The sequence below is a fragment of the Melospiza georgiana genome, chromosome 12 (genome assembly GCF_028018845.1).
Source record: "Melospiza georgiana isolate bMelGeo1 chromosome 12, bMelGeo1.pri, whole genome shotgun sequence".
NCBI lineage: Eukaryota > Metazoa > Chordata > Aves > Passeriformes > Passerellidae > Melospiza > Melospiza georgiana.
In genome coordinates, this window is record NC_080441.1 from 3,545,268 (window position 1) to 3,617,356 (window position 72,089).

The window sequence follows — 72,089 nt, forward strand, 5'->3', positions numbered from 1 at the left end:
GAAGTGGTGGAGGAAAATATGCATCATAACTGCTACAGAGATTAACAATGCCTGCAAATTGCCTCAAAGAAACCCAGGGTTTGTTTTCCAAACATTTGCATTGAGGAAAATACATTACCCAATTAAGATGAAAGGGATAACAATCTCAGTGAATTGTTATTGTAGAAAATAAAGAATATTGCAGTAATGGAACTTAATTTTATCATTATATGTATTTAAGTTGCCTTTTATATACAACCATATATTTATTTGAAATAGATTTAAATGCAAACATAAACATGTTGTCACAGTTTCCGAAGCTTTAAAATCAGAAAGAAAATAACGTTAATGAAATATTCAATTCCTTTTATTGTTAGAGAAATCTGAAAATGATCTATCATTTCTAGGTTACAATTCCTGTTGCCTCTAACTCAGTCCTTTATAGCCTGAATGCATTATTGGCATTGGATGAGACCTTGGGGGGAAAGGAAATTGTCATTCCTGAAAAGGGGAGGGGAAGGAGGGTGTGTCTGTAATGTGTAGAAACAATTTTTTTTCATTTGTAGAAAATGCAAGTGTGTTTCCAGGCCATGACTAGGATGGAAACAAATCCAAAAGATCTGGCATCTCATAAGAATGGTATGTCCTCCATATCTTTGATAATTGTTAGGTCTTGCTGTGTTTTACACAATGTCTAGTTTAATTTTATTTTCTTGTGATTATTTCTTGTTTCCCAGCTGGTCCCAGTCTCCAGGCCACTGAGAACCCCAGTGAACACCAAAAGAGCAGAAGAGTTTCAATACAGAAGTCTGGCTACAGCCAGTGTGAATCCAAAGCACCTCAGTGTGGGTTTGTATTTCCTTTAAATGCTCTTGGAAGCACTCTGGCCCGTGGAGAGCAGAGTCCAGCGCTGGTGTCAGATGTTGGGCTGGAAAATGAATCTACAGGATCCAGGGCTGATGTTGGGCTGGAAAATGAAGCTGCCAAAACCCCCAGGACCAAGGCAAGGAGCTAAAGCTGCCTCCAGGCACGTGGTGAGTGAGCAATGAAGGATCTGAGCCCTGCTGTCCAAAACTGCTTTCCTAAAATAATCTCTGTTCAAGTTGTCCAAGTTCTGAGACTTCACCATAAACCAGTTTTCAAATTTCTTTTTCTTGTTCTTAAACAGCTTCAAGATTTTTTCAGTTTCCTGTAGGCATTGTTTTCTGAGTAAGAGCATCTTGGGTTTTTTTAAAGCACTCTTAAGCTGACTGAGGTTGAAGCTATGATTTATGAAGAAATCAGTGTGAGGCTGCAATTTATATAGAAATTGTTAAATCTAACTCACCTCCTGTGATTATATGCAGCAGTAACACAGTACATGCATATTAAATACATATATATTTATTTATGCACATATAAATGAGACATCTCTCGTGTTTCTGAAGAGCACAGGTGAACCAACATTAAACTTGTAAAATGCAATTATTCTGTGCTCAAGAAAATGACCAGCCACTCAATCTTTTTCATTTTTCATGTGTTGCCATTCTTGAGTGTTTTGGGACGAGGCACTCAAATTGTTTTTCCTGTTTACTGCATGAAAACTCTACTGTGCTAAGAATGCAGCTGCCTCTGTATATGATATATTGACAGGTTTTCTTCTAATTTTCAAATGTTATTTTTCATAAAACATTAGCAGTTTTTCTCTACCCAAAAGACCTGCTTTCCCCCAAGGCATATTTTTCAATAACTGCTGTCAGCTATCAATATTTCCAAGCATTAGAGACATTTCTGGACAAGGTCTTTTGGAATGTGAGATATCATTCAATTCTTTTATCTACTTATTTCCAAAGTCTGCCTTTTCTTAACAAAAGCTATGTTAACTCATTAAAGATATCTTATTTATTCAGGTGTCTGCTAACAAAGAGGGGTTTATTACAAATTCCGCCAGTTTGGGGGATAGGAAAGCCAGGTTTATTTGCTGTAATTTTTCATATCTCTGCCACAGTTGTCTTTGTGGAAAATTGGTGTCATATTTGCCCCTGGCATTGAAATATCTTTGTCTGTTATTGAGAGAGTTTTGAGTTAAATTGCAGTGAATAATTCAACTGTTTCATGCTTGAATTCTTTTAGAACTCCTGTGTAAAATACTATCCAGAGTTGGAGATTACTCTTAAAAATTCTGCTGAATTTGCTTTACAGCATCTTCTACCAGGACTTGAATTTATGATGGATCTCCATTGTGTTCTCTACTTCCATGCCAGAATTTTTCATGTTCTTCACTTAGGGATGAATTCAGTTCTTTGAAGGATACTTTAATTTATTTATTGCACCTTTGTGATTTCTTTAACCACAGTGGAATTAACATGTTTTAGTTATTTTGTGTGGAGGTGACGATCTCATTTTACTGGAGGTTCTGGAGTGATTTGAAGGTTCCTCCTCAAATTTCCTCATGATCAGTGTGAATTTCTTTTAGAATTCATGTGACTGCTACTTACTCCGGGAAATATTCCTAAATACACTCAAGTTAATTCAAATAAGTGATTTTAAATAACAAAAATATCCTAGCAGAGTATCTTTGTCAGCCTTGCAAAGCTTGTTTGGTAGGTGGAAGGGCTTAAAGATGTTCCTGTTTCTCCTGGGGTTTAGATCAGTATTTTGATTTTGTTTCTTCATTACAAACCTGGACCATGTTCATTCTCAGTCTGAGCCTGCAGAAAGCTTTGGATTTGAATGCAGGTCCTGGGGGTAGTTTTTGTTTATTCAGTGGGGCATCATGTCAGTTTTTGGAGAGAGATTCAATAGAATTGGTGAAACAAAGACCTGATACTGTTTTTTTTTTTTATTATTTTATGCTCCTGTATTTTTTTTAGTGATATGGATAAACCCTAATTCTTGAGTGACTCTGTGGTTTACCCAAATAAATAAGGGGAAGGAGCTGGTGAACTGAGGTTCCTTGAGGTGGAAAATCTAATTAAATCTCTACTGCTTGATTAACTATCACTCTGAAACAAAAAATAGAAATTTTTATCTGATATAATGCAGCATGATGTCATCAGAACTCTCTCTGCAATTAACCACAAGATGATTATAATTAGGGAGAAAAACAGGAAACAAGAAATAGGAGTTATATATGATACCAATGAAATATGCATCAAGCTTAGCTAACACTAAAAACTGCTCAAAGAGAGAGTTTATTCACTATTTTCCTAGATCAATGTCCTACTTCACAGTAATATAACAGCAGCTGTTTCATAGGAACGTCCTCATCAAAATTCTGACAGCAGTAATTTAAAAAAAAATGCTTGAATTATTATTTCATGGGTGCTCATCATAAAAATGGCACATTTTTTCTGCGTGTGATACCATGCCTGTAAAGCAGAATGTGAGGTGTGGAGCAGCTCAGTCTGAAGCAGAATCTTGTGCTGATCAGGAAAATCCTGTCAGAGCCTTTCAACAGCAATTTGGGAGAACCGGTCCGAGTTACAGACTGCAATGCCCCAGGCTGAGACAAAAGCAGAGAGCACAAACCTTGCTGCACAATTCCTTGGCCAAATCCTCAGGAGCAGAGATTCCCAATCCTCTGTGCCTCTGTGGGATTGGGTGTCAGATTGGGAAGGTTTCTGCATCAGCAACCTGCAATGAGCACACTTCCAATGGCCGTTTCTCCTGAAGATGAATCTCATGTCTGACAAGAACTTGTGCAAGAATGAATTTCTGGGATTGCAATCACAGACTCCCCTCTTTGCATAAAGCATGATGCTAAAACAAAAGCATCCCTTTTGTCCTTCTTCAGGAAATTAAGATTTTTAAGGAATAGTTATTACTGTCCAAAAGGAAAACACCAATGTGGTGAGGTAACTTGATGGGAATGTGATACCAACATGAAGCTCTGTCTTTTGGTTATGAGCCACATTGTCATTTTATCGCCAAATCCTGCATTATGACAGGTACAAAGCTCAGTATTTGCTACTAAGCAGTGGTTTAATATGTATATAATCTGCTATGTCAGCTCTGGTGTATATTTTAAAGAAGAGAAACAGAGAATTCTCATGTTGCAGTTTTGTGTTTTCACTGGTTTCAGTCACATTCTGTGTTTTGCAGAGGATAGTTTCCAAACCTGTCAGCTATTGGAACTTTAATTTAAAAACATTCATTCAAGTCATCTATGGTGTCTGCTGCCTCTACATTCATTTAATAGAGCTTTTAGCTGTATCACTGAATTGTTGGTTTGCTTTTTAAGGTACTTAGAATGTATTATTGCATTAATGTTCTTCATGGAACATTGCAAAACACTCAAATTATTGTGCTAATGCTAAGCAAGGGTTGTTGCATTATTAAACACCAGAGGCTTGGCAAATTACTACAAACGTGAGTTTAAAGCACATTCTTCAGGTGCCTGAATGTTTATGTATCATGACAATAACACAGACATTAATAGTAATGCAACATTGCCAGCAGAGTGTAATGTAAGTTCAGATATTAGTGCAGTTCAAAGTCATATTTAGTTTCAGCTTTATTCTAATTTCTGCTACATAACCTCATCCCCAAACGAGCTCAATCAAATTCGTGACCTGCAGAAGTTGTACCTGCTTTTGTAAAGCTGACTCCACAAATGCTTCAGTTCTTTTTGGCCTGGAGTTCAGATCCACTGGAAAACTCCACATCTTTTTTCTTTAGCATGAGAGGTTCTGTCTTTACTCAGATCCTTTGTGTCTTTATCTTTACACATCAGGAAAATCAATTTCATATTTTCCTCAGCTGTTTTTCTAATTCTTATTGCCCCTCTCTCCTCCAGTTTCTTTCCAGTAGCCAATATCTTTTCTAAGATCTGTTTTTCCAGCCTGGGTAGGGCATTCTGGATCTGCCAGTAGTGTTGTGTTTACCAGATAAATTTATCTCTTGTGTCCTAAACCCAGCATCATTCTAGGGTAGCACATCCCACAGTATTTCCCCTTTATTCTCCTGTCACACCACTGACTCCCATTTCTTTGTGATGAATTCAGGAGTAAAATCTCCCAGTGCTGTTCTCCCACACAGATAATGACTCCCCATTTTATATTTTCATTACCCCTCAGAAACAATTAAACAACAGTATTTGGCAATGCTAAAAATGTCACGCAGGGAAATGGAGAACGCAATAAAAGATAATGGTTTTAGCAAGAGGAAATGTCAATAAATAGTGCAGCCATGCTGGTTGCCACTTTAATCAGGTATGGGGCCTTCAGCACAACCTTTTAGACAGGTGTGCTTTTAAAAAAGGTGTTTCATAGCATTTTACAGACTCAAAAATATGATGCTGTGGAAGTTAATATATATACTAATAAAATTCTTAATTAGATTAGCACATAATACATATGTTATTTTAAAGATTTTTTTTCTTTAAAGGTGGTGTTGCATTTTTGAGTAGCAGTATTTAGGCAAAATACTCTTGTCTAAGATTCTCTTTATAATCCTACATCATAAAACTGTTGTGTTCAAAAGATTGTGGTAATCATGGAATATATTCTAAAGTTATAATTAGCTGCACAAAAACTCTTGGTTGCAATCTATTTAGGGTATCTCTAGCCCCAAAAGTTTAATGTTTCAGTGTTAGCCAGAATAGAAGATCCTCTACAGAAATCTGTATTATAAATGCGTAATAATTAGACGTTGAACAGCACTGCTAAAGGGAAAAGCTGATGTCAACCAGAGATTGGATCTAATTGAAGGGAAAGAAAACCCAAATGTAAATTATATAAGGTCAAAAAGTGATAAACCTTGGATTTGATACCATAAGAAAGATCTTTAACTATCCTGCAAGAACTCTTGAACCCATCTTCATGGTTTATGAAACCATGCATGGCCACCTTTTAAAAAAAATTGCCATAAGTTTAGAGGGAATCTAGCTGGAAAAGACCCAAGCAGAAAATAAATTTGGAAATCAAGGGCACCATTTTCCAGGTTTTCTTCATTCAAAATACTCCAGGAATGGATCCCAGAGTGCTGCAAAAATTCCAGAGGTTCAGCAGCCAGATGTGGATCTGCAGAGAACACCCACTCCTCTGCAGGTAAAACAGCTGCAACCACTGCCTGATGAAAAAGAATCAAAAATATGGTTCCTTACAATATTGGGTCACTAAATTAGGTTTCCAAATAATCAGCCATTACAGTTTCATGTGATAATTACGAATGATATAGTAATTAATAACAGACTGCAGCCAAGGGGTCACTGCCTTGTATAACACACGCTGTGCTTTGTGGGAAGCTCAGTGATGGCAAATTCCAGTTAAAAGCTCATCACAATAACAGCCTGTGACCACAAAGTGCTGTGGCTGCTCTGCATTGATCACTCACTGCAGTGGTTTTGGTTTGTTAATTTGAGATTTTATTAATTTTGAGATTTTTTGGTTAATGAGTGTGGTGGGTTTAGTGTTGGTTAATTATTACTGTATTTGTTTCTTGTTGTGGGGTAGGATTAGGAGAAGGGTAAAGTGGGCTTAAAACTTTAAAAGGGTATCAAGAAAAAAATATTAATATTAACAGTAATTAAAAGAGTAATAAGAATTAGAATAAAACTTTTGGAACACTTTTTTTCTCCCTATAAATTTTACTTTCCACTGACAATGTAAAGAAACAAAGCCTTTAATTTTAGTTAGTTTACTCTTTCATTTTTAAGACGTGTTTTTCACAGAAGAGTGTACAGCTTTTTAATGGTTAAAAGCTTTATATTAGTTCTGTAAATGCATCTCATGTAAAACCAGGACACTGAGCTGTGTGGAGGCAGAGAAGGGGTGGCAGAGGCGTTTTCCAGGTGCAGGTGGCATTGTGCATGGAACAGGGACACAGCCAGGGCAGCACCTGAGAGAGCTCACAGAGCAGGGCAGGCCAGAGTCTGCATGGAAACCTGGAAAAACATCACTGATCCAGCCAGATGAAAGTGAGATAAAAGTGAGGCACTGGAAATAAAGGACAAATTAAATGTCACATACTGACAGGTAGTGTCACAAAAATCCACCCACACAAGTAAAAACCTCCACAGAAAATCACTGTATTTGAGTATTTTCAATCAGGCCACGGGCTCTGTTAATTCCTTTTTTTTTACCACAGTAAGCAGGGCAAACCGAAATAATTCGATGGGGAAAAAAAATAAAAGTATGGTTTACATGAAATCTAATGAGTACCAAGCTTAGAGAAACTGAGAGCAAGTGAAAGAAAATAGGATTTTAACTGTAGGCACAGGATCTCTCTGAACTGTTCTCTTGGTTACAAATTAAGTTAATTTTAGAAAAGCATTGCCCCTGACCCCATTACTTGGTATGTAATATTGAAGAGTTGGGTGGTAAAAAAAAATAAATTAGTAGTATCAGCTTTTCTCAAACTGGTTTTTATCTGATTCCAGCAGTTTTTTTGCTGGTGCCTCTGATGTTTAACTGTTTGCAGTTAATATATTTCTATGACAGGACACCAAGAAGCATTGATGGTTTCATCAGAGTCCTTTTCTCGTGGAAAGAGAAGAATTGGATTGCTCTCAGTTGCTGCGGAGCTGAGGTAACTTTTTCTTCCCTCCTCCTTGTTTTGGTGTTGCTCTGGGTCTGTTTGAAATCCCTGTGGTAAATTCTCTGCATTGATGCTGCATGTGCAGACAATGAAAGTACTGAGGGAATCATGCAGGGCTAGTTGGAAAACCCACGAGCTAAGTTATGATTTAAAAAATTCTTCAGTGTTTCCCTCCATTCCTGATTATTTGTTCAACTACTTAGCTACAGTTAGGCAGGCATATTCCTGTAAAAACAGAATTTCCATAATGTGTTTCTAAGAAAACAACGACTCCCAAATGGGTCAGCTGTGAATACCAAGGAAAAGTTTAAAATAATGAAAGCCTAAGAACAGGTTACACTTTCATGTAAAACTCATCACAATCTTAATTAATTTCAGGATATTCAAAGATTAGGTGCTGTATCTCAAGTAAGAAAGCAGACCTGTGCAGACTCAGGAAATTAAAGTGAATTTAATCTTCATAATATTTTTACATAAACAAGAATATTGTGTCAGAGCTTCCAGAACACGTCCTGTTGTTGGTGTATATATTGAGATTTCTAATTTGAAAATGGGAGATGTCATAAATGGCAGAGTACCAGAGTGCCTGGGGATTGGAGACCATTGGATTTCAGACCATGCCCACCAAATGAGAGGCATTGTCTGAAATTTCTGCTACAGCCCTCAAATTTGGTAACTCACTGAGCACTGCACTGTGACAAACTATGAATTAATCAGAATTCACTGGGCACTATCAGCAGTGATTTCATTTCATAAAAAAGAGCTCATTAACATGTTGGCTTCTGATCTTTGGGCAGCAAAGCTGTTGATGTGAAGGCTGGGGGGGTTGTTTTTTATTTGGTTTATTATATTTCTCTTTTATCAAACAGCTAGTCACAGTCAAGGACTGTTGGTGTTTCTTAAAGTGTCTATTGATGTTTCTGAAAGTGTCGTTTTCACTTTGAAATTTGAGCCATGAATTTTTCCATCTTGCCTGTGATATGAAAGGTCATGTGTCCAAATTACCTGGAATGTCTGATCCATCAGGTGTTTGGAACAAGAGTGGCAGAGGACAGACTTGAAATTCATTCTTTGAACTGAGATCTATAAAAATGCAACTGGCATCTGCATAGATGCCAAATTTGCCTGATGATGAAAGATACTGCAGTGAATCCACACTTAAAAGTCATCCAGCATAAAGTCTTAGTGGCTGAATAATAGAAATTTTCTGTCCATAATACTGTGAGGTGTGCAGATGGTTGAAAAATGATATGTGATCTCATGCAGTGCCTGCTGAGTTAACAAGAGAATTTCATTCAAGAAAAATAGTACATTTTAGTTCCACCATATGTGTGATTATGTTTTCTTCATACCCATGGAGAATCCCTGATGTTAGAAAGCAAACTATGATAGCCATTAACATGTCCTCTTTTAAATAATTTATTTAAACATGAGAAGCTTACATTTTTTTGTAAAAATAACTTGCACAGCAAAGATAACAGCTGCAGTTGAATATTCTTGGTTGGGTTGTTTTCCATGGAATTGTGGGCAGAAAAAGAAAGAAATGTACTGCTGATTTCTCGCCTACAAAGAGCCTTTGGGTCCATCCACTGCTCCTGATAAAGCAGAATGCAGGCAGAATATGAAATATAGGGCAGAAACAGTAATTTCTTGTCGTCTTCACAAATTCCTCACCAGAAAACCCACTCCACCTACCTTTGGTTAATTTTCCTGTTTATCAGAACCAAATTTCAATTGATACATTGAGAATAGTCCATATCATATTTTACCCTCAGTCTTCGACAACTTGGATTTAATCATATAAAATTTTATGATAGCTGTACAAACAAGTTTTTGTATCTAGTACAATAATGGATATGGTACCTCTTAAAATTACAGAGATCTGATTCGATTCTATACAAAAATATGGGCTTTGATTATAGGGCAAAAAGATTCATTGACATGTTGAAATGACTTTTAAGTTTTTAGAAATAATTTGTATTATTATAAGTATAGTATTAGCATTATTATAAGTATTTAGAAATAGGGGAGTTTATAATGAATAATTAGAGAGAAATTCCCTGGAAAAGTGCTACAACGTTTTCATCATTTCCTTTCATTCATCCTGCCCTCCTCACACTGGAGTCCTGTTGAAGCCCCTGAGCTCGGTGAAGATTTCTTTCTGTTCCTGCAGCACCAGGAATTATCCAGAATATTGCTGCATTCCCAACAGAAAGCACTCAGGAAATGTCTGGGATTGTTTTCATTTTCAGGTCACACTTTCAGAGGTGCACAAGCTGCTCAGTATTTTTTCCATCTGGCAAATTTATCAGCCGAGGATTTTTTGACATAACAATTTAAAGGAGTGCAGTCTCTCATTTGGTTGCTCATGGTCTCTGCAGCATCTCCATGTCTCTTCCTGGGGTTTTCAGGGTTTTTGTGAGCTCATTAAGATGTTTTCTTCTGTCATAGATCCACAGGGACGATTTGATATTGGCACTGTTGTATGTTCCTATGGGGTTTTTATTTTTCTTTTAATCTTCAGGAACATACAGACACCTGCTTTCAAAGAAATTGGGTTCTTTGCTCTCCAGGTATGAGTAGCCCTCATCTATCCAAGAGGACTGTGAAGGGAGTCTGCACTTAATTAAAATGTCTGGTAAAAAATCTTTAATATTCTGAAAAAGAGAATGATGTGATGACAGAAAGTGGCTTTACTGTCAGTTTCTGGAAGCCTTATTGTTTGTTAGTTCCACGGAACAACTGAGTTTTTTAAGGCATTCCTAAGAATGTTTCCTTTGTGGAGGTAGAGTTTAGAAGCTTGTTCTGGGTGTGTTACCTGTCATCTCCTGTACTTTACATTTTGGAAAAACAAAAGGCTGTGTTTTCACAGAACAGCCTTGTCAGAAAGATCAGAAGACCTGGTATTTTTGAGATCACTCAAAAGTTATTCTTTTGACAGTGCTTTGACTGAATTTCTCATTTTCTGTGACCTGTGTGTGCACAAGTTGTAGCAATCTTTTTCTTTCAGCTATGTGCTCTGCATCTGAGAAAAAAAAAAAAAAAAAAAATCCCCCATTTTCACCGTTCAGAGTAGTGGGAGTTTGGAGAAAGAGTTGAAATCTGGAGGCTGAGAACATCCAGGAACTTTGGGATGGATTGGTTGCAGTTGAATTGTTGAGTTATTTCAGCCACAAGGGGAGAATGTTTTTGTTGCCTCACGTATGCCAAGATCAAGTTCTGGGCTGTGAGGGATGCACCTCCTGCTGCTATTGCCACTTAACAGAATAAAAAAAAGCATCTTAGGCTCACCAGGGGCAAGAATCAATCACTTTTGCTGACAAAATCTGCTTAGACAAGCTTTTCTAAATAATAATATTTTTATGGTGTTCTTGGAGGGAGGGAGTTGCAGAAAGAAGTTGCCCAGAGTGATTTTTTCCCCGTTTCACAAAATTCCTTTTCTAAGCAGAGAAATGTTTAGAGTTGCTTTGCTTTAACTGAAAAAAACCAAACTCCTCTGCTACCAGAGCTGCCAAGTTACTGCACCTTGGAAGTGCCCTCAGATGTCAGTGAAGCACCAGCAGTGCACAAAGATGCCTTTGTGAGTTCCTTTGCAGTCTGTATTGAATGCAGATGCCATTTAATGAAGTCAATCTTCCCAACATCTCCTTTTTGCCTTTTTTTTTTTTTTTTTGTACAGTTTGACTTAACACTGGTAAATGTCAGCCCCACGAGGATGTGAGGAGGGGAGGGAACCTGACAGAGCTAAATGTGGGAACTTTTTGATTTTAGATTTGCTGGTACATCTGCAGCCAGTTACCAGAACCATCTGATTTTCGGAGTGATACATTAGATTTCCAGTTTTCCTGCAATTTTTTTTTTTTGAGGTGACAAGGCAGTGACAAACATGGGATACTTTCTCCACTTTCTCATCCTGTGGCTTCAGTAGTCTTTGGATGAAACTAACACAGCCCACCCATTGTGAATAAGGAGATCCTATAAAGAGAGAGAAAGTAGCTCTGCATCCCAAAATATCTTTTGCTTATAAATATAAATGAGATGGAAAAGAACAAAAAAATTATTTCTTTTGACAATAATTTTTTTTTTTTTATCTCTGCCTGCATAATGGAAAAGTGTGGCATTTACAATTATCCTGGAATGTGGAAGTTACCTCAAAATATGAAATGCATCAGATAATACTGTAAAAAATGAGAATATATGCATGGCATAACAGTAATTTACATCTCCATCACAGTTCTCTCTAGATTCTCCCTAGATTCTCAAATTCCCCAATGCCTGTAAAATACTTTAAGTTGTCCATGTCAGTGAGCTGGAAATGATCATGATGTACCTGTGAATAAAGCCAGACATGAAGATGTAACACAATTACTGCAAAGTGTGTGGCAAAGAAAAAAACCGAATTTATCTGCTGATTCCAGGGCTTCAGCTCCAGGAACAAGGCTGGTTTCACAAACAACTGAGAGGGTATGAGGTGATTATGTTTAGGCACAATGAAATCTCCATTTTGTCTGTTATCTGTTTGTGTGTTGGTTGAATTTAATGATAGATGACTAAATCACACAATTTAGTGATTGTGTTGGTTGATTTAATGATAGGTTGAATTTAATAAAAAAAATTATTCTGTATTTTTCTGAAGAAGAATCCTAAACAATTGGCACAAACCATGGTTCTGAGGAGTTTGCTGAGTCTGCAGCACAGATCCCTACAGGAATAACTGCAGTGATGGCAGCAAACTAATCACTGTCTGACAATGATTATTCCCAACACATGGAAATAATTATTTTCATAACTATCACAAATCAGCTCTTCATACTGGAGACCTTCACATGGAAATTTCCTTTATTTGGCTCAAGAGGGGCAGTATTTTGAACAATGTAAGGAACATTGTAGTGACTTTTTCCATTAACTTATGGGTGGAATCACCAGTTCCCACTGTGAAACTTTGTCCCCAGACTTGCCAGAAAAAGAACAGAAATTCTCTGCTCAGGAGACAGAAATGACACTGCAGCAAAAGGTCACTGAGCACAACGTGTTCAGACCCCTGAACCTGAAGTTTCAAAGGTTCCTGTGGAGAGAAACAGAAGACAAAACATGATTTTCTATTCCGTTGTTGATATAAGCAAGCCAAAGGGGAATCCTTAAACATCTTTTGATTTTGAAAGGATGAACTAAAAGGATTTGACATTTTCAGATATTTTGCTGTTGTTTCTTGATGGCAGGCACAACAATTATCTTGAGAAATGGGCAAGAGTTGACCCAAATGGCAAGAAAGTGTTGTTTCCTTGCCAATAAAGGTTGTGAGGGGAATTTTTTGTTTGTTTCTGGTTGTTTGGTCAGTGCTAAAGTCAGGCTCTTGGACAAGATGATCATTGCAGGTCTTTTCCAACTGAAATGATCCATTCTGAAGTTGAAAAATCTTTCACTTTTCCTTAAACTGTGGGTTTTTTCTCTCTCTTTTGACCCAGCTCACCAAAGTCAGTGGTTTTGCCTGTTTAATTGATGTGGTCGCAGAGTTTCAAACGTTCTCATTCCCTGATTTTTCCCACAATACTTTGGCATCTCTCAGCACATTTGTTTTGCAAGAGGCCAGGTTATGTCAAATATTTAAGTTCTGACCAGACCAGCTGAGACAGAAAATCTGGTTAAATTTCAGCTTTGGAATTTGAGAGGGATGGGGATTACTGCTTTTACCCCTGACTTTTTAGAAATTTACAGCTGGGAATACTTTAGGCCCACATCATATCAGAAGCCAATGAAATAAACACTGACTTGGTCATAACCTGATCTCTCAATTTCATTGCAAGTGTCATATCAGAATATTTAATGCTCTAATTTCTTTCATTTCACATTGTGAATTTGTCCTGAATAATTCCTGGAAGAGATTTGACCTGAGATCTGGGCTGAAGCACTGTAGCTTTTGTGTTTAAAAATCCAATATTTTAAAAGCCTCATCTCTCAAATACAGCTAAACAAAGCCTTTTTTTAAAGGTTGGAGAACAGAACAGAAAATGTTGATCTTCAGTAGTCTCTCTCTACAGCTGTGTAGGACCAGCACTCTCAGATTCCATATTCATTGTGCCATATTGATTTCCAGTGCCATTTCAGCTCAAAAAATATTCCTCTTTCACTGCAGGCTCCCACATCTATGCTGTTTGTTTCCATTCGATACATGATAGGTGAATTTCTGATTCTGTACATTCTTTGACAGGCACTGAGCTGTCTGGAGCCTGTGCCCTCAGGAGCCCTGGTGAGGATCCATTCAGAGACTGAGCCATGCTTGATGTCAGTGGTGAATTACTGAAACACAGCACAGGGCTCAAGTTCTGTGCCCCAGCTGCAGTTCTGTATTTAATGCTGACCACTCCCAGCCAGGAGTTTCAGTGCTTTCCTTTCCCTCAGGCAGTGGTTTTCTCTTTGCATCATTTTATGTCTGGTTGTGCCTTTAGTTCTGTGCTTGGAAGAAGTTCCTTACCCCAGCAGGAGTCCTGTTCAGCAGCTTCTTTATGGCAAACCCACTAGAAAGATTTCACAGAAATATATTTCAAGTTATGCTTCAGAAGAGGGGAAAAAAAAATGGGGACAGTGATGGTAATTATAAAAATGAGCAAAGACTGACTAGAAAAAAAAGTTTATTTGATTACCACAGCAAAGGGACCTTTTTGCTAGTGAGAAGTGTATCATTAGTAGAAGTTTTCCATTCACGTCATTTGTAACATAAAAAATAAGAATTTATTCAGAACAAACATTTTCTTTTATCTTGCTAATCAAAAGACCTCTTGGCAAAGTAAAAATGACGCTTGACATCTCAAAGCAAATGCAGAGATGGAGTGGAATAAAAACATTGCATATTCAAATTGAATAAAAGAATTCCAAATGCTCAGTTTAAAAAAAAATAAAAATTGAAGCTAAATATTCTAAAGCACAACATTCACTTTTACAGATTATTGCACTGAAGTCACCATACCATATGTGTAAAAATGTCCTTTTTGCTTGACATCAGCAGTACCAATTTATGGATGTGAGAAGGGTTTTCAGGGGTGGCTTCATTGTTCTGAACCCGTTATCACATAATGGGACTTGTGTACTTTGGTAATTTACCACCAGACTTTCAAAGTCACAGACTCTCCCAAAGACAGTGATGGATGCCGAGGGGGATTTGGAAGAGCACCCAGATTGCTGCAGGCACAGACAGAAAGAGGTTTTTGCTTGAGTTCCATTTGCCAGGTGACAGTTACAGCATCACGAAAAAATTGTTGGCCAGATTGACCCATCTGCCTTCTGGTCTTTGTTAGCTGCCAGAATAATGGGGGGATCTGGGCCAGGAGCTGTAACAGATTAGTTCCTTGCACTCTATCTTCTTGGCAGGCAGATGTTCTATTAATTAATTTTTTCTGTAGTAATTCATCACCGAATATTTAAGTCTTGTGGCTCGTGATTTGGAAAAGGAATTCTCATTTTCCTAGTTCATGAGGCAGAAACAGAACAGGACCAGATGGTCCAATGTGGCAACACTGGATATCAATGAAGAGCTAAATCTAGATTGCTTCAATCTACTACAGATTGTTTAAAAACACCCTGTGTGTTTGTGTAGCTTCTCTTGGTTCTCAGAGCTTTGCAGTTAGGCCACAAAAGGAAATATTGATCCCAGCAGAATCAATTTGTATCAGCAATGGCAGCATCTACCTTTTGGTAGAATTGGCTTTCAATCCCAAATTCACAGGTAGTTTCTTCTAAAATAAAATTGATGAAAAAATATATGATAAATAATGGATGAAATGATGATGAAAATGCTGCTGAACTGTGGAGCAGTTCATTTTGAATATAGGACAAAACAGAACAAGTGAACCATGGCATCTTCTCCTACAGGTTGGAAACTACTTGCATCTCTTAATTCATAAAGACCTGAGAAAGTTCCACTCTGTAGAATCATTGGCTTTGTTATTTTCTTTTCTCCTTCAACAGTGACAGTGGTTCAGCTGTGCTGTCTGGGACAGTGGCCTTGTCAGGAAAGATTCTTGACACTCAGTCCTTGGAAATTACCAGAGCACATATTTGCAGGTGATTCCATAGCTATTGAAATAACAATGAAACTCTTGCTTTCATGGTGTTATTTTTATATTTAGCCACAGCACAATTTTTGATATCCAAAGTGACCCTCCCTTCCTGCACTAAAAAAAAAAAAATAGAGCCAACATCTAATAAACTAGCCATCAAAAATAATCCTTTAGATAAAACCTGTCCATAAAAGGGATCTTACTTTTTACTCTTGATTAGCATTTGTAAATTGAGCTTGACATTGTTTTAAATTTTTTATTTTTTTCCTCATGCTTAGCCCAGACATCTCAAGAACCACTTTGGCTGCTGAAGTGTTTGCAATATTTTTGTCCCTTTTCTCCATCTTTCCCCTCAATGAAACCTTTTTGAGGAATTGGAAGCCACCAAAGCCCACAGAGGATTTATCAGCTGATTTCAGAGTTGGAATAGAACCAAAAACATTATAAAGTGCCATCATCTTAATTATGTCTAGCTTTCACATGAGTTTGTAGATTCTTTTTAAAAGAACTTCTTCTCCAGCTGTGTTTTACTCTTCCAACCTGATATTAAATCTTTTCTGTTCTAATCTGCTTCTAACATTCAAATTTCTTCATCATTTTCTACAGTTTGCAAATTTTCATTTCATTCTTGCTGGCACTGAGAATTTAATTGCTTATCTGGGAGAAAAACAAAAAGCTGAAAATGAAGTCATATGATGGATTTAATTTGTAGAAGTCAATTCACATCCACTGCTGCTTACTTTTGCATAACCAGAGGTTGCTCTTACCTGAGCACAGGAATAGTTAAGATCTCCAAACATAATGCATTTTTCCATGGTTTTTTAATGTCTTTTATCTCTTTATCCAGATTCAGTTATTAAAATATTTTTAAACGCAACAGAATGATGATATTTGATTATTGTATTCTGATTTATACCAGCTATGTACATCTCTAAACACAGCAGCCCAGCCTTGTAATCCTGACTGGAAAACCTTCCTGATGGATGTGGGGAGCCCTTGGGCTTCCTGCCTTGCTATCTGCTGATTTGCATGGGAAAGACTTTTGGTAATTGAGACTGAAATTATGTTTCTCAAAGGCCAAATTTCATTTAAAGTGAAGACTCTAAATAACTCCAGGGAGGAAAAATCATAGTGTGATTTAGGAATATTGCAGAACAACTACACAAAAGTAAATTTGACATTGCCTTAGTTGCACAAAACTGTGTTATTTTAAGAAAAGGAGAGAGACTGATGTCATGCACTCCATTATATTTTCACAATAAGGTATTACATGTGATTGAAAATATTGCAAGGAAAGGAGAATAATTTTGCAGAAGTGATTTCAGGAACTCCCTTGGATTCACAAGTTAAGATTTTGCTGTAATAAGTGATAATACAAAACACATTATTCTGTGGCAGCAGTACTGCCAGAGCAGTTCCACAAAGATGTTAATGGGATTTTCAAATTCTTTCTTGTCCAAAAACAATGGCTGATGTCTAAGATTTACTCAGTGGTTCTTATCAAATGTGTGTAAAATACCCCCTAAACCTTTCTAGCACCATATCCCCAAGCATAACATACTTCCTTATACTGTAATTTTCATTAATTCATTTTAAATTACATTATCTTAAAAAAAAAAGAAAAACATATTGTGTAGATGTTTAAAACTTTAGGCAAGTGATGTCACTCTCAGGCAGTGACCTCATCCAGCTGCTCACACTGGATATATTTACATTTACAAACACTTCTTTGTCTACAGAGGAGGTTTTAAAATGTGTGGAGTATTTTGAATACAAGCAAGTCAAAAATGACTTTTTTATTAAAATATATTTGGCTGATTTAAATGTAATCCATCAAATGGTTCTATTTTGTCAGCTACTCAACCACTTAATCTTCTCGTGAGGGACTGAAATATTAAAATTTATGTTAACAGGATCTCTGCTTAAAGTACAGTATGCTTAAACTTGCTCCTGATTAAAGACCAGGCCATAGGTTCTAATCAGCACCAATAAAAAGCCACTGATATGATTTAATTGACTGAAACACATTTTAAAAGTGCTGCTGACTGATACAATCCAAGCAGTTCATGCCATCTCTTAATTTCCTTTGTAACAGTTGTTTTTATGAATTTATTGCTAATCATCAGTGGCTTTAAGTGGTTATTCCTGATGGCTCAGCAGAATTTTCAGGATGCTTTGGTGAGCCCATCTCATAGACTGGTACAAGGAAATCCTGTACTTCACTTTTCCTTAGCATAAAACTTGTTTTGTGTTTCTTCTGAAACTCAGGGTAACTTGTTCTTATGAAGTGAGGGTTGAGGTTTTTGTCTGTGCTCAAAAATAATTGTACAAGTAACCCAACTGTTGATGTATTGCTACATAAAATCCCCCTTGTATTGATTAGCCCTTAATACTCTTGTCCTAGGTGTGATAATTGAGTCGAAGTATTGAACACTTTTGCCTAACTGCTTGTTTCCTTTACCTCTTCCATTTTATCTTTTTAAGTGCTGACAACTTCTGGTTTTAATTTTTTCCCTGCTATTTCCACAAAATCTCCCCAAGTTATCATTTTCCCAAAGCTTTTCTGGAACCAAAATTATTGTAAAATGCTCTATGAGTGGAGCCCTCTGAAATAATTTTGTATGTAACTGTCAAAGAACATAACACTGGAACAAACTCAGTGTTTAATTTCAATGCACTGAAAATACAGCAAGGAATAAAAGCAGATTTGCTGCAGTTTTGTGTAGTATAACTTGGGTTGTATTTAATTTGTGCACCCACGAGCACAGGGAGAGTGAGCAGAGCTGTTTGACCTGGGCTCTGAATCGCGGCATAACCATCGAGCTGAGCGCTCACCTAATTAGATTAATTACTTAATTTGACAAGTTCTTTATGTGGTCTGGCTCTGATAACATTAACTGTTGATATGCTGTCAATACAGAAGGTGTCAGAGCCCTGAGGGGGTTTCAGGTGCTCCCGAGCATCCTCCCCACTCACAGTCCTGAGCTGGGACCAGGTCCAGCCATGGCCCTGATGGGATCACTCAGGACTTTCGTGTTCTTTTAAAAAGTTTTTTATCTCAAGGAACCTGTTAATTCAAAGATTTTTTTCATTTTACTTTTTTTTGACTGTTATATTGTGTCTGGCTTTGAGCAAAATCTGACAAAGACAAAAAATATTTTGGTTTTATGGCTCTAACACCATCATGAGGAACAGGATTAACCATGCAGGTAATTAGCTGCTTACAGAGGCTCAATTTCTTTGGACACTCAGTGTGCTTTATTTTTTATTTTTTTTAAGAATATCTGCTTTAAGGCCTTGCAGTGCCACAAGATTTAGGAACCAGCCATGGAAATAATTTGAGCTCTATGAAACTTATTTACTGTTCTGTAAGCACAGCTGGCAGCCAGTCTGTGCACTTGGTCACCTCTGCCGTGGCATTTTGGGCAGGAAAAATGCAATTGTTGCGAAGGGAGCCCTTCCAAACATGTTTTGTCCAGCATAGTTTATATTCCAGCAGGATAACACAGTGGAAAATGCTTCTGATTTTAAGCCAGATGTAATAACTGCTCCTTCCACTAACCTTTATATTAAGGCACTGCAAACATTAAAGAAGCTGTTGCGTCAAGAAAAATGATTGGATAAGTATGTTAATAAAATAATATGAATTCTTTTCATGAAGGCTTGGTAAAATCATTAAAACCTCATTTTATGTGTCCAATATTGCTGCTGGAATGAGAACAAAATTGATCAAGTTACAGAACACAACATTGTGGCAGGAAATATTAAAATTGGACAGAACAGAAAATGTTCTTCATTAAATCTCTCTTCAAAACATTGGCTGTTATTAAGAAATCTTGATCACAGGCATAAGACTTGTCATTCCAATTTTTAAAAAAAAGGTGCTTTTAGTCAAATATTCTCTTTATAAGAAACGTGGGCAACTTTTAAAAAGCAGCTAAAATATCATAGATTTTTTTTTTAATTTCAGAACTTTTCAAAACATTTCATCCTTCTATCAAAGTATGATCTTTATATATCTTTATATATCAAATTATATCTTCATTGATTCCTATCTTCATTTCTTCATTGATTCAGATCTTTTTTTTTTCACTCTCTCTAGGGGACATGCATAGATGCCATTTCACTTCTATGTTTCTAGTCCATATTTAAAACGTTAATTATTTCTGCCCTAGTTCAGGTCATGTAGCATTGAGATAGCTTGAATTGAATTAGGAAAAATACGTAAAGTTAACTTGTCATTCTAACAAAGGAGAAAAATTCATTCTAATAAAGGAGAAAAAAAAAAAGAGGGAAAATTCATCCTACCAATACAAGTGGTTGTATTTCATGGGACTATTTTAGCAATAGAATATGTAACTTCCAGTTTACAGACACTGAATTCCTGCAGTTTATTTTCATTAATATTATTGTTACATTACCCAGTTATAGACTCAAAGCATCCCTTGTTCTGAGCCTCTGTCATGTTTAATTTATGCTGATTGATTTGTTTAATGCCAATAACGAGTATTGCACCTTTGAGTTGGTTATAATTAAGATGCAATGCATTCTTAATGTATCTCCTTAACTACAACAGGTTCCAAAATCAATATGACCTCTTAAATAAAGAATCCAGGCTATTTGTTATTCACTGCAGAAATTCATATTACTGAGAAGTGTCTGTGATCAGCTAAGAGAGACTTCTAAAGATATTAGTTTTGCAGCTATAACTTTATCCAAATCTTTGTCTTTTAGGTGATTCTCCCAAGAATCTGTTCTTTTGCCATTGCAAAAGTTTATTTTCACTTTCAGCTGCCAATAACTCAAATAGAGCAATAACAGGAATGGGATATCATTGCTGTGGACCAGGTGTTGAAAAGGAAATAATTCTTTTATTTTCAGTAAAATGATCTTACCTGTGATTATCATTGCTGACAGCCTTTCAACTAGGTCTCTTTTTGTTCATAGGCAACTGCTCTGAGACTGCAAAGACAAAAATGGACCTAACTGTGAGTAATTTTCTGCATTTCATCTTTAGACAGTTGCAGAAATATCCATGGAATTTTAACAGGAAGTCTTTAAAGATATTTTTATCTTTATCTTTATTTATCTTTAAAAATAATAATTAAAATGTCAAATAATAAGTTTACATGTTTTCCCTAAAATTTGAGGGTCAAAGAAACAACACTTAGTAAGGAAAAAGAACCTTAGAACATTAAAGATTATCAATTTAAAATTCAAAAAGGTGACTTTTTAGACTATTTTCATTAGAAATAAAGCATTTTATTTCTGTTTAGTTATAAAAATTAATAAGGAATATTATTAAATATGAGGTAGAAATTCTTTAACTGAGTTAATTTTTGCTTGGAGAAGAATATTTGCTTATAACTGAATCTGAATACTTGGTTCACTTACTCAGAGGTGAAATGGTCAAACCACAGTGGAAAATGCAGCTTTTACTCCAAAAGAACAGTAACCCACTACAGCTCAGACCATGTCAGGTGGATTCAGAGAGTTTTTAACAAAGAAAAGGGAAAAAAAATATTCAATCTGCTCATTGCCATGGTCTTTAGTTCCCTCCAACAATTTGTGCTACTTGCTTATGCAACAGTACAGAATAATCACTGTAACCATCATAAAAAAAAAAACAAACATTTTCTTTCTTGATGAAATAAAATATAATCATTCCGATTTCTTAAAAATTGTTCAAAATACCATCTGGGAATCTTATCAAGGTATACAATTCTGGACTGCAAAAGACAAAGATGGGTTTGTTCCTCTTCAAACCTGTGTGCATCAGCAGTGAAGCTCAAAAATTTGTATTCCCCAATCACTCAGCAGGAATTGTGCCATTGTAGAAAATTGTTGAACCATGATCATAAAAGTAAATATTGGAAAGTGATGATTTTGCTTCCCTACTGTGTTGGGATTCTTGAAGGCTCTGATCTCATCCCTTCATCAAAATGTGAATGTGAGATTTTAATAAGAATTCCATCCTCTGCATAAAGATTGCACAATTTTGCATAAAAATGTTCAACTGACCATTTCACCTATTTAGTTTAGTTTGTATCTTTATGTACTTTGATGCTTTTGGGTTTGCTGTTTAACTGGATTTTCATACATACATAATAAAAGGTATTGATTACAATGAGAGAGAAAATTGCTTTGCAAGTCAAGTATTCCTAATTCTCTTCTCCCAAGAGATAAACACCCATCTGTTACTACATGAAAAAAGAAGGCAATTACAGAGTTAATGCTCTGAAAAACTTGTTAGTTTGTTGTACCATTAAAGGTGGTTGTAAAAAAGTATAAAAAAAGTGTTGTGTGCAAACGATAATGTGGTTCTGATGATGAGCAATGATAAATGATAAGCACTTGGTGTAATTTACATTTTAAGTATATAGAGTAGCAAAACCCATCCCTTGGAGTCACACATGGAGCAGATCATTTCACATGTGGTGAATGTGCTTCCTCCTACAGCTGTACAATTAAAATCTCCTGAGGTTGTTAAGGTAAAATCTTCCCAGGCATTTCCTGTAGAGACAAATCCTGAGCTTGCTTTGAGCTGTTGGTCTTACACTTGCTGAATCAGGATTTCACATCATTTTGTGTAGTTTCCCTGTTTTCTTGGGCTTTTTCCATGGATTTCAGTTGGCCCTGGAGCCATGGTTGTGCTGCTGAGAAAAGCAGTGAAGCTTCTCCTGGGTGTGTTTGATGTTCATTCCCTTCTGCTGCTCAGAGCCACTCTGAGCTGCAGCTCCTGCACAGGGGATGGCTTTCCCACCTGAGCAGGAGAAACTCTTCCTCCAGGAGCTGAAGAGAATTAAAATGCCAGATGTCAAATTGAGTCTGTGCTGGAAGCTTTGTCTCTCTTGCCTTACAGACCTGCTGGGTTTGCTTGAGTCAAAAATCAGAAGCAAAGACCAGCTTAGAACAATCACAGTTTGTCAGGGACACAAAACCAGCTAAAATTAAGATAATCGCTTTCTGGTTATAGGATATTATTCCATAAACAACTGTTTATATAATATATAAATAATAAAACAATACTGGAATAGCCCTGACTGGTTCACCTAGTTAGTGGGGAAAGAAGACCAAAGAAATTTGAGTTTGCTGGTAAAAATGCACCCAAATGCTGTTTGCAATCAGCATTTCTCCACAAGGACCCAGGGACTCTAGCAGTAAAGGCAGAGTCTGTGGCTAAAGCAAAGAGTAAAAGTTAATCTTCTTCATCCAGTAGAGCTGGTGATAGGCTTAAAGAAATGAGTATTTGAAGGTTCACCTCAGAAGGAATCACTCCTGTGATAGCTGCAGGACTGTGCCATGGAGTGGAATTTGTGTGGCCACTTCCAGGCTGAATTCCATCCTTGCCAAACTTGTGTTGCTGCTGCTGATTAGAGACAGAAAACCTCTTCAGAGAAGAACTGAGCATCATATGGTAAAGACTAGGCATCAATTTTTATTTTTAGCTCCTTTTTAGCCAGTTATGTAAATGATGAAGAGCTTTACTCTCCTGTATGATCAGCTTTCATTATGCAGAGCAGTTGCATTTTGCCCTCATTTTAAATTAAGTTGCTAATGTGTTTATGACATTGATAATGGGTTACTTCACTAAATGCATCATTATGAATCTGTGTAACATTCTTCTGTTTGGAGTCACACAAAGCAAATTCCTGACAGGAAGGTTATAAACAGGCTCAATTACTGGCAGCCTCTCTTTACAAATGAGCAAGTTACTGTTTTGGAAGAGCAGAATTTGTGCCAGAAAAACAGATTTTGATAACCGAGCCTGTCAGGAACACACTGAAGGTCAGCATATCTGTGGATGAGACCTACTGTAGAGCAAACAATTTACTGGATGATTCAGCAACATTTCTAGAGGAGTACATCATTCATCATTGTTAGAACAACTGAGAGGCAAAAATGTGATTAATTTCTTTCTTCTGTTCTCAAGTTTGGGAAGCATACATCAATTTCTGGGTTCATCAGATAACTCATTTCTAAAATAGATGTGAAGCCAAAAGATCCAAAGCATTTAATAGGAGTGTAATTTTAAAGTTGTCTGCCAATTTAGGGTGTGGGAGATTCCTGAGGTCATTGATTCTGTCATGTAAATCCATGGGCACCTGTGCCAGGTGTAAGCTTTGCTAAGCAGACAGGGAAATGTGTCCCATCCCACATCAACCCATTTCTGACAGTGACACAAAATAAATGTAGTGCTGGAACATTCCAGGTGCCAGCATTATGGATATATTATTATTAGTAGTAGTAATAATAATAATTATAATAATGATGATAATAATAATAATTTTAAAATAAACCATAAAAATTTAAAATAATAAAAAGTAAAAGCTAAAATAAAATAAAAGTAAAATAAAAATAAAAATAATAGCAATAAAATGAAAAATTTTTTTTAAAATTTTAAAAATTAAACAAATTTTAAAAATAAACTAAAAAGAAAAAGAAAAAGAATTAAAATTAAAATTAAAATAAAAAGAAGGAGAAGAAGACAAAATGAAGAAGAATAGGAAGCAGAGGAAAAGAAGCAGCAGAAGAAGAAAATTAAGAAGAAGAAGAAGAAAAGGAAGAAAAAGGAGGAGGAGAAAAAGAAGGAGGAGAGGAAGGAGAAGAAGAAGAGGAAGACAAGTTGGCATTCCTGTGTCTTCTGCCTCTCAAATGCTCAATTGGCAATATTTCGCTTTTCCAAAGGAATTTCCCCTTTATTATCAGTGTTTTCCCCTACATTTTCGTGTCCCTTTCTTACTCCCATCAGGCAAGGTGCTTTGTCAGAGTCCTGTCACAAAATGGGAGCTGAGCTCCAGAGAGCATCCCCAGAGTTGTACCAGTGCTCTCCATTAGTTATCAATTCCTCACTTCTGTCACATCAGTGTCTAGATGAACAGTTCAGTTTTTATTTCCTCCTTTCCTTAATGCACTCTGTGACTTTGGAACTTCAGATTTTGAGAGTGGGAAGGTCTTAGTTTGTTTCTAAGAATTTCTTGCCGTTTTTATTAGTGCTCCACAAAGTAGTTTTTATTATTTTCTTATAAAAGAAAGTAAGTTTTAACATCAGTTTTTTGGTTTATCATGAAAAGATAATTCTAAAATCTAGGAACTTGATCAAAAAGTAATTTTGTAATTGGGCTGCAGGGGAGATTAAAACTGAGATTTGCATTAGAGCTGACAATTTGGCGATCAGATTTGGTATATCAGAAAACATGACCTGAATACATCACAGAGAATTAAGAAACTATAAATTACTCCCTAATGTCCTTCATGTTTCTAAAAAAAATTTCTATTATTTACAGTCATGTCCTTATGATTCTATATGTCCAGAGAAGTAGAAATTACACATACCTACCATATGGACTATTTCTTTAGAAAATGTCTCCCAAAGCAGAAATAAAAAATCAAAATGGTTTCAGAATGAAGAACGACCAAATGTAATCTTGGCTTTGAGATGTTACTTTTGGTTATTTGGAAATTTGGATACTTTCCTGTAAGATCTACATGATTGGAAGAACTTTTTGATTAGTATACTTTCAACTGTTGGGTTTTTAAATGTGGTCTATCAATTTTCTTCATTTGCTGAAGTCTAGTAAAAATCTAGGTATTAATTCAATGTATTTTCTGATGAAGAGAGACTGAAAAATTATCTTGGCACTCACTGCAGCTATTTAATTTTGAAATAACTCAGTGTCTGAGCTATTCTCTTACCTTTATGCACTGAGCAGTCCCTAAATATAAAGTGCAGAAGCTGAAATGCACAGTTAGGCATGTGCATAAATCCAAACCACTTCTCTTTGAGTATTTGTTTCTTAAATGAAAACTGAAAAACTTCAGGCAGAAAATTATGCTTAAATGAAGAGTACCTTTCATTTTGTACCGAGTGTATTTCAGAGGGGTGCTCAGTGTTCCACATCTAGTCAAACATCTTACAAAGCAGCTAGGAAACAAATTCTTTTAAGTACCACTAGATTGTAGGACAGCTGTTCAAGAACTTAAAATCTATTAAAAATTCAAATCTTTCCCATGTGGGTGATAAACCAGCTGACAATTACATAAATACATCAGCACAGGCCATAAGCAATGACTCTTTGCCTCATTATTTACCTTTCATGTTGCACAAAATCTGTTACAGTTCCTATAATTCAGTTTAATTTCATCAAGAATAAAACTTTGTATTACCATATCTATCCTATTAAATATTTTACCCTGAAGGTTTACAAATCTCTCTGAGTCGTGGCTGGTGTTTGGTTCTTCATGCATTGTCAGGTTTTAAGACAGGAAAAACCCTACTACTTTTTTCAGCCTTTTTGTAATTAATGTAGGCTTGTGGTGAATGGTAAAAATGCCAAATTCACTGGGATTTTTTTGTTCCTGTTTAAATGAGTTGATTAATAGTGAACCATTCTTCAATCTTGTATAAATTCATCTTGGAAAAAATGGGTTTCAGCATTTACTGTGCTTTTTAAATAACTGACTACAACACAAGTTGATTTTCTATTTATTTATTACTTGCAAAGATTAAAGAAAGTGTCAAAAAGAACATGTAACACAAATATAAGCATTCTCACAGAAAATTAAATAGGGGAAACCAAACCCACAAAACCAACCCAATACAGAAATGGGAACTGTTCACATTGAGTTGTCTGCGTGTGCTGTACTCATGGGTAGGAATGAAATGTGCCTGTATTCTCCTCACAGGTGGGAATGATTATAAAAGTATAAAAGTCAAAGGAAAATGGTTTTTTACTCTGAAATTGAGTTTTTTTGGCAATTAGCTAAAGGTGTCATCAGTTGTAGCACACCAAGCAAACCTCTACCAGGAACTCTACGAAGCAGGGAGGGATTCAGCAGTCAAAATATCCTGAAACACACATTTTGAAGAAGCACATATTGGAAACTGGCAGCCTGATCTCGGGCTCAGGGCATTTCAAGCACAGGAGTTTTTAGGTCTCCTCGTTCAGTCACACCTGCTTTTTGTTTGTTGTTTTGCAGGCTCTGAGTGCTCAGCTCCTGGCTGAAAAACCACCTTGCTGTGGCCAGGATGTGATGGGAATGGCAGAGGTCTTGGGCAAAGGAAGAGGGTGAAAAGTTCGGGTTAAGAGGGAAAATTAATCCAGTATTTTTATATATTTTCAACTTTTCACTCCTCGTGTGCCAGACCTACTGTGTGAAGTCATCTCTGGATGCAGGTATTCCACCCACCCAGCCTGAGAGCCTTGAGTCAAATATAAACATCAGAGTGCCACAGCTCCTTCCAGGACTGAGGTATTTAACAGAAATTTTTCCTTTTTTAATATTTTATTGCTCCTAAAGGATTTTTTTTATTGATTTGATACATATATCTGTTCACATGGCACAAAAATTGGTGCATTTTGAACTGACTACAGCCTATAGAGTGACTTTTAATACATTTGTGTTGTTGGTTTGTTAGAAAAATCATTTGCTTTTGAGAATCTTGTAAGTATTTAGAATTATAAATAGAAAAAAGAGGATAAATTATTTTAAAATACAAATAGCAAACAACAATATAAAGACGATATATTTAAGGAAGCAGAAGAGGTTATTACCCACAAAAACTCTTTTTGTTATTTTATTACTATTTTTGTTTGGCTGGTTTTAGTAATAGCACTTAACAGAAGGAAGAAGGAAAGATTGGATGCCTGAGTAGTATTAATAATAAAAATCAAGCTTGTAAATTATCCAAATAATTTTTAAAAATGCAATGCTTTCATGTGAACGTTGTCATAAATCCTGCTTTCTCTCTCCCTCTCTCTTGGTCTCCAAAGATTATTACAGGTAAACCTGAGGCTAAAAGTTATAAATCTGATGTATTTATGTATTCTGGTGCTTAGGGAGGGCCTTTGGAGGCTGGGGACATAAATCTGTCCCTCAGGTTTGCCACACTGCTGCAGGGCTGGGTCTGCCCCAAGACATTGCTGGGAGCATTTCACGGCAGGTCCAGAACTGCAGTTTTGATTTTTGGGCTCTCACCCCCCAGCACCATCCATTTCTCTTCCTGTGGAGGATATTTAGGTCATCTAATTTTCATTCACGTTTTATTTCTAAGCTGAAGCCTGCAAAGGTAATGGTGCATACCTCTAAATGGCATGTTAATGGGGAAATGAATTCACCTGGTAATTAAGGCACTGACATTTGTTGAGTGCAACTGGGTTTTTAGAAGGGCTCTGAAACCTGAAGGGGAAAAAACTCCCCAAACTTTCTCTCTATTTCCTTTTCTAGGACAAATATGTGTTTTGCAGCTCTTAAGTGGGATCAGCATCACTGAAAGTGTCTTCTACCAAAGCTCAGCTGTTAAAGCTGAAAGCAGAAATCCCCTGGGCAGAAGGGCTGTTCATCATTAATTGTGGTGTGTGAAATAGCTGGCTGATTTCTTCCTCTCACAACTTTTATTTGTTGTCTGTTCTGCCTGCTCCATTCAGGCCTGGATGGACATTTCCCAGATCTGTTGCTGGGTTTGTGCTCTATTACAGCCTGCAAGGGGATACAGCAAATTCCCCTAAGACTCCCAGTGGAGTTTTTCACTAGAAATGTTTTTAGAAATATCTATCTCAGGATGTTTTCGTGCAATTGTCAAAGGCAGGAGAATTCTGAGTAAGATATTTGATAAGATTTTAAATTGAATTCTTTAAGATACCTTAATGAATTCCTCATGTTGCTAAGCACAATATCACAGGAAAAAATTGTATTTCTCTGCTCCTGCTTCTCATTGGTGGTACCAAAACTTCAGTACATTTGTAAGCCCCTCTCTCACTTTCCTGAGCACACACCCTGAGTTTATGAATCTATTTATCAGTTTATTTTTAGCTCAGCTCCCTTTTACAAAGGAACTGACACTTCTATCACACAAACTGCTTCTTCAAATCAGCTTTGTTTTTTCAATCTGCGAGTGTTTTAGAAAGCCAAGTCTGAACCTTTCAGGTCTTTTTGTCTTTTCCCCCTTCTCCTGACAAAAGTGAGGCCAGGAAGGCCCTTTTGCCCATGGTACATTTTATTTCTCCAGGTGCTGTGCAGTCCAGGCTGCATCCTGTGACAAATCCCCTGTCATCCATTCAAGTGACAGCAGTCCTGGGGCTGGGGGTGCTTTGCAGCTTGACAAGGTGTGCATAAAAGTGTCTCTTCCATCACCAAGTCCATGAATATTATTCTTTTTCAGTACAAAATATATACTTGAATGCTATTTCCAAAAGGCTTTTGAAATACAAGTGGTATTTGAGGAATTTGACAGCAGAGAATTTGCTTTTTATTGTGGGCAAAATAATATTTTTCTCTTCAGCATCCATAAAACATGGGACACTGAGGAGCAGGGGTGTTGGTTACCTGATCTTGAAGTCAAATAATGTTGGTCTGGGATATTATTCTGCTTGTTTTGCACCCTCTGAGGCCCTGAGTAGCTTCAGAAGAATTATATCCTTGAGATCAAAGGTTAACAGTGTTAATTCTGAAAGTGTAAGTCTTCATTGGAGAGATTTTGCTTTTGGTTTTTACCTCAGAGAAAAACTTGAATTCCTTTAAATAATGTAATACTAATTCTCTTTTATTCACAATGTTATTGCTTTATTTTACAAATATATTTCAGGATATTCACTGATCTAAGCCAGAAAAGGATATTTTAGAGATAGAAAAGGGAACCATGATGAATTGAAGGGCATTTACTCTCACATATCTTTGATAATATTACCTTTTATCCTTTCTGCATTCATCTTTTATTCTCTGGTTCAACATGACTGGTAATGACGCAATTAACAGTGTAAAATGCAATACTTGAAAATATAGGGTTACAAAAATGGGTCCATTTAATGATTAGGTTAAAACTGATATAAAAAAAAATCAGTGTTTTAATATCCTGTAAGAGCAATTAAAATCTGTATTAACATTAGCCCTGGTAGAAAGAGTTTCAGAATTATTTCTCGTCCACATTAATGAGCCTTTATTAAAGAAACCCTGAGGTATTTTATATCTCACATGGAAGAATATAATTAGACACAAATTGATAGGCCTGTGCCTGGTACAAAATTAGAATTTATAGCAGCTGATGGTGAACCTGTTGTCTGCCTAGTTTTACCCCTAGCAAATGCATCTGCAGGCAGTGGAACTAATCCCCCAGAATAATCTGTAACCAATCTGCACGACAGCTCCCATTTCCTGGCACACAAACCACCCAGAGCCAGGCAGGTGCAATCCTTTCCCAGTTTTCCTAAACACTATTGAACACCTAATGACCTTGACAAAATGATCTGAATTAGGGCTGGGAGGGCTCATCTCCATCTCAGTGATGACTCCGTGGAGCAAAGCAAGATTTCAGTAATGAAGGCCCATAAAAAACATTTCAGTGTGTTTTCCTAGCTCCCCTATTGCCCTCCATATTCTTTTTAATTGTGTTTAACAGCAGTTGAGTAATTTTGTGCTTATTATGGTGCAGGATTCAATTCAGCTTCCTTCCTGAGAATAAAAATAGTAGGAGGCAATAATGCATTGTCTCACTTGTAGCTGAGTTATAGATAGAAGCAGAATTATGAATCTACTAAAATAAAGTTCTTGAAGTGTCTAGAAAATACAAATTGCCTTTAGCTAAAAGGTCTAAAAGTACTCACAAGAGTTTATTTTGGGAGCTGCATGGTACAACTGGCAGGAAGCACTGGATGATGGCAGATACAAATCTCAGCCTCTTCCTGAAACAATGCTTTGTGGGGAAATTATTCATGCCTGCCTTGAAAATATAACCCAAGAGTGACAGTGCTTCAGAGCTCATTAACTTCTGTGATGCTCTGAGAACAGAAGAATGAGTGTGGGTAAAATGTTGTGTACAAAAATGGCCTCTGCTGCTTTTTTCATCCTCTTTCTAAACTGTCAAGTCGTGGTCAAGATGTAAACATTATGTTTGATATATGAATATTCTCCCTGGAAAAAAAATCTGAGTGCTTGGACCTGAATGTTGAATTAATGTTAAGTATATAAGGCGCAGGATCAGGAACTTGGCAGAAATTGCCTACTGAAAACTCTGCCTTCAGAAACAAAAAACAAATAAAATGGATAAAATTCCATTCAGCTGAAATCTCCCTTGCTTAGGTTTGGGGCGCTGTTTCTTGCTTATTGTCTCCTTGACAGCACTATTAGCAAAAAAAAAAACACCTTTCTGACCCTCCTGGAATGAATCTGCCATCCCAGCAGAGGCTCCAGAGGGGGCCCAGATGCGGCTGCAGGCAGAGTGGGGCTGCTGCTCTGCTCGGAGAAGGTCAGGAGAGAAATAATGCTGAGTGTCAGCTGCAAACACCTCCAGTGAGCCTGGCAAGCCCCTCGGATCAGCCTCCTCTTTGTTCTGTCAGGTGTTATCTGCAGGTTAGGGGGGAGATGGCACATTACAGCTGTTGGACAGATGGGCGAATTAAGGGTGATATTTCTGTGTGCTGCAGGCTGCCTCAGCCTTTCTTGGATGTTTAAATGTGCTTTTCATTACAGTTCCTCATAAAAATCTTCATTTTTTTTTTTGCCTAAAACACATTTTTCCTTACCTTAGAGCATCACAAACCTTTCTCCTTTCACAAGCATTTCAAAGGAGGTCGTTCAGTGTCATCTCTAAGTGGGAAGGCCTGAGAACAGCAGTGTTTATTTGGAAATCAGGATTCCTGAAAACTCCTCTGGCTTCTTTGCCTTTCTCTTGAGACAAAAGCACACAACACTCTGAGATTTGAGGTCCTGCTAGGAGGAAAGTGGCATTTTAATGGCATTAAGTGCTTCTCTGTTAGCAAGTCAGTGGTGAGTCCACATTAATTTTAAAAAAAAGTGAATTTACAGGCTAACATTATACATGTATTTCAAACTCTCAGACTTCTTTTTCTTCTGTTTCACCTGGTTAAGGCAGAATTCATATTTGACAGTAATCATAGGAGATCAGGTTGTCAAACCTCTGGTATTACATTTCAGTTTGTGCTTAGACAATTAAATATACATTTTTCTGTTTATTTTGATTGTAATTTATTTTTATGCCAAAAACGAGGGAAATTTGGATATATGAAAGAGCAAGTTTCCAAGTTTCCTAGAAGCATAAGAGTTTAAATGTAGATTTTACATTTTTTTCAGCTTTTTTCCTATGGGGGAACAGCAGGTTCAAATCAGTCCTTTGCACTGAGCCCTAGATCTCAAACAATAAAGTTCTGTTTGCCCCAGAAAATGAGGGGGATTTAACATCCTGATGCAAATTTTGGGACCTAATCCCAGACATAGTCTCTGGAATATTTCAGATAAAGAATGATATTTAAACCATACATTCAAGCAATTACTTGCTCTTGATCACACTCTAAAAGTCAAAAATTGAAAAGTTTAGTGCCAAGGTAGCTCACAGGGACTATTGTGAGTTTTCTTGTTGGTATTGCTGTTCCCTGGGATTTTTGGAGATGAAAAATTAAACATACACAATAATCTTCATAAGGTTTTCCATCCTGATTAGAGCTCTCCAAACAATGATGAAGGTGGATGGAGCATTCTGGTGTAAGCAGCTTTTGCCTGACCATTGCTAATCACAGAGTAATTCCTGTGCTGTAAGGAGTGAGAAGAATTAGCAGTGCTAACAATTAATCCCTTCAGCACAGCTGATGAAACAAAGTGAAATATTTATGAGAGATAAAGTAGATTTCCTCTTGCAGTGTTTACCTTCATGTTTGCTTAAATAAACTCCTACTCCCTTAAGACATGGTGACATTTCTGACTAAACTGAGGCTATTGATCATGGAATTAAAGTTTATATCATGTCCAAATATTTTAAGTTAGAATGGATTTCAATATTAAGTACAATTTAAGTCCAATAAGTAGATTACAAATATGGCTGTTTTTAATAAATCATCTAACACTAACAGCTAGATTTAGCTAATATTTTTTTTAATTTATCAGAAGATCTCTTTTGCTTAGCTTCTTTAATGACTGCTATCTTCATTTATCAAACAGAAAGACAGAAGATCAAAAATCACAAAATAAATCTGTCTTGTACTTCCAGTACTCAGTACCTCATGATCATATCTGATGGGTCCATACCATGGAAAATTGCACAAAATTTAAATGGTTTCTTATTTATAAAATGTCTTTTTTTTTTATGGTTTGGATTCCACATAATTTAATTTTAATTCCTGTTGTAGCAATAACAGGCATACTAGGCATAGGAAAAGTTAACTTATTTTTTCTTTCAGCTTCTGAAATATCATATTCTAGTTATTATTTGAATATTTACGAGCCCTAAATCATGAGACTTAAACTGACCCCAGAACTTTTCATGGGAACTTTAGATCAAGTTCCCATGGATAATGCTAACAGCTTTAATGCTGTAATGCAAGCATTCTGTATGGTGTGTGTTGGCTTTGCTCCACATGAAATTTCAAGACACTCCAATGCTCTAAAATCAACATGGCACATGTTGAATGCATTGGAAAGAAGTCAAGAGACAAGCCTGAAGATGAGAAGAAATTGCTGAGCAGGTGTGCTGCCCAGGCCTTAGGGAGGCTGGCTTTTCTCTCACGTGTCTGTGTCACTCAAAACTCCAAATATCCCAGTCAAAATTCCTTGGTAGCCAGCTTGGGAAATGGTGAATAAAGAAAAGGCTCAGATGGGAAGGTTTGGGGTCTCAGGGAGCAGAAAGGAAATGGTTCAGATCCCAGCAAGCAGCTCCAAGGCCTGGATTGGATTTGTCTCGTGCTCATCAAGTCTCACATTCCTTCCTAAAGGCTGGTTTAGGTTTCTTTCCTTGCTCTGAGTTCTTCAGCGTCTCTTCCACAGCAGGAATTTCCTCGCAGCCCTCTCACAGTGAGGTGTGGCCTCTCAGCAGCTCCTTCCAGCCAGAATCTCCATCTCTTCCCACCTGGTGCCACAGAGGGACGGGAAAACAACTAAACAGGGGTAACAGACTCAGGAAACTTAAATTCACTACCAAAACCAATGGCCAAAACTCACAAATTACCCCATGGTTGTGGGGTGGGTGGGCTGAGGGTTCCCCTGCCACTCTGGCACAAGCACAATATCAGCTTTCAGACCAATTATTTCAGCTATGCAGTGTCACCAGGATGGATTTGACAGCTGGATTTAAACAAAGATCCCACCAGACTGGCAATTTCTATTCCTTCCAGCACTTCAGTGTTCCAGAAGGGACCAAAATGTTTCAGTGATCTGGTACCTAGCAAACAGCCACGGTGCTTGTAAAACCACTTTTATAACAAAATTGATGCATTTCTCAATCCTGGCTCTCAGGGTAAGTACTTTGTACTTAATAAATCATTTCAGGTCATGTGTAGGTATGAGGGATGATATCCCCTGCTGATTTTAGTTAATAATTGTACACAGAATTATCTAAGCTAGGGAATGTTTTGGTGGAAATGTTGGAGGAAAAAAGAGCAGGTATTTTGGTAGGGAACAGTTCTAGACATAGACAGGGCTGTGGCCTTCCAGAGTGTTCCACAAGGCACATTGCTGACTCTAGAGAAAATGCAGAATAGCAGTTTCTCCTAACATCTCCCTTTCCCTTTCATCCTCTTATGATGTGCCATTGCATTTCAAGTCCTTTCATAAGAAAAGTGAAAGGCAGAGTTGTTGCAAAGGGGTTGGAAGGTGCACTGGTCTCTGTCTGTGGTGATCAGGGCACCCAAAGGTGCTCAGAGCTCCATTTTGAATTTTGGAATAGAGAAATGGGATTGCATTTTTAGAAGTAAGTGCCTTGACTCTCTCCAATCCTCATTAATTGCTGGTGGGTGCTGATAATCCAGCTTCAGGGTTTGCACAAAGGATTTTTTTCAAAATAGGACGCGTAGCCCCCAGAGAGAAGCATCTTTGAACAGATGATGTTTTGCAAAGTTCTGTATGCAAATCCATGCAAGAATTTTAACCCAAAGAGGCACATTAGGACTGTAATTATGCAGAGTCAGTTAAAAAATACCTAATTTCTTGATAGCTCCAGAACAGCAAAACAAGCTTTGCCCCTAAAGCAACAAGGGAATTAATTGGAGGAATTCTCAGTAATTTGCTTATCACTCAATGAGTTCAGATACCTGGACCCAGTTCAAGTTAATTCAGTCATGGCTGTGGGAAAAATGCCTATTTATTACTCTCTCCCTATAGCTTTTGTGTGAAATGGGTTTTTTCTTTCTTTCCACCTTATTAAAAGTCTTTCATCTCCTAAAATCAATGAAGCTCTCACCTGGGAATTGTTTGGCTTAAGTCAGGGTTTCTTTATAAATTTTGCACACAGTCTTTTGTGTGTTTCCTTCTTAAAATTCATTTCATTTGCTTTGTTCAGATAATATTTTACTCTTCAATTTTTTTACCTGTTCAACAGATGGACAACCAGATTTATCTGTGCACGTGAATAAACAGCCCTCTGCACACAACCAAAAAGCTGACCTGGGCAAATAATGTATAATCTTGCCCTTTCTGCCCATCAAATATCTGGTTTTTTTCTGTCTTCCCATTGTTCTCACTGAAAAATTCTCAGGATGGAGGATGGATGTCATGGCTGGCCAGTACACATAGGTGGATTTAAGATCTACTTGTCTTCTTTCTTTCACTGCAAAAATTAATTCATATCTCCTTCTCTTTGTAGTCACTGATTTCTATAAAACTTCCAGGACCTTTTGTCTTTGAGATGTCTTCTTTTCCAGCTTTTAATGTTGTTGACATTGGTGAATAATTTCATAATTATTTTGAGTATAGATCTGATAAAAACACTTATCCTGTTTTCTTAGAGAGATAAGATAAAAATATTAAACAAATACAGCAAGATACACTTCTTTTTTCCCAGTCTATTATATTTTATGCATACTGGCTCTCCAAAGAACAACTGAATTAACATATTGAGTGTAAAGCTCAAGAAAAACAGAAGCAATAAAAAAGCTGAGAGCAGAGCCTTTGTTGATGAAAGAAAAGAAGAAAGGTGTTTATAATATTTAAGAAAATTTTGGAGACATAAAAGAAGTCCATGCAGAGGACAGTAATTAAGTCAGTTACTAATGAACATCTAATTAAATATTTAGAGATGGGTGGAGAATGTCTTGTGTTTGGGGAAGCAAAACAGGGGATGGTGAGGGAATGAAAAAGGGAGCTGGGCCACAAAATCAGTGGAGAAAGAGAAACAACAGATAATGAAAGGAAGTTAAATAATGGTTTGGAAAGAAGAAAAACAAAAGTAGATAATCAATAACACAAAAGTGTTTAGCAAAGCCTGTACATTTCAGGCATTTTTCTCCCTTTTTTGTTTGTTTTAAAATCTTTCTAGATGTGTATGTGCTGTGCTTGAAACCCTTATGCATCAAGACATTTTGTTTTCCCAGAGCCTCGGGATGTCCTCTTTAATTCTGGTTAGTGGTTATTAACACTGACACCATTGTCATGCTAATTGAAAAGTCAAATTTTAAGCCTGAGTACTTAAAGAACCTTTGGCACTTTTGTACCTAATTCTCAAAAAAAATTGCTTAAGAAAACCAACAGTGTTGAAAGCACTTTCATATTAAAAATGATTAGAGTAAAATAAGTTGCTTTCTCTACTGAATTGAGCTTTGTTGTTTCTGGTGAGCTTTGCTGTGGCTGTTTGTAGAAAGCTGTTCTTTCAATATAAAGTACACAAGTAAACATTGAGGAGAAACAGTGGCTTAAACACGGGGTGAGTTAAACAAGGGCAGGGCTGACTTTGCCTCTGTGCAGAGGGAAAAAGCCCTGATGTCTTCCCCAGGATTTGACAGTGACATGCTGTTAGGTATTAGTGAAATCACTGGGGGAAAAACATGTTTGCGTCTCATTAGCATCAAAGGCAAAGCCATGGTGTCCTCACTTCCCCTCTGCTGGGCCCTACCTACAGAGGCTCTTTAGAACTCTGAATTATTGAAGGTACAGAGCAACAATTCTGTGTGAAGCCATAAAGCACAGCCAAAATGCCTCGGGGGATAGAAATAAGATAAGTGGCTTTTTGAAGCTCAGAGCTTGAATTCCTGAAGCCAAGACAACCTTACCTGATGCCACGTAGAGCAGGATCCTGGATCAGGAGGGTTGAGGATGTTTGGAGACACCTGAGTGTCCCCTCTGCACTGTTAGAGTCAATTCCTCTTCCCCTGCTTTTATTATCAGATAATTCTTTCCATGGCAAGAAAAAGAGAGAAGAACCTGCAGACCTGAGCTGCACACCAGAGCTGTGAGGGCAGCAGAGCAGATTCTGTCCTTGGGGCTGGGACAAAGAGTGGGAGACACTGAATCTTTTTGGGATTCCTGAGGGCAGTGCCCTGAATTCATTGAAACCTTTCCCATCCAGCCTCACAGTGCTCATTGTCAACCAAGTGTGTGTCTAACACTAATGAAAATTTCTTCCCAATTCTTTCCCAATTTCTTACCTTTCACTGCTGCTACTCTCCCGCTGCCTTTAAAATGCCACAAATCCAGCAGGCTGCAGCTCTCTTGTAGTTCCTTTCTGTTTGGTAATGCAGAGTCCCTTTACCTTTTTATTTCTCATAAATGTTATATTTGCTTCTATTTTCATTCTGCTGTAATCTGGATTTTACAGTGAATATAAAAGCCACGTGGAGTTCCATGAACACTTCCAGACAGCTTGTGGCTTTTTTTGTTGGCAGAATGTGTGCTTATTACAAATGGGGATGTTCTAGGACCTCATTAATGATCAGTGAATACAAACTGAGAAAAACTCTTTTTTTCCCCTTACTAAACCCCTCAGCATATGAGATTTGCCTTTAGAGATTTTGATGGAGTGGATATTTCAGGGGTTTTATATATATATATATATAATTTTTGTATTCAAATAAGTAAAAGCCCTGAAAGGAGAAATCATGTGTGAAGCAGAGAAAGGAGAATGGTTAATGAGAGAAAGGAGCAGGCACAAGGCAGCAGTGAGCAGAATAAGTGGATTTCTGTCAGAGGTTTTACAAGCACTGAGTTTCTGTGAGCAACCAGTGATTCTTATTGCAGTGGAGCTGATATACTGTCTGTTGTCATTATTAATAAAGAGAGTTATAAATTACTTGCCTGAAATACAGATCCTGTACTCCTAGAGTCAATGGGAGCACATGTCAATTCCTTAACACACCACAGTGAATAGTTCTGGGTCCACAATGCAGAAAAGTTAATTTTTCTCCTGTTATTTTTGGAGAAAGACTGTGTGTACCCTATATGTCATTTAAACATTTTATGTCTTTAATTTGTCATACTCTGGTGCAGAGATAGGGTCAAAGAGGACATTTCACTTACTCTTCCTGCTGGTGTTCTTCCAGACACTCAGTAGAACAGCAGAATTTCATAGTTTGTATTAATTATGGGTCCAGTTAGGCTGCTATTACCACTGTGACATTCAAATAATATTTAAAATTATTACATCAATGTTATTTATAAGGTCAGGCATGTCACAGTTCTATTTTTATTAAAATTAAAGACACCACTGCTGTAGGGTAATAAGCCTTTAGATTGCTTATTGTCATTTAAGGGCACACATAATTGTGGTCTATGGTACTTCAACTGGAAATATTATCTTCATGTTTGGCTTAGAAAAATGCTTTCTGATTACTATAAATATTTCCAAATCTATAATTCTTCACCATTAGCTGGAGATGTTTGGGTTTGCCTTGTTAGGTATCATTTGCACAGCTCTTCTGTCTGCTGGTGCCAAGAGCTGCACTTTTGGAACATCTTTTATTCAATTTTCTTCTGACATATAATTATAGTAAATAATTTTTAGAAGCTTATAATCACAGATTGTGTTCGTGACAAAAATGGCAATCTTTTTTTCTATTCCTTCATTTCCAAGAGCTGCTAATTCTGCTACAAACTTTTGCTCCTGAAGGAGCTTTGTGTAACTGCACTGTTTCATCCAGTTGTGGGAAGAACTGATCATTGCACCACATAAAAATCAGTTTGGAAGTTCTGTCAGTTCTCATGGACTGACCAAATTGTACATACAGAGGATGAATATACAAAAAAAATTACAAAGTTTTACTGATTCCACTGTTGCTAAACAAATGAATAATTTATTCCTTTAATTTTATCAAGAAAATTGATACGTTTGTACTGATTAAAACCAAACAGCATGGCTGTGAATACATGAATTTGCCACTTTTTACTAAGAGGATAATCCAGCTCAATGCAGGGGTTCAAGTTTAGGATTTCAAGGCTAAGAAATGCATTTTAAGCAATTTACAAAGGGTGTAAAAGCAGCTGAAAACAAAATTCAGTGACGTCTCAGAGCAGAGCTGGGCTTGAAAGCTCCTGTTTCCTCCAAGAATAGGATCACTGATAAATGAGGGGTTGGCTCCTTATTGCAGCTCAAGTATGAGGTCATGGTGACTCTTGGGTCACCCAGGGCACAGAGAAATTTCCCTTTATCTTTAATATCCAACTGTGAAACAGTTGCTGGAATTGAGTTTAAGACAGATGGGCCACTGAGGAGAGAGGATGTGGAAACAGATATTCCTGAAAAATGCAGCCTAGGCTTCACTAATGCTGTCATCTAGGTTCTGCCATAAATTCAAACTAGATTTTTTTGTATATTTGCTTTTACCTTTTGCTCCATATTTTCCAATTTCAATTCATTTAGTGGGCTGACATTAGAGTAGTTTATTCTTAATCACTTGGTTTTGTTCCCATCACAGGTGTGTGCTGCTTTTCAGTGTGGTTGCTGATTTACAAGCACTAAGCAAGTTTTCAACTGAAAAAAAAAAGAAAAAGAAAAGCCCCAAACCACACCAAATTACTTTTCAACAATATGTTGCTTTTCTACATCTTCTAATTTAATGTTTGAGCAAAGTTGCAATCAGAAAATGGAATTACTATCCTGAACTGAGAAAGATAAAATCAATACTTGTAACACTTATTGCTAACCATGTAGTGCTTATAGATTTAAATATAGAAACAGTTTATTCTGTGGTATTTACCAGTGTCAGAGCCAAGAGACTTCCACAAGCAGGAAAACAGTGGGTGACTGACAATAAAACCACAGATACCTGATGCTTTGTAATATTGTGGATGTGGTTGAACAAGGAATTTAATTGTAAAATACAGAAATAAAAGCGTAAGTACAAATAAAAATAAAAAGCTCCTTCTAATTTTTCTGTGCTTGCTTCCCTAATGGAGCTTTAACCTATAAACACTGAACTCAGTCACTGTAGCTCAAGGTATACAACTGTTGTTCAAACTTTTATATGGCTTTATGCAATAATAACAGGAAGAGCATTTCCTGGGTAGAGCAGAGGCTCAGTCTGGAACATGTGTAAACCCAAATGCATTTTGCTAAAAATGAGCTTGCTTGATTTTTAAAAGCATATGGTTAAAAAGCAGCTATTGCATCCTGCATTGCATAAAAATGCAAATATGAAGTGCTGGATACAGTAGGTAAAATCCTGGCAGAGCTTTCACTGACTTCATCAGTTTTGATGTTGAGAATTTTGTTGGGGGCTCTAATCAGATGATTCACATTATTGCTCAGTGTAGCAATAACACAGAGTGCAGGAGATAACCAAATCTGGCATAGATGCAAGCTATATTTACTGCTGCTATGTCTCTGCTTTTAGCACTCTGCTGTAATGGCTTGATCATTAGGTCATAATGATTGGAATTAAAAAAATCCCTGTAAACAGCTTTATGTGCAGCTTTCAGTACAACTTCAGCGACAGTGCCAGACTCGAGGGGTTTGTCACGGACAGGAGAAAACTTCCTGTGAACAGTTATGAGTTTTGCAGATAAAACGACAATTTAACTCTGCTTCTGTCTCTCCAAATTCTTTTCCTGCAGAAGGAATCAGCCTGAAAATCCAGGGAAGGTGGTGTGGGCTCTCTGCTGGATCCATCAGCGCCAGTCAGGCAGCACTGCCCACCTGGGCTCCCGAGGGAGCTCCCTGCTGCTCCTCTTCCAGGGGAAGCAGCCAATTAGAAGTAGATAAAAGGGAAAATTTTCCAGCAGGCAAGTATCACAAACCTGCCTAAGCAGGAGGTAAGTCTTCAGAGAGGAAGAAAATTCCTCCTTCAATCTGAGAACACTTTTATCATGCTGTAGTGAAGCTCTCCTAGGACTGTGCACGGGCTGGAGCAGTGTTTGATAGCAGTACATCACCACAGGAACCTGGATATCGCTCTTAATCACAAAAGATTCATGTTTTCGACTACTGTCCAATCTGTTCAGTGAAATACTTGCCCACTGATTCCTCTTTTGTAGTTCACTGATATTTTTTAAGAGGGAAAAACACAGATGTAGGAAAAAGAAATTAATATTTGGAACATGAACACTTTTGATAAGAGAAGTGAATAAATAGCTAGTTCCTGGAGTTTTTTCAGAAAAAACAAATTAACTGAAGGCAAATACATTACAAATTGTATCAAGGGTGTAAATACCAAGAGAGCTAAAATGAAATTCCACATGAGGAGCAAAAGAAGCAAGCTTCATTGAAACAAAAAATGCCTTATCTGCTGCAGATAGACATCTAATCTGCAAAATGCTGCTCATGGTCCGGGGCCTCCTGGCAGCTGCAGGTGGATTGTTGTTTGAGAGGAGCAGATAATCATCTCTGCTTTTATCTGGGGGCTGCAGAGCTGCCCCAGAGCCAGGCTGGGAGTCTACAGAGCACGAGTGAACTTTCCAGTGGCACGATCAGCTTGAAAGCAGCTCGTGTTACCTTTGATATTTCTCTGTGTGGTGTTTGTGCAGAGCCATGGAGCAGCAGATGCGCGTTTTGTTTTCTAGTGGTTCTTTCATTATTATTCAGCTAAGCAATGAACACAGTGTAGACAGGTTGAGATTATACCCCTAATGGCAGCAAAACCACCAAAAATTGGTCTCAGATAGTTTCAAATCAAGTTTTCAGACTATTTAAATGAATAGGCATGATGTATTGTCAAGCAAAGCCGTCAGCGTGAATAGATAAATTCAAATTGAAAATTCATTCTTATTTGATTGTAGTGTTTGATTAAGAATGTATGTAAAAAAGGATATTCACCTTAAACAGACTGATTTTCTCATTATTAATTTAAAAAAAATAGTAGAATAAAATATTTAGTTGATATTGGGTAGAATTTTGTATACAAGAAAATAAAGACCAACATTAAATACAACCTGAGGCATTGAGCAGTGCATAAATATATACAAATGTCTTTTTTCCTATGGGAATCAGTAAATTGATCTCTGGTGTTCGATATTTCTTAGAGTTCATATTTTAGACATAAGAAAAAATAATCCTAAGAATACCTAGAAATAGTAAAGCCATAAAATACACAAGTTAAATGAGAAAATTAATATATTCCTGGATGAGTCCTTGAAATGGGAGTTAAGAATAGTGTAACATTTGACATTAAAATTGCATGATGAATTAGGTTAATTAACTGGAAAAGTTAATAATCTCTAGAGCCCTATAGCTTTTGGAAAGGAAGATGACAAAGAGTATCTCAAAAACAGTAAAATTCCTTATTCATACAGATGTGTCATTGCAGCCATGGAGGGATCTGTGGCTGGGCTGGTTTTCCAACACTGCTACTACTACTACTACTACTACTATTGTTGTTGTTATTATTATTATTATTATTATTATTATTATTATTATTATTATTATTATTATTATTATTATTATTATTATTATTATTATTATTATTGAAACCTCTCACCTACTTGTCAATTCAGATTTTTACATGCAACAGGTGCATCTGGGATTGGTCTCATGTGGATGTTTGGAATTAATGGCCAATCACAGTCAGCTGGCTCAGGCTCTCTGTCTGAGACACAAGCTTTTGTCATTCACTCCTTTCTATCCTTAGCTTAGCTGGCCTTCTGAGATGAAACCTTTTCTTCTATTCTTTTAGTATAGTTTTGATGTAATATATATCATAAAATAATAAATCAAGCCTTTTGAAACATGGAGTCAGATCCTCATCTCTTCCCTCATCCTCAGACCCCTGTGACCACCATCACAGTCACACAATCACAGAATCACACAGTCACACAATCACACAATTACACAGCCACACAGTCACACAATCACACAATAACACAGTCACACAATCTCAGAATCACAGAAACACACACTAACACAGTTGCAGAATCACACAATCACACACAACCACAGAGACACACAATCACACAGTCACAGAATCACACAATCACACACAATCACACACAATCACACAGTCACACAATCACAGAATTTGCTGAATTGGACAGGAGCCATGAGGATCATCCAGTCCATCTCCTTTCTCCCTGCCCTGACACCCCAACAACCCCACCCTGGAGCTCTCTCCAAACTCTCCCATGGGCTGTGCCCATTCCCATTCCCATTCCAGTGCCTCCACCCTCTGTGGAAGAACATTTTGCTAAAATCTGCCCTAAACCTGTCCTGACACAACTCCAGACCAACTGTGGGGCTGCTGGATCCCATTCTGGGTGACCAGAGCTCCTTTGGCCTCTTTCATTAATGGAAATTGAGTCAAATCTCCCTGAGCAAAGCAGCCCCGTCCTTGGCAGGCCATGGTTTGTCTCAGCTGTTATTGAATCCCTGGCCCTTGGCTAGAATAATTATCATCTCAGGATGATTTTTAACAAAAGGAAGAATCTAAGTACTATTACAGGAAATGTAATACATCAAGGGCCCTGTCTTGCTGAAACTGCAGAAGAAATTAGGGCCAGGTACTTTCCTGAGCTAATAAATACTGTAATTAAATAGAGTTTTCTAGTTGGGAATTTCAGAGTGGAAACTTTAAATTTATTTTGGGTTTATGTATGCTATGTGGGAAAAAAAAGAACACTAGTATGCATTGTGGTAGTCACATATTTTTACTTGTAAGGTTTTTTAAAAAATCATTGAGGTTTTATAGTGACATGAGTAATACCATTATAAACTTCTTTGTGAAAACTAAGTACTTTTGAAAGAACAGAAGGGAGAATGCAAGCACGTATTAATATTGATGTTTTACTCAAATCTATTTTTGTTAGCAAGTCATAAGAAATGAATTGCTGTGAAACATTGGAAGTTCCAAACACTAGTGAGCAAGTAGGTTATTAATTGTATTTATTGGGGTGGAGAGATATTATGGGCAATAGAGAACAAAGGTTTTCATCCATAAAGAATGCATTGAGCTGCCTCCAGAGTGATTTAGTTAATTGATCTAAAAGAAGGTTGATTCATGATTAGCAAAAGGACAAATAAATCTCAATTTAAAGCTCTCAAAATGCATTCGCTCAATAAACTGCATCAAGAAACACAACCAAAACACCTGCTAGGAAAGTTGGAGTCCTTTTCCACTTGATGGAAGCAAGCACTGAAATGCTTTTACTTTCCTTTTTTTTTTTTAATTTGAAACTGATTTATTTGCATGATCTTTTAATTCTAGCTACACAAACTATTCACCTGTTGTGTGTGTAGAGAAAATAATCTTTATTTTTACTTTACCTTGCAGGTGTGGGTTCAGCAGGCTGCCCAAGCCCCAGGGACTACGCCAGGACCTCTCAGCCTGGCATGCCAGATTTGGGGAAAGGCCTTTGGCAGGCCTTCTAATTTCAGAAAATATCATATGGTGGGACTGCAACAACATGTAAATGATCCAACAGCAGGTTAGAGGTTGGCTGGAGTGGCTCAGATTGTCTCTTCTCCTTCCCTGCTCCTTCAGGCCCTCTCTGTGGCCTTCAACAGGGACAGTGAAGGTTCCTGCTGTCCCACCTTGGTCCATCTGCCCTCCTGTCCTTGTGCTCACACACCCAGGGACACAGGGACAGGACCTGGAGGGTGGCACCTCCTTCAGGGACACACAGGGATCTGAAGGGTGGCACCTCCTTCAGGACACAGGGACAGGGCCTGGAGGGTGGCAGCTCCTCCAGGGACACACAGGGACAGGACCTGGAGGTGGCACCTCCTTCAGGGACACACAGGGATCTGAAGGGAGGCACCTCCTTCAGGGACACAGGGACAGGACCTGGAGGGTGGCACCTTCTTCAGGGACACAGCGACAGGGACCTGGAGGTGGCACCTCCTTCAGGGACACACAGGGACAGGACCTGGAGGTGGCACCTCCTTCAGGGACACAGAGACAGGGACCTGGAGGTGGCACCTCCTTCAGGGACACACAGGGACTTGTGTAAACACTTTGAGAAAGGAATTGAGGATATCCAAGAGGAAAACTCAAAAATATTTATATTTATACAGATAAATGGTGGCTTATTTTGAGGATCTTGCCAGAGTGTAGGATTGAAGATGGAATTTCCTAGGATTTAAATTGTCGATTGCCTGTTGTTGGACAAATTGCTTTATTTATTTTCAAAATGTGGTTGTGTCACTATTCCTGAGGTAAGGATGAATGCAGGCTGGAATGATAATAAAAATGATAAGGAATTATAATTATAAGGCACACCCTAAATGAAGTTACCTGCAGGAACACTTTGGAGGGGTTTAGCAAGTCCTGTTTGCAGAATTCTACACTCTCTTGTGTCTTTTAAACTAATTTTTGCCAATTAAGGTTATTAAATTCATTAATTCATTACATTTTAATCTAAGTAAATCTGCTGAAGAGTCTTGATCTTCAAATTCCTAAATTACTTGCAGTCCAAACAGAAATGGGATGGCATATCCTGTACTGTATGGAGGCTATATCAGAGGATTTAGAGTGTATATCAGGCACCTGTTTAGTTTAATTCCGTTCCTCAAGAGCTGCATCCCTTGCATAAATTCACCAGTTGCACCAGGGTGTGTTGGACTCCATCTCATCCTGGGGCTGACTTTTCTCCTGAAGGGAAACAGTGCCACCTCCAGACTCAGCTGCTCACTGGAAAAGTGCTGTTCTTTCGTTCCAAGGCACTACAGAAAACTGCTGGGTTTGAAAATAATATGGTGTTTATATTTTTCATAAGTTGTGTATAAAATAGCCCTTGGAATAACTGCTGACACATCCTTATAGCATCTTTTAAAGCAACCAGATGCCAGTTTTTACAGTATTAACGCTTAGTTCATTAAGCCTAATGATAGAGAAAAGCAATCGATATTTAACACTGGTTAATTTTCATTTGAAATTGCACGAAAAGTCAAGGATCTACAGCTGTAATTACTTCACAGGAAAACTGAAAAGAGCTATGTCATTTTCTTGACTTTATTTAAAAAGACCTTTATTGAAAGTGCTACTAAAAGGAAGGTAATAGCATTTTACACTCCTTTATCCTGTACCCAAGGGATAACTTTTCCTGTTCACCAGTAATTCTGATAATGTTAACAAGCCCTCTGGAAGACTATCACATAACTTGCTGCTCTGTTACAACAATAACCTTCAGCCACTTTTGGAAATGTGCTCTGGGTTGACAAGTATTCAATCACAATGTATTAACAGAATGAAAAAATACACATATACACACTTGCTATCCTAATTAAATATAGCTGGGGACTGTGCTACGTGCTGGCTTCGTGTGGCACCAGCTCAGCTTTTAAAAAATCCGAGGTTCTCCAGGGGCAGGGAGGCAACTCCCAGTGAACTCCCTGGAAATGAGGACTCGGGCGTTTCCATTCCCTCTGCAGCTTGTGTGTTTTAATCAAGTTAATGCAGCAATTCCTTCAGACAAATGCAGACAGCACAGGAGGCTCCTCAGCCCCGAGCCTTCCCCTGCACCTCTGCCCAGGGCACCTTGCAGAGCTCATCTCAGCCTCTCTCATTCCTGCCCCAGCACGGGTCCAGTCTTCTGACCAGCTGAGCCTAAAGAAAATTTTTTGATATCTTTAAAATTCTGTCTAGAGGGCTGCATAATAATAAGGGGGGTGTTTAAACACTTTTAATTATTAAAGAATAGATTTTAAGAGAATGAGCACATGTTAAAAAATAAAGTTATTACATTTCTGAATGACAATTTAGATGATGATTTCATGTTGAGAGTCGTTTACCTGGAAATATAAATAAGGCCTGAGGAGTAGTTGGTAAAGGTGATACTGCTCAGGTGTGCAAAATTAAGTGTTCACAATATGTGTACTAGAGAGGAGAATATGATTTCTAAAGTAAATCTTGCCAAATGAATTCTGGAGAAGTTTGAAAATTATTTTCTGGGTTAGATGTGAATTGCATCAGATAATGGATTTATTACATTAAAAATTTCATAGAATTTAATTTTGCCTTTTGGCAGTGAGCCAGTAATTAACATCAAGAAATGCTCCTCTTGATAAATTATTTGAATTATTGGAAGGACCAGAGGAAACATGGCTCAGAGGAGGACACACCAAAGCATTCCAACAGGAAATGAACCATTCCCGTTATGCTGCCATTGGCTGATTAAATACAACCACAGAGATGAAAATTCCTTCATGGAAGTGGTTTGTGACTTAAAGCACCTTCATGGATGTGGTTTGTGCCTTGAAGCACGTTTGTGCTGTGGGAAGAGGAGGGAACTTTTCCCCTTCGGCTGCCAAATAAATGCCTTTAAATCATCTCACTCCTACCTTCTTCTCTATTGCCCTAAGCCTGCTGCATCTGGAAATCCCTGTGTGAGGTGATTCCAGCAGAGCTCACCTTTCGGGACACCCAAAAATCAGAGTGAGGACATTGGTCACTAAAGACAACTGCACACAGTGATCTCAGGGACTCTCTGTGTGGTGAAACAGGAGTGAAATTTTTTATTTTTATGGTTAAATGGTTCCAATGCATAAAAATCATGCACTGGAATGAAGAGAGCAGCTGAAGTTTGTGTAAACATGGGAAACAGATGACAGAAAAAGACTTTCCCTTTTCTCCAGAGCAATTCACAACCTGCTCTCACACCTATCCTTGATAAATGTGTTGACTCCTAGAGGAACTGAGTTGCTCAAAGCCACAATTAGCTTTCTGTGCAGCCCTCACAGTAGAAGCCAGGCTGGTCACCACCTCAGTTCCCCCAAACACAATGAAAAACTGAATAAAAAATCAGCCCTCTCATGCTGTCTGAAGTTAAAAACCTGGTGATATGGCAGTAACTTGAATTCCCTGCGTTGATTATATCCACACATTAAAGCCATGTTTCAAATGCTTATTCACTGTATTTGGCTGTTTTTACCAACACCTGATCCTCATAGTGGGAAATGCATGACCTGCAAGGCTGCAGGGCAGTGGGGAATGATGAAGGGCTTAATTACTTCCCCCATTTAGCATCAAGCTACCAATTAGCAGCAGCTCCTGGGAAAGCCTAAAGCCCAAAGGGCAGAAAGGGAAGAAGTTCCTGAGGAGGATTTCAGTTTGCCACGGGGGAAATACATGAGGAAAGCCTGCTGATAGTGAGGTGAGTGCTAAATGTGTGGCTGTTGGAGAATAACTTTGTTAAATTAGGATTGGGAGTGTTTAAAATGTCTGGTATTAAGTTGTTTTGAGATACTAATTCCTTGATGATTTATAGTGTTTCCCATGAATTGACTTCCAGTGTATTTTCTGGTGCTGTCTCAGTGATTTCAAGGTCTGAAAGGTGATTTTTGCCCTAATGTCTGCTGTTTGTTATTTACCTGTTCTTTATTTGTTTTAAAGTTTCAAATATCTTAAAGCCACCTGAGCATTAAAGCAAGAAGTGTGTTTAATGTGATTGTTCAGCTGGCAACTGTGTCAAATTTATTTTTGTCTTCCCAAATTCACATGGAAATCTGAGGTGCTATACTCTATCAGAAATGGCTATTAATAAACATTAGCCAGTTTGATGATTATGAATAGTGTCACCAAGCAATTAAAATTTAATTGAGCATTAAATAAAGTCCATTTACTGTAAAGTATTGCCGTTTGAGTTTGAAAAACAACCTTAACAACAATTTTTTTCACAAAGCATTAATTGGCTTGTAGTTCCTGGTTTAAAAATAAAGGAAGGTGTTTTCTGTGGAAGCTTAGAGAGATTATTAAAAGGAGAATGAGGTTTGTTTAGGCACTTTGGGACCCATTTTCTGTTCTCCACTGTAGATTTAGTTTTCAGTTTTTCCCCCTGTTTTGCACACCTCAGCACGAGGAGTGAAAAGTTGGCATGCCTCAGCATTGCAGTTCAGACCTTACATGCTTCACTCCTTGTTTCACCTGTCCTCAAAAATAACTGGTTCTGAGATTTTTCATAGACATTATCTAAGGCACAGACTTGGCTTCTAAATTGTGAGGTGGAAGCACATGGGGGTGGACTGGTACAAAGAGCATGACCATAGCAAAAATAAACATTCCTTTCCGTGGTGTTTGTTGTGACGAGGCCTTAGGATTTTAGCTTTTACATTGTTCATGTATTTGTAATCCTGCAGTTCTTTAGTGTGTAACTCTAAACTCCGTGTACAGTGGGAGCTGCTGCTTTCCCATTTTGGGCAGACACAACAATTCCTCTCTAGTCCTGAGGATCAAGGACACCTCACTCCCTCAGGCCCAAGAAATGTACAACAAAAGTGAGCTGGGAGGGGGAAGAACTTGTGGTAAATGACTTCATTACCTGAAGCTGCAATTAGAAAATTAACCACCAAAATGCAAGTGGACCAAACTTTAAAAAGTGCAGCCCCTGGGGAGCTTCATTGGCCCTAAATGTACCTGAAGGCCCTTCAATAAATAAAACTGGTTTTATTCCCCTAATTTCATCTGCCCTCTGTGTTTAGGCAGCCCCAGTGGGATCACCTTGTTGGCTTCACCTGCGCACAGCAGAGGAGCCATGAGCTGCACCCTGGTGCCACTGTCACCTCTCCTGTCCCCAAATTCCATCTCTGTAAAGCTCCCAGGGCTGATGCCCTTGTCTGGGGACAGGTTCAGCTCATACACAGTGAAGGTGGACAGGCTCTTTCACCCTGAGAACTTGAGGGGTTTAAATAAAACCTCTCAGGCAAACATAAACCCAAAATCTCTGCTGTTTAGGATATCTGCCAGCTGGCTTTCCAGGAGCATTTCTTTTGTAAAGCATCTCTGGAGTATGCAATAGGATTGGCTTCCTAGAAAGCCACTAACTGGTCTTTTCTCCTCTGACAATCTTGTTTCCCATAGATTCCCTTCCTGCACAATAAATGTTTACTGAGTTGACTAGTAGGGTAGCTAAACTTAAATTGTCATAATATTGATTAAACCATCCTCATTTTCTCCACTGTTGGAGGAAATAGCATACTCTTACTGCTACTGATTTTTATTCTGTGTGCAGATAAACTCCCAAGCAAGGTTTGGATTGCCCATTAATTGACTTTTCTCCTGTAATAGATGTTATGGCATCCATAGAGAGCTTTACACACAGCAGCCCCTTCCTGTAGCATATTTCAGAGGGGAGAATGCTGGACTCTTGCAGACATGTATTGACTGCACTGGGCCTCACAACCAGTAAATTCTTGTTTTCCTTCTACAAGGAACACAATAAAGCATTCTGGCACAATCCCCTCAGTTCCTCTTTTTAGGTGTAATACGTGGATATTTCAAATTTGCTCTTGAAACTTGTATTGGTGCTGCTCTGTAGTTGAAAGACCTTAAGTAAATTGGATGTACTCCCTTGGTTGCAGCAATATTCTGATCTGGTGGTGCTGGGTGGAGCATCTTGCACCAGTATGGGCTGTTTGAGATATTGGAGGGGATTTCCGTGCAGCTGCCAAGCCATTCTGTTCACTTTTTAATTACTTTTCTGAGCAGAAATTACATATCTTTTCCTTTTTCCCAGAGTATGTTTAATATTTGTTTTATGATAGCTGAATAAACTGGGTGTTCTCTCTGCTTCTAAAGGTTATTAACATTGTTTGAGATGTATTATTATCCTAATTGCATTCTTTCATCTCTTCAATATTTATTTTTCTGAAACTCATCGGAGTGAAGGTCCCCATTCCATTGAGTCAGGTGTCCTGATTTTTGCTGTGAGCACTTGGCAGAGCAGAGTCCTCAGGGTCGGGGATTGATCGAGCACTGAGCTTGCCAAAGCCCCAAGAAATGTGCAACTGGTGCAAAGGAGAGGGAGAACATGATTTGTGGGTGTGATGGGACCTTTAGGAGCATCTGGGCAGAGCCTTTTTCACAAATGAGCTCCCATAGAAAGGTTTGTAAATTCAAGCAAGCAACCAAGAAATAACAGCTTTCCTTTTGAAGCATGAACTGGCATAATTAGTTTTTAGAAGACAATAGGCAGGACAAAAAATTCTGTAGATATTTTACTTTTCTCTTTTTTTTGTTCTCAGTTAGCCAGATACCACAAATGTATGTTTTAGATTGTGGTATTTTGGGTTTTCATCTTTAAAGTTCATTTGTCGATAAACGTAACCTTGAGGTGCTTTGTGCTGTTCATTCTCTCAGCTGAGTCCCAAAAGAGGCAACTCAGGGTTCCACTGATTTCTTAGGAAACTGCTCCAGGTAATGGTGGCTGTGGTGTTTTCCCAAGGACAGCTGGGATTTCATCTCAGTTGTGGAACTGTCAAATTTCTGTTCTGTTATTCTGTCCTGGTGGTTTTTTGTACAGAGAATTTAAAACCTTTTTTTTTTTTTTTTTAAACCAATATTATCAGTTTGAAAAATTCCATGAAAATTAATTGGAGATTTTTGAAGACAATTTATATTAATATCAGCTTATTATGAGAAGCAGGTGCAGCTTCATTTTGGATGGCTTTTTCAGACTAGCATGAGGAATGTGTTTGTTTTTAGCAACACAAAGATAAGCTTTAATTAGTTATCAGAGTCACATTTAGCTACTCAGGTCTGAGGAATGAGAAGGGACATGGGAGTGGTGAGAAACTTCTTTGAGTTGGTAATCTGTGGGTTGGTAATTGCTAATTTTTGGTTGGTAATCTGTTGGTTGGTAGTTAGTATATGTTGGTTGGTAATCTGTTGTTATTCAAAAATAAATACATTTTTTGAATATACACAAATGCACCTGATATTGATTTTTGTTTCCCTGTGAAGCCCAGCCTTAAATCACCCAACCAAGCTTCTGATAAAAGAAATAATACCCAAAATGAATGGTTACTTTGGGTAGTGCATTCCAAACTTTTAAAATGAACTGTATGTTGTAATGACTTTCATATCAAGTATTGATATAAAATTAATCAAGTTTATGTCCCCTGTCAGTTCTCAGCCATAATAAATGACAGGCTCTCATGGTGCCAAACCATCCAAGGGATTATTTGCAATGGGCTTTGTCAGAAATCTGCTGACATTCAATGAGTTCTTGACTATGGCTCAGATATGAAATTCCAGCTTTGTGTCATATATGCATGAGTTCTTCTTTCAGGCTGTTTTGGCTTTCTGCAGCTGTTAAAAGGTCAGAGGTAATCAGATAAGCCAGTAGGATGCTATCTGTCATTATAATTGACTTGAGCCATCATACAGAGGAAATCATGCTGAATAACAATACTGACATTTAAAGTGATACTGTAGTGCTTGTATTATTACAAATGTAGCCCTGTTTAGTTACAGCAGACCCTGAAATTTCTGCTGAGCAGAATCAAGTGCTGGAAGGTATTAAATTTTTATGTCTGCTTATCTGAGAAGCATCTCAGCTCTCCAGAAATTATGTTCCCAGAATGATGTGATTTGGTTAATTCAGTTTTGAGATGTTGCCGTGCACGATTTATTTTATTTTCAGATGCATAATGGAAGTATTAGTAAAATGTAACTTTTGCAGCTGGCATTTTGAATGTTTCTGCCAGTGAAAAATATTAATAAAGCAGTCAAAACTTGTTTTCCACAACACTGTTGAATGTTTGTCATATGTCTAATTGAGTTAACTCCAGGTATTCATATCTCCTGCTCTCTGCTGAACACATTTAGAATTTATGAAGTAAATATTCAAGGTTCTTCATAGTGATTCTGTATTTTCTCCTCCAGAGCAAACTGAGTGTGTACAAAATGTCATGTGTACCTGTATTTTAGCTGCAGAGACACTATTTATTATTATTATTTAATATTGTTATGTAAATTTTAGTGCAGAGAAGTACAGCTGAGGAGCATTTGCAAGAACCACCTGAGGAAAATCACTGAATTTCCTTTTAATGTTCAGGTTTCTCTGTATATTTTTATACAACTGAGTTGATGAAAGGTCCAGAGTCCATCCCCTTGCCACTGCCCTTGTCAATTTAATGTGAACACAATTCTTTATGGAAAGAGCTTGGAGCAATGAAGTGTTTAAGAACCAAACCATCAGATATTTGAGGATTTCACTGACTATTGTGATGGAGAAATCTTTTTTTCTTATTTCCATACAAAAATGCTGATTTTTTTTTTCTGTGACTGTAACATCAGACACATGTCCTTGCAGAATGTATCAGCTTTTGTGACTTATTCTTTGGGAGTAAATTGAATATTGGATTTTCATGGTTTGCTGTGGCAATCAATTCTTAAATCTGAATTATATGCAGGACATGCAAGCAATTTTGGGATGTTGGGCATAACCTTCCAGTGCTCTCACTTTTAAACGCTGCTCATAAAATGTCAAATCATAACATTTATTTTAAATCTTCCATTTTTGTTCCATAAAGCTGATTTTATACAAATGTTTCAGCAAAGCAGCTGGGTTCTCACATGAAGCATGAACCTAAGATGGAACAAATTAAATATTTTAATAATAACTTGTAATTATTACCACTAAGAGTGAAAACATCTGGTATTTAAAGTCATTAAGGTAGTTTGTGTGGAAATAAAATCCAAGGGTTTGGGGTGGGTGTGGAACAGTGACACAGCTTTCAGTACTGCCCATTACCCACCTTAGAGGATGTGCTGGATGGGCTGTCCTGCACGAGAACAGGGTTCCAGTAAAGCTTAAACAAGGAGCTGCTTATTTTCTCCTGAAAGTGGCTTTCCAGTTGTTCTAATTTATCATTCAAACTTCCCTGCATTGGTAGGAAGGTGTATTGACATCTTCTGCATAACTTTATTGTTTTATTTATTCATCCTACAAACTTCATCAGTGGATGACTGGCATTTCTTGACCCTGGTATTTATTTTCTCCCTAGCAGCTCCATGTGCTGTTCCTGGAAGGGTTCTTCCATATTGAAAGAAATCATAAATTTCAGTGTGACTCACTAAAAAGAGAAGATGGTCCTTAAAATGTAGGCTTTTAAATGACAAGTCCCATCACATTTTCATTTATGCAAGGCCTGTACCCTCTTCTTTCAAACTGGAAAAGGCTCTCCTGTGTGAGCTAAATACCTCACTAATTAATCCCTAGGTAAAACAGGCTTGAGCTGACAGCATTTAGCTGCTCCTGTCAGAGCAGCTCTCAGCTCTGTGGTTTTTAGTGTATTTTGTGCAAATGAGAATTTTCTGGGCTCCATGTGTGTGAATAATTATTCTGGATGGCTCTTCTTTATCGTGGAACCATCAAGGCTGGAAAATACCTCCAAGATCATTGAGTCCAACCTTTGACCAAACCTCCCCAGACCATCCCTCAAGAGTTTAGGACAAAATGTGAGATTCTAATATTTAGGCCCAGGGCTAAACTAATTTTCTCTTGAACATCTTGGGAAAAATGAGTGTGAAGCTTTGCCAGGAATTTTGTAGCTCTGACCAGACTTGTAACAGCTTCACTTGAACAGGTCTGCCACACTCCCCCTCAGTGTATCTGCTCTCTGGTTCTGGGCAGGGAAATTTCAAGTCTATGGAATTAACAGGTTTCCTTCCAAGGTTCGTTTGGGGAGCCCCTGATGGCAAAAGGTTTGAGTGGGGAATTGATTTGGAAGTGTTAATTAGCATGAATTGGAGACATATGGATCAAAGCATCAAGTGATCTATGCTGTGTATATATCATGTTATCTGGTGTGTGTGTCCATGGTGTTTATATAGAATCTGACTCTAATTTGACACTGAAAATAGTCAAGGGCCACAGACCATGGACTGAGTGGAATTTGGTGTAATACAGAGTGATACAGGGGTTAGTATCAGTCTGTCTTTGCAGAAAACATAATAAAAAAGGCAGTTTTATTCAGATGGTTGCACAGCAGACTTTGAGGCATGCTTTTCTAAGCAGTTATATTGAAAGTGCCATTGATAAAGCTGAAACCTGAGTGATCTGAGGTCACCCCACTGGCCCAGGGTCCTTTCTGACATAGGGCAGCAGCTGTGTGGTGCAGGACACTTTGGATGTGGAGTTAAGAGAATTGCTATAAACAAATCAGCATTGTTCCAGCTCTGGCTGTCTGGGGAGGAAGATAGGAGCTGCTGCCCCCGTGCTGTGTGCCTGGGTCAGCTGAAACTGGGCTGAAACGTGGCAGAACCAGCACTGCAGGCTGCTGATTAGGCTGAGCTTGGACACTGATGCGCTCCTTTGCCTCTACTGAATACAATGGCTGATAAGGGGTTTCTTTTATTATTCTGTTGGGGGGTTTTTTACGTTATTTTTGTGCTCTTTTTTTCCTCTAAATATTAGCCCTGAAAACAGCTGATAAATTAAATGGCCTACCAGTTGGTGAATCAACATGTTGATAAGCAGCAAGAGCCAGAAACAATCTGTGTGAGACGTAGCAATAAAATATGCTGATCAATTCATAATGAATATTCAGCCAGAGACATAACAACAGAAATTCATGAAGACAAATATGTGCTGTGCTTTGTAGCGTCATCTTTCCATCTGGAAAACCCAGCTACTGCTAGATATACTAAAAATAAAAACCTACATCCCTCACAACTCAGTAGTGAAAATATTGGGGTTTGTATGGAGAAGGAGTTGAGGCTGGGAGAGCTAACAGAAGTGTGATGGATGGATGGGGCAGGGAGGAAGGGCAGCTTTCAGAGTGCAGAATTTTCCCCCAAAAATGGAGAAAGCTGCCCAAGTTGGACCAGAGCAAGAGGGGGCTGTGTGGGTTGGGCCAGGGAGCTGAAATGATCCCCTTGTGCACCACACAGGCACTGAAATGCCTCAGCCAGCCTCATCAATAGGTATTTAAAGTTTAGCAGACCTCAGGATGAGACCTCCCTGGCTTTTTTTAAATGTTGAATATATTTTATAGGAGAATGGGGAAGATTACATGAGTATTGAGCTTTGAAGTTCCATAATCTATAATTACATTGCTGCCTTATAGTACCTGGTAATTTAATTTGTGACCTCTGTCTCGTTGGCTCCATTTGCTCTCCTGTCCCATTCCTTCCCAAGGAAGGACACAGAGATTGTCTGAAACCTTTCATGAGGATAAAGCCAAGGGCTGAGGAGTGGGAGCTCTGGGGGGCTGTTTGGAGTAGCTGATGGTTTCTTGAATCACCTCTTAGAACTGGTAAATTATATTATATTAATAATTTAATACGTAAGTTGGAAAAGTCTGTCTTGAAATAAAAAAAAAAGCTGCTGCTTGAACCCTTATTTGAATATTCTTTGTCAATAAAGACTTGAAAAGATCAACAGATACAGATTGTGAATAGCAGTTATCACTGGAGTAAAGGAACTGATTTTTGATAAGGAAACAGTGTTGAACTCAGTAGAATGCATCAAACTCTCTTCAGAATCTAATAAATATTATCTAAGTATCTTAAAAATCAGGCATGGCATTTGCTGCCCTGGTCATCCATGTTTTCTGGCATTTGTATCAGGAGCCACTATTAAGTTGTGACTTCATTTAATGTTCCGAGTGGAATTTGAAGTTCGAAGCAAATCGAAACCAATGTCTACCTCCAGATTTCATTATATTGAAATAATGAGGTTTTGACCTTAAATGAAAGAAATGTCATGGGATCAGCTGACTGCAATGTGATTTACATCCCCCCCTGGCCCCTTGTCATGGATTACAGAGAATTCCCAAAAATTCATCACAGATCCAACTTGTAACAAAAAATTTAGTGCTCCTTAATTATCTTTTGATGGGTGATTGTTAAATTTGCCTCTTTGTCACAGGCAACTTTTATGAAAAATCCTTTCCTTGGGATTTTTCCTCCTGAGAAGCTGAGAGGCTGAGAGGAACAAAATGCAAACAATGGTTATCTGCTGCTGTGGAATGCAACAGGTGCATCTGGGATTGGTCTCATGTGGTTCTTTCTAATTAATGGCCAATCACAGTCAGCTGGCTCAGACACAGAGACTGAGCCACAAACCTTTGTTATCATGCTTTCCTATTCTATTCTTAGCCAGCCTTCTGATGAAACCTTTTCTTCTATTCTTTTAGTATAGTTTTAATGTAAAATATATCATAAAATAATAAATCAGCCTTCTGAAACATGGAGTCAGATCCTCATCTCTTCCCTCAACATAAGACCCCTGTGAACACCATCACACCTTTTGAGGTGGTTGTTCTTTGAAAAGTGAAGTTTCCAGCTCTCGCTCTTTGCCTGCAGGGGTTTGCATGGAGCTGCGCCCTGCAGTGTCCCTGGTGGTGCTGTGAGAGGGGCAGTGTCCTTCCCAAAGCTGCCCTGGGGTGATGGCTCAGCCCTGGGGACGCTCCAACCTCCCCAGGGAACATCAATGTGCTGCCCTTCACCAGCCTCAGCTCTTTGCTCTGCTGCCTTCCATTTATTTACAGCTACAGGACACCTCTGAGAGCTCTGCTTGGAGCCCGTTCTGAATTACTGCGACTTCCTAAGCCCAAACATCCAGAGTTAACACTCAAAATGGTCAGGTGCATTCTCATGTTCTCCTTTGGTCTCCCAAGTCAGGAGTGTGGAACAATGAAGCTGCTGGGGAAGTTGTGCAGCTCTGTTTTGATGGATATCCCAGCCAGAATGCCCGTCCACCATTTCTGTTTGGTATGGGAATGTTTGATATGCAGAAAGCATTCCCAGCAGCCACTAAAAGCACTTGGAAGGGTAAAGATGATCTCAAATCACTGTAATAAATTTTGTGTGGAAGTTTGGTATAAAAGGCTCTAAAGTCCTTAAAGCCCAAATAATTTTTTCTCTTATTGCTTCACCCTGCAAGTTTATACACAACTTTTATCAGAGATTTTGCAAACCCTCCTTATTAGTGATTTGCATACTAAATATGGGTTTAAATGAGGATGCATTTGTCCCTTTTGTTATTCTATTACCAATTTAATAAGCAAAGGATGAGTTCAATAGTATCCTGCATCTTGCAGTTCAAAAATACTGTGCTGCATATCTTCTCTAATTTAAATTTTATTCAAATAGAATACTAAAAATGATCCATGAAGTTTACTCCTTAACCTCACCTTCTTCTAACCTCTCTAAAAGAGCAAAACATACCTTTAGCCTTTGAATTCATGAGGCTTTTCCTTTCTCTTCTTTTTTCCATCCCATAAGAAAATAGGAAGTAGTGAAGGGGGGGGGGGAAAAGGAGTTAGAATGAAATAACCCTCCATGTCTGAAGCTGATTTGATGATGCATTAGAACCCTGAACTGGAACACAGGCATTGAACTATTTCTTGAATAGGACAGCTCTTTGCTGCTCCTTTTTTTGGTGCTGTTAACAAAGACATAATCCAGTAGTGAATAATATGCCAAGATTGCTGTGGCAAACAGGTTCCTAAAATTCTTTATTTCTACATTGTTTCTCCAGCTTATTATGGGGATATGAAGCCATATTAGTTAAATTATTCCTTCCAGGAATATGAATTATTCTTTCCAAGAATTTCTTTCATTGCACAGTAAGTGCAGAGCCTTGAACTCAGTTTATAACTGGTGCCCCATGCTCAGTGCACACTGGAACATTCACAAAATGGAATGGAGCAATTTTATGTGAACAGCCTCGAAACCAACAATTTCTTTAGCCATGTAGGATATGACTTCTTGTCCTGAGTACTGCAGAAGCTCAGAATAAATGTTACTGATGAAATGAGAAAAATAAGGGGATTGTCCATGTAGAAAATCTCACTAGAAGCCAAAAGATGTTTCTAATTGATTAGCAGTAAGGTTCTACAGCTTTTCACTGGAATTAGTGAAAGCCAAAATCCAATTACCTTTGTGCTAGTCGGTGGCCAAATGGATGGTGTTATTGCATAAGGCAATAACAGTAAGGAACTAGATTAGGTTTATTCTGTTTTCATGAATTTTCACTGCATCACTTTCCAGGGAAAGGCATCAGTGGCGTTTTGCTGATACAAAGAGTCCTTTGCAGGACAAGGTTTGTAAGCAGAGCTAATGTCTTTGATTACACCTGATGCAACAGGGAGGAATAGGGGAAGAAAAGCTAAAACCAAATGCAGACATAAATTCAAAAAGAAAAAAGTTTTTTGGCTTGTAAAACAAAATTTTAATATTAATTAGATTGAATATCTTGAGAGCAGCAATGATCTAAGTAAAGATTTAAAGGGTAGGAAAGGTCAATAAAAGATCTGAAATGGATTCTGTTGTATGGTTGCCTGTTATAGCAACAGAATGCTTTCAGTGATGTGTATATAGAACGAGCCACTTAGAGATCCACATCTGAAATTTTCATTTCTTTTAGATGTTATAATGATCTCTGGGTTGAGGCAGGAAATGAATAGCTCATAATAAGCTCTGATATAGGTTTATTGCCTCGCTTTACAGCTGGTACACGTGTAGCCATTAGTGAGTCAGGGCTGGACTGACAATTCTTGGATGTCTCCTGGAATTCTCTGTCTGGATATCAGTGCGGGCTGCCCAAAGGAGGGGTGTGTGGCTGGTGGTGCTTTCCTCAAGTGCTCCCTTCTTGTCAAGCACCGGGTCTCTTTCCTCAGTAAATGCTGCCACTGCAGTACAGAGTCCTGATCACACCAGATGACTTTTTCAAAGTCAAAGAGAGTTTTCAAGCCCTTTTGATAGCAAGTGGACCAGGAGGCAGGGAACTGTTTCTCAGACTGCTTTGATTTGCCACCATACAGAAGTTTACCAGGGGAGAAGAGTAGCTTTGTGGAAGAAAAATGAGGCTGCTGCCATCAGGACTGGTTCCTAATCACCTTTCATCATTAAAACAATTTCTCCAGACTCTGCAGGTTGTGTGCACTAGCACTAGCTCTTGCCAGCTCTCAAAAGCTGAATCTTAAATACCTTATTTCCTACCAACCAGAAACATGCCTGAAGCAAATGGGTGCTCAGTCACCTGAAATCAAACTCTCTCCATCATTCCTGTCGAGGTTACACAGCCAGTGAATCCGAAAAAAACTACAAATAAATCTTTTGCTTAATGACCTGAGCATGCAGGCTTGACTGAGGTTCTGTTTCCTGGTCCAATTAATGTTTAGAACACACCTGAGATGCAGGTTCTGTCACTGCAACTTTCTCATTCTTCTCCTGTAATACATTTTCCCTCCCTTTACCCAATAAATCAGTCTTCTGCTTCATCTAATGTTTCCTGCTTCACTTGGCTCTTGCTGCAAAGATACAGGAAAAGAGTGGGAACAAACACATCTTTAATCTGAGGCTCAAGAGAATTAAATTCCTTTTGACTTCTTGTTGAGGTAAGGGAAAATTCAGCGAGCAATAAGGACTAGAAAGGTCACATAGTAGGGATCCCAAACAATGCCAGCACAAATATACAGGGGTAATGAGGAGACTCTGCTAATGACTTTGAGTAATTAGATTAAGTGTGTTTGCACTCAGTCTTGGTTTCCCTTTAGTTGTGGTGTGCACAGAAACAGGGATTGGCAATGCCTTCAATGGGAGCTGCAGAGGGAGGGTTGGTGTCATTTGGGGGAAAAAGTGCTGAATCTCACAATGCCACCAAAGAAGTGGCACGTGGTTTATCAAAGACAAAACCTGAGTGATATTCTTACTGAGCAAGGTTGTGGAAATACGAGCTATTGAAGTAAATTTTTAATTTAATTATCCCTTAATTTCTTTAATGCACTGATACAGTTTACTTGGCTATCTTTGTGCCTTGTTTATTTAAACATTGCTTACAGACTGGAATATAATACAATATTGCCATCTAGTGAAAGGAGAAAAAATGTCCAGCCAAAATGATCCTTTGATGCATAAAAATGTTAATATGGTACTTAAAAATGAACACCTCAGAACACTGGGATTGTGCAACTTTGACAAAGCCATGCTGAAAACTTGGAGTTTGATTTTGTTTGCTCAGGGTTTTATATTTTTACATTCAGTAAGATTCCTTGCTGCATTTCTCCACATTTTTTCACCCTTCTGTGCTTCCACATGAGTGTTTGTGTTGTGTTACCTGCTCCCATGTAGTTTCACTGTAATTCCATGAGAACACATCAATATCCACAAAGCTCCGAGTCAAAAGAAAACAAAAATGTCTTGCAGTGTCTTTACCAGGGTTTCTTTGGTTCATAGGGAATTTTCCTGTTCCACACAACTGTGGATCTGCCCGCAGTAACCATGAACACCTGACCCACGCAGAGTTTGCCTCCAGAACAGATCCAGGTTTGGGATTCCTCATGAGTTCCTCTTGGGTTCTTCTGTCATGAAAAAGTTGCTCAATCTTAGTGTGTTACCCAAAGCCTTCAGTGATAATCACAATTTTTTATTTCCATGTTCAAGGCCTGCAAATGTCAGGTGATGTTTCTACCACACTTGTGAAAATCCAAAGACCATTTCACTGAGAACAGAGGCACTTTGAGCAAGGGAATTGCCAAGTGCTGAGGCTGAGCCTTGCCGTGCCACCCTGACTCTGTGCTCGTGTGCCGGCACCCAGCCACACTGGGCAGGTCACCTTCCCTGTTTGGGGAGCAACCATGACCTCGCATGATAGCTTATTTTTTTTAGTCTAGCAACAAAATATTTAAAGGCAATATATGTATCTCCCAGTAATTTACTACAAAAGGGAAAAGAGAGAAAAAACACATCTTTAGTCTGAGGCTTGTTTCTCAAACAAAAAGACTGCATCATATGATGAATCTTTTGAAACATTCTTTCCTTCTTCAGATTATTTTCCTTTTTTTGCCAGAGGTGCTCATATTTTGAGTCTAGATTTTATAAAAGTTTTCAAAATAATCTATAATAAAGATGATAAATTGCATATACCTTTCATGTAATAACCATCACTTTTCCAAAGCACTGAAATTTTTCTGAAATTACGGCTTTACATTAAGAAGTGAAGATGTCATTTCTTGAATTACACTGCATATGTTGGCAATGTTTTTTAATGTGAATTTAAAAATACAACAATTTGTTTAGAGAAAATGTTTTTTGAAAAAGCTCAAACAATTTTTGTCAGATGCTGACCTCAATTGCAAAAGACATTTTCAATTAAGGAAAACGTTTATATAGTTAGCAAGCTGTCATTCAGTAAAACTCATTTTTTTAATTAAACAGATGGTGATAACAAAGAAATTAATGAACACATACTTGCTTGCCTGCTATCCTCATTTGCATTTCTAAATTATTCAGGTTATGCAGCAATTAAGCTTTAATTGCTTTTAGACAAATGAATATCTCAGAATGAATGACAAATTATGACGAAATTGTCCAAGAAGCATGGTGTATTCTCATGCACACGCTATTTTATTTTTGTGGAAATTTTAGAAGCCTGAATGTTGCTCTGGAACGTTGCAATGCAGAATTCCTGGGCTGGCTTTTTGTTCTTTATGCCCCTGGCCTGGGCAGGTGAGAGCAAAGTAAGGTGTAAAATTGAAATCTTTGAGGATTGACTTTGAAAGCTGCAGTGGGATGGTTTGGGTGGGGGTTTAGGGTCTCCAGTGCTCTGCTCAGGTAGGGAGGGGTGAGGAAATGGCATCAGGTGATCATCACAGCTCTTCCAGTTGTGTTTGTGCTGTTGTGTTATTACTAATGCTTGAGAAAGGATGTCCAATTTACCGAGCTGGCTTAGAGGGGCAGCGCACTAAAAGCCGGGTTTGAGTCAGGGAACTGGTACAGGGTGAGGGTTAGTCTGGGCCCAAAGAAATCACACATTACAACACCTTGGTTTGCTTCTTTTTGTCATTTGTGACTTCCTGCTTTCTCCTTGGAGCAGCTCCATGACCATACACACAAATCCTGGGGCACCATTGCAGGGCTTTCTTTGCCACACTTTTATTGATGAAAGCAGTCGAACACCCAGCTCAGCCCCGGTGGGTTGAGCTCACTGCACAACAGGGAAACAGAGGATTTTGAGGCTTTTTTGTGCCCTAAATATAGCAGATCATGGTTTTGTGCATAAAGGCTTCAGGTTGGATAGTTCAACTGGGGCTTGGGACTGGAGGGTGTTTAAGGTCCCTTCAAACCCAAAGAATTCCATGGCTCTGTGTAACTGGCGCAAGACAGGTGTGGGAATGGATTTACATCCAAAAAATAAACTAAATATGCTATGATTGTTATAAATCCTATTCCTTACTAAAAGGAGGGGACTTGACAGCATTGAGCACAGTAAATGTTTCAATTACTTTATTTCCCATTTTAGTCACACTTTTAAACAGTCCATATTCCAACCTTAAAGCCAAACTGGAGAAGTGTCTCGATAGATTTAGTACAGACTGTAATCAGAATTTTACTTTAGATCACCTTCAACCAACCTCTAAGCATTTAAATGGGGCAATCATCTAGGGAAGCTATTCACTCCATATTTTCATTGTATTTAGTGAAGAAAAGCACGAGCTGAGCTAGCCAATGCAGTTTAAATAAAATGGAGACTACCTGATAGCTGCTCCTGCTGATGACAGGACCATAAAGCTCAGTGAATCAACACTGGGTTTTCTGTTGGAAGGAATAGATCTCATTTGAAATCACATCAACAGGACAGCTGCCTAAATATCTAGAAATAATCAAGTATTGGTTTAGGCTTATGATTCTGATGGAGAGTGATAGCTGCCAGAGGGGCAACAGCTTAGAAAATGTGATAACCTGAATAAATTGGGTACTATCATCTGGACAGCAAAGCAGTGTAAAAGGACTTGCAGCTTGTCACTTAAAAAGAATTGCATTGACACAGCAAATTATTAATTTATTCTCTGTACATCATTTTTAGAATAGGAATTGACCTCTTTAATCAGAGCAGATGATGAAAAATAGAGGGAAAAAATTAAGTACTCAACGTGCCATGGAGGTGTCTTCCTGTTTAGTTTAGTAGTGTCTGAATCAAAAATTAGGCTTCTGTCACAACATGTATGTCAATAACATTGAGTGTAAATTCTTGTTGTTCAAATTCACAATGTTAGATGTATCAGGAAAGTCTAGACTCAGATTTAGAGGATTAATGGTGACACTTTTTTGGCTAATTGTCATTCAGATCACAGAGAATATAAGAATGAGAAAATATTTTAACTGTTGCCTTATTATTCTTATTTTAAAAGATTTTTGAAATATAAAAAACCTGATCTTGCTATCAATACCAATGAGGCATTACGTATAGCATGCCAATATAGATGTGTTCTGATTTTTCATATTGAATATGAATTCTGAACTTACTGGAGATCTTATTGCAGGCATTTCTCCTCTGAGTAGATACTCCTTGTCTAACTTTGAATATCACATTATTCTTCTTTCCTTTAAGATCCTGAAGTAGAAAACATGAACTAATTTCATTAAGCTAAAAATACCTAATGATTGATTTCAATTACTGCAACATTATTATTTTTTACCATCCATTTTCAAATTTTTTTATACATGCCCTGTGCAGGGCATCCATCCGTCCTGCAGATATCCTCATCCAAAATGATGTACAATATTATTACCTCATCAGAAAAGGAGAAAAAAGTTCTTCTTGATAACCCCTAGTGTCTTTTAATGGTTTTATGTGACAGATGAGAGGGGGTGTGCAGGGTTGGTGAATACACAAAGTATCTGTCTAAAATTTATTTCTGTTGGCACAGTCCCCACAAGGCATTAGTGATATTCATGTTTTTGGAGCTTGAACATTTTGCAGCCATATATTTATTTAGGAGGTGTCTAGAGGAACAGGAAATATCCTTTTTGTGTTTTATTGGCACTGCTCCTTAGCAGGACAAGCCTCAGGAGTGAGGCTGCATTTCTGTGGCGTGTGACATTGCCCAGGCGCCTTTTTGTGACTCCAGCTTGAGGCTCAGCTGCTCAAACCCATTTGGGAGCATCAGTGGCGTCTCCTGCAAAAATCCTCCTCAGGATCTGCTCTAAACCCCTGGGAATGCCCAAGGCTGATTCTTGTGTCACACACTGAGCTTCAGGTCTGCTGTACATTAGTTTTTATTAGTTTTCATTTAGTTTTATTTAGTTTTCATCAGTTTCCTACAAAAAGCTCTTGAAGGTCTTTCCCACCTGTGTTCTGCATCCAGCTTTGTCTGACAAAAGCATTAAGGAGCCTTGAAAATTAATTGCTCAATTTCCCTCCAACAAGAATTCCTGCATCCACTTTATGTATAAAACTTTAATGCAAGTGTTGTACAGTAACCACTGCTCTATTTCTGAATTTCCATTGCTTCTTAATAACATGGGTTTTTAATACCATTTATTAAATTACCAATGCTTAAAATGGAGCACTGGGAGCACATCTCAGAGTAGCAAACATCTGCAGCTGCTTTTCAGAATGTGAAATCAAAGATGCAAATGCCAAATTATGGCAATTCTTAATATCTCTTTATTGCAGAGAGTTTTTACCTCTTGATATTGACAACTAAAGTAGCTTCATGTCTAGAGTTTCCTTGAAAAATATTTCTAAAGTTAAGAAATTCCAGTAATTTTTTCCCAGATATTTTAGTCTTTGAAAGCAATTAAGCTAGTCTATATGCTTAATGTGAAATACAAATTTAATGTTTGCATTAAGTTAAGCACTTCTTTTCAAGTAGATATTAAAATTATGGTATTAGTGATCAAGAGCATAGCAGAATTAGCAATAGATGAAATGCAAAACAAGTTGTTAGGTTTTAGTTTTCCACTGGTTTGAGTAAAGGAACCTCATAAATCTTACAGAAAAGATAAATGACTGACCTGGATAAATAAAGGAAAAAAGTTGTCTGAGTCATAATGAATACCTCCCCATCAGCCATTCATTATTGCTCAAACACATGTTGCCTTTAACACGAGTGCATGATCTTGAATATTATTAAGGTTTAAAGAAATTTAAATGTGACAAGCTCAAGATTAAACATGGCACAGAAATGAGTTTAAGCAGCTAATTAGGTTTTTTTGGTCCATCCTGTGTTTGACAGATACGTAAGAGCAGTAATACTAATTAGGGGGACCACAGCACCCAACAGATATCAATTTTATCCTGGAGCTGCAGTCTGTGCCACACATTGCACACAAACCACTTAACCCTGTCTGAGACATTTTGAAAACTGAAATAATTCTGTGTGTTACAGTTTTACAGCGAGCAATATCTGAAATAGATCTCTTCTTAAACATCCAAAGATGAATTCATCACTTGTAGAAAAGAATTCCATCAGATGTACAATTGGTCTAACTACAAATCTAATTTTCAAGTGAGGTTGATTTTTCCACTGTATGTTCTTGATTTTGATTCCATAGTGCTGAAAATGAGCATTAAAATTAGTTGTCATTTACAGTGATTTAAAAACTAATTGGGGTAGAGACTGGGTTTTTAAAAGGTGATGAGGTATCATAAGGAATATTATGTTAATATATAATTTATCTCATACAGTAATGAACATTCATTAATGCTTGGGTAGTCATTTAATCAAATATTTCTCAATTGGTATTTATAGCTAAAACCAGAAATTAATTCACTGGTTGATAATGGGAAAGAATGGGAAACATATAATAATTTTTCTTTTTAAACCATATTCTTATAGTTAGGATAACCCAAGTAAAAGTTTGTTAAGTCCATCCCATTTTGAGTCAAACATTCCAAAACTTGCATTATCCCTCTTACTATTGAAGTGTAAGTAAAGATAATGCAATATTGAATCAAATAAAATAAATATCAGCCCGAAGCAGTGTCACAGGCCTGTCCTGGGTCACAGAGACATCAAACTGGGATCCATCAGCAACTGTCAACAACACAGCATTCCACCCTGGCACAGGGAGAAGTTACACTCAGTTTCTTTGGGGTTTGGTTGCTGAATTGCATCTTAAGCAGAGAAATCTGTTCTTTGGCAGAAGAGAGGGGGAGATGAATTCCAAACTTGCGCCTTATTATCCAATCAAGCTTCACTCTTAAAAGATTCTGCAGGGTAAAGCTTGAGCCATCATCACTGGAACAAAAGGATGGAGGCTGAAGCAATCACATTAACATCTATCAAATCCTTGGACAAAAATTGACTTTCTGACACAAAGCTGCACGGGTTAGTGAATGAGCAGGTGCCATGGAATGAGAGATTGATGCCTCAACAATAGCCTGAAGTCTGACTAATAATCCAGAACCAATTTGTCACAGATGCCAACTCTAAAGCATTGGTTGAGCCCTGAGCAAAGAGTCTGCATCCAGCACCTCACAGAGGTTTTATTTCAGCTGTATTGTTGTAAGCAGCTATTCCCAATGCTCCTTTAAACCTTCTGTTCCTGGTGCTTCCTCTTAGCCTGTAAGTGAATTTATTAAACTAACAGCAAGCTCTATTTCCTCCAGAATAGAAATAAGAGTATGTACAAGCATTTACAAATCCTCTATTACAGTGAGCTTTGGAGAATGGTGCTTCAGAGTTTTCAGGTACCGGATCAGGATTCCTGTCTTAACTGTCTTTCATATTTCATGACATTAAAATCTCATCACACAAGGTTTTCATCTTTTCGTTCCAGACTGTGAAATAGGAAATAGTAGGGATGGGGAGAGATCCATCATTTCCTTCTGCCTCCTCCTCAGAGTGACTGGATGGAGGTCAGGTGAGGGGAAGCTTCTCTGCTTTCAGAGATGTAGTGATTTATTTATACCCTGTGCTGTACATACAGGCCTTGCACATCTTTCATTTCTGCTCCCTGTCTGTGTTCTTTCCCTTCTCAAATGAATTTAGCAATTTAGAAACTGTAATCATCTTTCTTCTTCTCTAAACCATGAATAAGATATTCCTTAGCAAAGCACTCGTTGCAGAGCACTGCCTTGGTGCTCTGTACCACTTGTGATAAGAAATCAGGATACTAATTCTTGCACATGACTGTGGCCTAAATATATGGAGCTAATAAAAAAATAATCTTCAGCACATGCATAGGAATATTCAGTGAGATTATCTCTCCCTAACACAATTTGTTCCTAGGAGACTGATTTAATAAAGCTAAAAAATCCATGTCTTCTAATGGTATTCTATTAATCTTCATTGGCAAGCTATTTTTCTATTAATAATGCAATTTTGAAATGTAATTTTATGTTAATGAATGACATTAGCAACTATTTTTGAGTTTAAAAAAAATACATCTGGAACCTCCAGCAGAGGATTCCAGACTCCTTTACTCTTTATCTAATCAGTAGATAATGACAATTAATAGCACTTGGAAGAGGAAAACAAAATAAAATAACCATAAAACTAGTTAATTGGTTTAAAAGCAATGATTCAAGACTTCTGTTACATCTCTGTGGCACAAAGATACATTAAAAAAAGAAAGAGGGGTTGTTTGTTACTGAAAATAGCCTTAGTTCTGTTGTCTGGAGCCCTCACACTTTATATTGCTCAAAAAATGACTCGAAAATGCTTGAGTTGAGTGGCTGGGCAGCACTCCTGTGTCTGCCAGTGGGATCATTAAATTTGGCTGTGATTTGGTTCTGTACATGGAAATTCAGAGTATTGGCACTGAGCCATGGAATCCGGTTTATTGATTTTCTGACGTCTGTTTAACCCTGGCCTATGTGGTCTGTGCTCAGTCCTTTATATTTTAGTTTAATCTCCTATGATTCCCACAAAACACAGAACCTGAGCTCTCTCCCTCGTGGGATCTGCAGCCCTGGCAATGCAGGGCTCCCTGTCTGAGGGAGCAGAATGGCGCCCTGCTCTTTGAAGTTTTTGCTTGCAGTGGGTGAGATTCGCCATGAATAATTCACTTGACAGATTTTTACCCCTTTAACTGTTCAATTATTGATCACAGAATGAAAATCCTCCAACGTACTAATTATTTTAAATGATTTGTGAATTATTATGGGTATATTTTGCCCACAGATTGTGAGGATTGTTATGAATATTCAAAACTTTCAGTATGAGTTGCATAAATCATGTAGGATTTAGAAGACTTGTACTGTAGCAGACAGTATGGCCTGAATTACACTTTGACAATTGACATAATTGTGTAGCTGCACAATATGATATTGCAGTCAATAAGTTTAATTATTTTGCCTAAATTTCACTTTTTACAAGCATGGCGACTAATAACTCTCAGCTTCTATGGTGAGGTTAGGAAGTGAGAAAATACAGGGGGGAAAAATACATATTTTGGACTTTTTCTGCATGGAAATGACTGTAATAAATTGAATGCAAGATGCTGTGAAAAGCAAGTCAATTTTATTATACAAAATCTTTGGGTGAGTTGTCTTTACCCACTCCATGCTCTCCTTGTAGCAGGGTGTTTTGTACACAGGAGGAATTTAGCAAGGATAATTTGTCACAGTACAGGGGACAAGGGACACCAGCTGGCAGGTTCTGAGTTTCCATCCCCTCTTTGCTGGACATCTCATTTATATCCCATTGGAATCCAGCTGGGATGGGTGGCCCTTCCCTCTGGAGCTTGCTTGCTTCAACTTTCACCCATCCTAAGCCAGGCTGCTGCAGTGTCTGCTTTTCCCTGCCTCAGACAGGGATTGAATGGTTCATCTTCCATCTTTTTTCCCCTTTTTGACATCCTCTTGCACCTCCATGCAGGAAACACCTCCAGGGTTATTTCTCAGTGGTGTTCTGGGAGCAGAACTTCATAACTGCTCCTGTGTCTCCCAGTTCTGTGTTCTTCAGGGGAATTCCCTCACAGCAGAGCTGATGTCTCTGTGCCAGATCTCTCCATGCAGGTTCCATTCACAGCAGTGCCTGCAGTATTTCCTTCCCTGACCCGGCCAGAATCTGTAAATACACATTTTTACAGGTGTCTCAGGCTGCTGTAACAGCTGCTTTGCTGTCAATGGTGTCTTCTTGGAGAGAGAGAAAAAAACCCTAAAAACAAACAACCTTAATGAGTCCCGGTATTTGAGAGGTGTGAATGTCTGAAAAACACAACACAAAATCCTTTTATCAAAGAAGAATGGGGAGTTAATGAATCTATCTTGTCAAATGATTTTTCTTTCAGATACAGCTGACATTTTCAACTGTTGTCTCCATTTACAATTTCAATGTCTGAAATTCTTCCTTCCCAATCTCAGTGCTTAGTCTGAGCTGGGAATGTGTACCAAGAAGGTTTTTCAATACATGTGAGAGCATTAAATGTCACAGCTCAGTGGGAGGCTTCAGCTGAGAATCTTGCAGAGGATAAATTGCTGGAAGTGCCCTGCAGAGGAGTTCATCTCTCTGGTGACCAGGCTGCAAGGTTGGGATGCTGGGTTCTCTCTGAATTCCCAAAAGTTCATAGTTTAAGGTAGCCCTGGGGATGTGTCATTGACCTCTGAATTAAATCTCCTTTTCCTGGTTTTGTCCTTTTTTGTAGACCTGCTGCAGTTCATTAGTTTCAGGATAAGTGGAAATCCCTCTCTGTATCTATCTGCATTCTCCAGTGTTGGAAGCGTTGGTTGCTTTGTTCTGGACAGGGATTCAGCCTTCTCCACAAACATTCCCACCATGAGTCCTCCCCAAGGCCTCAGTGCTTCACAAATTGCCCCAGAATGAGCCTCCATGGGGTCTTGGGGTTGGCTGACCTGAATCCCATCAGACACAAGGATGGCTTTTGGCAGCTTCTCTCAGAAAGCCAAGCCTGGAGCCCCCTAAACCCAGCCCAGACAAGCCCAGCCCAGGCCCCTTGTGCTGCTCTTGGACCTCGTGTCCTGCTGCTTCACCCTCTGGCCTTTGGGCCCCTTGCAGCTCAGTGTGAGTGTTTTCACGTCCTCTTCACTCCTTGCTTTGTTTCCCATCAAATATTTACAGCTTAAGAAAAGCAAATTTGCTGCAAACAAGCACACAAAAAAACAAAGCTGGTTAAAAAATCCAGCTAATCCCAGGCAGAGTGGGCCAGAACCTGGCAATCGATTTGGGGCTCCAGTGCCACTGACAGCTGATTTAAAATATCCAAGTGCAAACACCATTTGAGCATTAATTTGGGTGCTTGCTGTAGCTCCCCAAACTACAGAGAATTTTGCACCCCTTTGGTTGCTTTATTTTCTTGACCTGTTCAATATCAAAAGACAGGTTTCATTTACACACAGAGTAATTGTTTAGGATTCTAAAGGGCTGAACATGTTTTGAGATCTCTTGAGAGGGATGTGGTCCTAAATCTGATATACATAATTATGATGAAGTCAAAGAAATAATACTTTTTTTTCTGCCTAGAAAAACACTTTTTTCCCTGCCATTTTCTAACTTATCAGCTTGGCACAGTTAAGTTGTTCTGGTCATTTTTATCTAAGATTTGTGCTTATTTAATGCTAAGGAAATCCATTTTCTGACTAGCAACTAGAAGTAAATGTGTGTCATTTAATATTTCATTTAGCACTTGCATTTTACTTCTCTGCAAACATTTATGGCAATCAACTGTAAAAAAATTGGGTTTAAGAAATTGCTACAGTGAAGCAAAATAAGCTTTGTCTGCAAATAGTGATGTTGTCACCAACAGCCCACTGACAAATACTGACAATTTTTCTTGCCCTGCTTGAACTTTGATTTGCTGAATAGATAAAGCACCCAAATGTATTGACAGGGAATATTTAAATAGTTCTTAAACAAAACCAGCTCTTTCCAGTGAAATCTTTGTAATTTCCCTACTTAATTAAAAAAAAAAAAAAAAAAGATTCTTCTTTTTAGCTTCTTACATGTTCCTTGGTGTATTATAAAATTTTGGTGCACTATACAATTTTATTAGGGTTGTTATTATTATTATTACTACTATTAACTGTAAATTGAGATCTTTTCCTGTGTTTTTAACATATGGGGTCTATAGAGGCACTGATTGTTTTAAAAACAAAAAACCAAAACAAAAAGCACTCACCCCTCAATGTTTTGCTGGTGATAAGGAGCATGCAAAGTATGAATTGCTTTTGACATGAAGCGACACAAACACCTTTGATATAGAACTGGGGAGGGATGCAGTTTAACAAGTTTTGATTCCTGGTGCAGCTGGAAGACAATAAAGAGAAAGCATGAGAACAAATTAAACAGTATATAGGTCAATCATTCTATTAGCAGTCTTCAGGGAGCACATATCTCATTTACATAATTGTATTTCTGCTGCAACCAGACAGACTGCTGTGCTAATACGTGTTCTTGGTGAGTCTACAAAAACTCTGAGGATGGCCTTTCCTGCATTAAAGTATGGATAACCAGCATCACAGGAGCAAATGCATTATTAATTTTATCTAATCAGCATTTCAAGGTTAGCTTGACCCAATCTACAAAGGGCCCAGCAGCTCCACAGGTAGTGGTCTTTTGAATATTTTCCCCTAAAGCAAAGATTAAGTTCTTAAGTTTCTCACACTTATATGCAAAATAAAGCAAATTTCCAACTTTTTGGTTTAAGTCTGGGAGAAGACGCTCTTTGTTGCTGCCTCTGATAAATGTAAGCATCCTGGCTGGCATTTACCTGTTTGTGGTGCTTTCAGTTTCTCATAGAAGATGCTCCAAGGGAGATCATTGCAAGTTTGGTCAGTGATCAAATTTCAGCCACATGGGTTTGCTCAGTGATCCTTTATGGCGTGAACTGAGTGTGAATAATGGATTGTTTTGTATTTGATGTTCAGCTCCAGGTGTCTTTCCATGTCAAGGCTGAGCTTACACTCTGCAGTACTTGGCAAACTGATGATTTCATTTTTTGAAAATTAAGAGTTGGGCAGATTTAAAGTTGTGCATTGAGTATAAATCTC